At 42.9% G+C, this 63847-nt stretch overlaps 1 long non-coding RNA gene across 2 annotated transcripts; it reads right to left on the bottom strand.

The window, feature by feature from the left end:
• Window positions 1–18403: 18403 nt before the first annotated feature.
• Window positions 18404–60121, bottom strand: LOC135972951 (uncharacterized). Of its 2 annotated transcripts, none has more exons than XR_010589566.1 (3): window positions 59156–60121; window positions 47388–47434; window positions 18404–19666 (listed from the first exon to the last, which is right to left on the bottom strand). It is a non-coding gene; the product is annotated as an uncharacterized LOC135972951 (long non-coding RNA). The 2 variants fall into 2 exon arrangements; XR_010589567.1 differs by lacking the exon at window positions 18404–19666 and adding an exon at window positions 46848–47299.
• Window positions 60122–63847: the final 3726 nt, after the last annotated feature.

Below are 63847 nucleotides of genomic sequence, written 5' to 3' on the forward strand. Positions count from 1 at the left end.
CTCCAATGATGGGGATTTCACAACTTTTCTTGGAAGTCTATTCCAGAATTCAACTACCCTTATAGTTGGAAATTTTTTCCTAATACCGAACCTAACTCTCCCTTGCTGCAAATTGAGCCTATTATTTCTTGTCCTACCTTCAGTAGACACAGAGAACAATTGATCACGGTCCTCTTTATAACAGCCCTTAACATATTTGAAGACTTATCAAATCCTGCCCCACCCCAGTCTTCTTTTCTCAAGACTAAACATGACCATTTTTTAACCTTTCCTCATAGTTCAGGTTTTATAACCCTTTTATCATTTTTGTTGTTCTCCTCTGGACTCTCTCTAATGTATCCACATCTTTCCTAAAGTATGGCACCCAGAATTTATTTACAGTTTGCTGCTTCATTGATGTAGAATGCTAGTCTGTCACCTTGACCTTTATTCCTATTTCTCTTAAACAGCATGTACCCTTCAAACCCTGTATTCCAGTCATGCGTGCTATTCCACCGTTTCTGTAATCCCTATATCTGGTTTGACCTCCTGCATAAATATAGGTCTGTCTCATCTTACGCTGGGGTTACGTTCTGCAGTCAGCGCCTAAAGCAAAAATCGCGTATAGTCAAAATTACATTGAGTGTAATGGCGGGCGGAATTGCCCGCACTACAGAAACAGTATTTAAATTGTTATTTTTCTCTTTTTTTGTTTTTGTTTTTGCCGACCGCGTAAAGCTGAAATCGCACATGTTAAATGCGCCTAAGATGAGACAGACCTGTAGTTCCAGTTTCTCCATTTTATTACCCAGACTCCTTTTATTCATGTACAAGCATTTCAATTTTTTACTTCAGACCTCATCCAGTTTTCTAGCCGGTTAGATATAGTCCTTTCCTTAACTGTAACACTGCTGACTACTACCCCAATCAATATTTATACTTCCTTTCTCCTTGCTGGCCATGCTCTCAGATTTTCCCATTATCCCTTACTGTATCTTCATTTAGCTGATTTCCCTCCTCCTGAACACAATGCGACTGCAGAATTGATTTACAACCTGCCTACAGATTTAGGATGGGGCCCACCTCTCTTCCTTTTTGTGCTGGGCTTTGTGCAAGTGTGCTGCAGGGAGTTCCATTTAAGACTCAATTATTTTAAAGACCAACACATCATAATAGTTTTCAGCAACCCAACAAATATTAAAAGTAAGATGGCAATATATAAAAAGCTGCTGGAGGAAGCCATTTGCAGTGGATGCAAGTTTTACTGATCCAACAAAACCCAGGAACTGTGTTACATATTTTTGAGTGCTAGCTAAACTATTTACATATATGCAGCACTCATGTAACATCAGGAGCAGAGCTGAAGACCCGCCCATTTTCCACCTTTTCCCACCCACATGCATGGGTGTGTGTGCAAAAACATAACTCCATCCAGGCTGCTTTCCCCTCCATCCTGAGAATAAGGGGGTATAAATGCCCATTTACTTCCCACCTTAGGCCCATAGGATGGTCTACAGACTGGCCTAAACAGGAATTATTTTTGTTTATCTTAAATGTAGGGGGATGTCTTGAGATACCCCTGATCCTCATCTAATTCCTTTCATGTTTTACAGTTTATCCTAAACCTATCAGTTCTAAAAGTCACTTTCACAAGCATTCTCCCTGAATCAAAGGAAGTTGATTCAAAAGGAAAGAAAAAATCTTTTATTTTATTATTCCCTTTATCATTATCTTTTTATAGCCAGTCATGACAAATACATCCATTGCAAAAGACAGCGTGTTTCAGGATTAAAATGTCCATATTTATCAAAGATTTCTCTCCTCTATTCTTAAACACCCCCATTTCCTCCCCATAAACCCATAGTTTGTCACCAATATATCCTAGTAGCAGACCAAAATTTTAACATTCATAAGCACCCCAAAAGAAATAATTTAATTAAAGACACCAAAAACTGTTACTCTTTTCATATTTATTAATGTGAACTCACTTATCCCTTTAGCCTTGGAACTACCAGTGGTATAGAGCATTTTGTATAATGGGTTTTGTGTTAACTAGTATGCATACTTTCTATTAGACTAGAGATAACAGAATTGAACAATATAATTTTTATTTTTAGGTAAGTACACAAATCTTTGTTTTTGACTGGTTGAAGAGAGTAGAGTGCTGAATTAGTAAATATAATAAATCAAACCTGGAACCATGGTAAACATTCAAATCATATGCACAAACCAGTGCATCTGATTGGCTGTGACTGTTTCAGTGGAAAGACTTCTTCAATTTTCTTTCTGGATCTCTGACTTTATCACCTCTTTGGAATGTTACCTAGAAATCTCTTTATTATGGCCATGGATTTCAAACTGTATCACTTATGAAGACACTCAGAATCTATGTAACAATACATGTATTGACCTCTTGTTTTAGGGAACATCAAAATCTATTGTCCCCAGAAAAAAGAATTCATCTAGGTTTCTCCTAAATCAATATTTACATATGGGGTCAATACATTTTGTTAATCACCTCAACTGAAGTCAATATTAACTTATTACCCTTTTCCTCATGGTCACCCCTTAGCCTAACAGTAGCACTAGCATCTGTGTTAAGTCTGGTACTTAATTTATTTTATTTGCCAAATTAGGTAAATTCTAGTGCTCATTATTTTGGATTAATAGTGCAAAGTGTGAACAGGAAAGTTTACGGACATTTTCATAGAGCTCTTCTGATCTACCTATTTTTTGACTTGCAATATCCCCTGTTCCAGTTCTGGTCCCTTCCTGAAAAGAATCTCTTAGTTGTGCCAAATAGCATGCATGTATTTTTAATGTAAATTTATACCTCCTGTAGCACGATGTATTTGAAAGATCAATAAAGAGCAAAAGAAGGCATTCTAGAGCCCTCGTGCTACTTCAGATACAGAATGGCAAATAAACAAGGAAAGTGCACTAAAAGAATTCTTTATAAGAGCGAATGGGTCCTGGAAATGCATATACTGATTCTGTATTATACTGTTCTAAAGAGACACATGTCTCATTATTCTTATTTTCACCCAGGGAAATTTAAAAGCATTAGAGGACTGAGAGGAGCTCCTGTTATCGGTCACTGTTAAAACAGTTTGCTAGTCACCAAAGATTGTTCCCACTAATAGCTGCTGGGTAGTTCCTGTAAAATATATCTCACTCTAATTTCCAGTGGACCTCAGTCCGTGTGAGAAAATCACCACCATAATTGACACAAAACAGACAATCTCAGCAGAAGGGCTAAGGATGTGATGGGTCTTGGAGACAACTATTCTTTTACTCCTACAGCTGGTGAGGCACTGTGAAGATTTGTATTGCTACCGCTCATGCGGCCTACTGTATGGCTAGATAAAAGATTGCAGTCTACACGGCTCTCAAGCTCATATTCAACTCTCTGGCCTTTTGCTCTGTTCAAAATAATGTTACAATATATTTTTATTTAAATAATGGAAACATTTTCCCCTTCTCACTCAAGAACAGATTAAACTCTCCCTCCTTCAAGTCAACTTTAGACAGGAAGAATGAGCCTGGAAAATTTCATCCTGAAAGGTATAGATTTAACAAAACTGGGTTATAATGGAAAGTGTTTTTCAGCCTTAACTAAAGCAGTCACTACAATATACAAGCTACATTATTTAAAAAAAATGCAGTAAATGGTTGTGTTATTACAAGCAGAGAACACTAGAGTTTGGAACAAAACAGCACTTCAGAGGCAGAACTGTAGCAAAACCTCTCCTGGCAGCCTCTATATTTTGACTGTTCTGGACTAGGGTTGCAAGGCGTCCAGTTTTCGACTGAAACACCCAGTCAAAAAGGGACCCTGGCAGCTCCGGTCAGCACTGCTGACCGGATCATTAAAAGTCCGGTCAGCAGCACAGCGGGGCAAAGGCAGGTTCCTTGCCTGCCCTGGTTCCACACAGCTCCAAGATGCAGCCGGTATGTCCAGCCCCTAGGCTCAGGTGCGATAAGGGAAGCTCCACGCGCTGCCCCCACCACTAGCGCCAGCTCCACAGCTCCCATTGGCCAGGAACTGTGGCCAATGGCAGCAACGGGGGCAGCGTCTGTGGGCAAGGGCAGCACACACCATGCAGAGCTGCCTGGCTGTGCCTCTGCCTAGGGTCCGGACATGCCGGCCTCTTCCAGGAGCAGCGCAGAGCCAGGGTAGGGAACCTGCCTTAGCCCCGCTGTGCCACCGACCGGGAGCCGCCTCAGGTAAGTGCCACCTGTCTGGAGCCCGAACCTCCTCCCACACCCAAACCCCCTGCCCCAGTCCTGAGCCCCTTCCTGCACCCTGAACCCCTCATTTCTAACCCCACTCTGGAGCCCGCACCCCAAGCCAGAGCCCTCACCCCCTCCCACACCCCAACCCCTTGCCCCAGCCCAGTGAAAGTGGGTGAGGGTGGGGGAGAGTGAGCGATGGAAGGAGGGGGAATGAAGTGAGTGAGGGGCGGGCCCTCAGAGACGGGGCAAGGCAGGGGGCGGGGCAAGGGTGTTCCGTTTTGTGTGACTAGAAAGTTGGCAACCCTATTCTGGATAGCAGTTTTTTTCAGCACTGCAGTGTTACGTCACTTTTCATCAGATTAAAACAGGCGATCCAGTCATAGAATTTTTTCTGATGGTAAAGGAGTACATGTGAAAGAAGAATAGGTTCAGAAATACTGAGATCAGCCCCCCCCCCCAACCCTTCCCGACTATACCTGTGAGCCTGATCCAAAGCTTACTGAAATGAACGGTCTTTGGTGCTGCAGGATCAGGCCCACAGTATTCTAGATGAGAGGCCAGTGGGATAGAATGGGAATAGTTTCTTTGAATTTGGAAGGTAAAATTATAATCATGCTCCGTTCTTTAAAATACTTCATGCGATGGTCCTATTTCATTGTAGCTTAAAACTAAACATTTAGAGCAGTACCTGCACAATTAGACCTCTGCTTTCTGAGCAATAAAGTGTAAATGTTCAAAATGAGCACATGTAGAATCAGGCACAACTAGCACATCTGTGGATTTATCCTTCCGTGATATTCTGAGTGTGTATTTCTGAAGCTGCTGCCTCAACAACTTTAAAACCAAGAGAGTGGAACAAAACTTGGCCTGGTAAATTGGCTGCAAGTTGTGCTACCAAAAAAATAAATAAATAAAAAAAGTTCAGGTGGCATTATGTGATTTAGGGTCAAGGTTGGCATGATATGATTTAGAAGATGAATGGACTTTCTTTACAACAGAACTGCAGAGCTGCTGTCATCTCTTTAATTAATCAGGATCCTAAATAATAATAACAGTATCAGTTAATAGTAGCCTTATTTCATAGATATACCATATTCCTGGAGCTTGGTATCAGACAAACTGATACAGATAGCAGTCATGCATTTTCAAACTTGGCAGTAGGGACCAAGTGAGATTATAAACAATGTGATCTGAGGAGTTGGTCTGCTGCCCTTGCTCTGAAATGGACTGTTGGCGCCAACCAGCCTTTAGAAAACAGTTGAACATGCCACATTGGTAGCAATTGTTACCCATAGCTGAGTGGGCTCAGCCTTGCATACGCTGGTACATCTGCTGGTTGTTCTATTTGCCTTTCAGTGATGCCTAATGTCAGCTTTCACTAACTGAAATTTTGAGCGAAACTGAGTTCTGCTGTGAAATTCACCAAGATCCTGGCAACAGTTTAGCTCTGCAATCTACGAGGAATAGTTTTCAATGAAGGAAACTATGCAAAGCCTTACTTAAAGCATATTACCCATTAGCAGAGGCCTGATCAATATTCCAAGTTCTTATTTGTGCTGCTTCATCTCTAGTCTGAACATCAGTCTTCCTAAAACATGCTACATCTACGCGCTCAATTCATACCCTACCTATCACCTTATCATCTAGTTGCTGCTCACCTCCCATTTGGACCATGATGCCAGCCTTTATTGCCCATTTGCTAAATTTTCAAATAAGCACTTTTGTGCGTTCTCCCATGCTGCCCCACATGCTTGGGAGGCATTCCTCAGAAACATCCTCAAAATCCATCTTCAAATTCCTCCTCAAAACTCAAAATTCCTCCTCTTCTTTGCATGATGCCTACCAAGAACTTGGCAAGTGTTAAGCCACTGGTATGCAGAGATCACTGCCTATCATGATGAACTATATTGTCTCATTGTTTTCTTGTACTTCCATGTGGAAGAGTGGATTTACCATTAGAACATGTTGTATCTAGTGTGGTGTAGCTGCTTGCTTCTGTCTCGTGCCCCCCAGTGGTCACTCTGGACCCACAGTGGTCCACTTCTTCTTGTGACTCAGCCCTCCACGCAGGTCAAAAATTAAAAATTCTGCACCAAAAAATTAAAAATTCTGTGCACAATATTTCAAAATTCTGCATATTTTATTTGTCAAATAAACGTGGAGGCTCCAGCATGGCATTGGCGAGCATAGGCCACTGGCTGCACCGAGGTGGGAGATCACTGTGCAGCTCCCCACCAGGACACAGACTCAGCGGTGAGGCTGCACCCAACCCTGAAGCAGCGCAAGGACTAGGCCTGCCCCAGAAACTCCCCAGGGCCCTGCCCTTCTGTGCCAGGTGCACCAGATGTGAGCAGGCAAGCTCAGCAATGCAGGATCCAAGTGTAGGGGGGGGCTTGGTGTGGGTTGAGAGGGTTCTGTGTGGGGCAGTCTGAGTGCGAGCGGCTCAGTGGTGCAGGGGGTGGGGGGAAATCAGGTACTAATCAGTAGGCCAGGATGACCTGCCCTCACAATGGACCTACTGAGTTTGGCACGGATTTCTCTTTTCTCCAACCCCAGATCAGGTTCATCTTTAATTTTCTCTTTCATCTCCTTCTTCGTTTAGGCAACTGGAAAAGGGATCATATGTGATTGTAGTACTGCTCCTTTCTTTTCTGCACTGTTGTCTTTCATTATACCTCCCCAGAGCAGAAAATGGGCCATTTTTCTGTTATTTCCTTATTTTAGGAGTTAACTGAATACCTGAGTGAGGCAGAGTGCCTGCAGTTCAACTGTAATTGAAAGCACAGATTAGAATCTCCTAAAGAAAGGAAAAGGCCATCATTTAGTGGGATTCTCCTGTTTTCCAGCTCATTAAACTAACAGCTCCTATGTGATGGGGTGGAAATCATGGCAGCTTAATCCAGAAAGAGAGCGAGAATCTGTCTGCTACTGCCTCATAATTGGCTACCATTACATCCCAGCCAGCTCAGCTGTGGTTAATTTAAGGCCTCACAGGTGCAGCAATAACCAGGCAACAGACACTGAGAAAGTATGGGAAATTCTGCTGCAGAAAAACCCTGCAGCAGCTGCTGCTGCTGCCTCTTCTAGTTCACGCAGGTAGAAGAATTCGAAGAGGAATCATGGTAGAGTTAAGACTCTAGTAAAAGTCTGACTCCAATCTTCCAGTGAGTTGTGTGTCAACACGGAGCACTATCCAAGTTAGTAGTGTTTTGCATGAGTGCAAGGCTCAATGTAGTAGGGACCTTAGTCTAGATCTGTTTTGACATTCACCCATGTTTACTTTGTTTTTCCATTGTCAGTAAATGGTTTAACGTATCTTACCCCAGCTTACTCTGTCTTAATACTTTGCAATGCTACTCCAGTTATGCAGTGAGGTGACACCTGTATTTGCCCATATGGGCAGCACCCTGTTTCTCATTGTGCTAATCATCCTCTGGAAATGCTGTTGTTTACTCAGGTTAATTCTCAAAATGGCATGCTAGTGCTGGGGATGCACGGCCTGGTTTGTATCAACTTGAGAGAACTGCTGGCTGAATGTAGTTCTAGAAGCAGTGGTTCTTCAATAGGTAAATGGAAATATACCCGGTAGATGGCTTGAGTGTTTAACAGTAGCATTATGTTACAGTTTAGAGAAAGTGACATTTATTTGAAAAAACACCTTTTTCCCCCTCCACGAACAAGCTTTAAATATCAATCAATCAATCTTCTGGTTTACTGACTCTAATCCTCAATTTAGGCTCTTTATTCTAATCTACTGAATATTTTGCATCAGAATTTTGTGCTGCAGAAAGGGTATTAGACTACAGTATCAATATAAACCATCCACCCCCACTTCAAAAAATCCTTCTAAACGGAACCTAGATGCAGACTTTTCCTTCCTTGAATGTGCAATTGACTAGTTATGCTTATTCAGTCACCAGTCCCTCAAAGTTGACAAGACCTTGTTTGTGAAAGATTTTACAACCCTTTCCAAGCAGCATCTTTATTGAATGACTAAAGAAATTCTTAATGTTTATATACAAAACATCTTCATATGATAGTGATGGTAGATGATCATAGAAAATTGCTAACTATGAAAAAAAAACAAAAAAAACCCCAACCACCATTGGTCACATCCACCCCATCTTCAGACTTAAAAACACGGGTACTCCTTCACAAAGTATGCACAACTTCTGTGTCCCTGTGTTGCACCTCTCTGGAAAATTGCCTCTGGTGATAGTGTGTAAGAGGCAGGAAGGGTATAGCCTGCCAAATTCACATGTGCTGAGGATCCCCATAAACAACGGACACCAAACCAGATCTGCATAACAGTAGGCTGTGTAAGCATTTACCAATCTGTGTCTTACCAGAAATGGCAGCACTTGTGATTCTCTTGCCACTTACTCTCCTCTTGCCACTTACTCTCCCTACACACAATGGTTGTGCTCATGTGACAACTCTGATGGGAATCTGAGAGCATACACGGGGAAGTGGAAGCTGTCCAGAGCAGCATTAGCATACCCATATCTACTATTTGTTTTTCTGCGGGTATGTACTTGTAGAATTGCTGATCCCTATACTTTCCCTCTCCTCCATATTTGGATGCTGCAGAAAAGATATAGCTGCATCATACTGCCTGACAGCTGGCTTTTCAGCTGCAGAGAGAATATTGCATAGACATTTTTGCCCATGCATGAAGCCTTGGTCACATCTCATAGAAAGTCACTACAAAGAAAGTCACTACAAAGTACTCCTCTCCAGGCCATGCCATGCCATGAAAAAGAGGAACATGCCACTTAGCTTTGAGATCCTCTAGAAAAAGTCACTAGAGCAATGCAAAGTGTCAGTATGTGTGTATTTATCTAAGCATTGCATTTATCTGCAAATATAATACCAGAACTCCTTTTTTTTTCCTCCATAAAACAAGATATGTGAGTGGCTAGTTATAGTAAGCAAGAGAAAACCGGTCACAAGTGGAAAGAGTTAAATAAATCCCCCAAATATCCTTATTAACATGTCTGGAACTTGTTTAGCAGATAATGGGTCTCTTGCATGCCTGGATCATATGAGGAATTGCCAAAGGCTGGCATAAGAGTTCATCTATTAGAAACTGTAAATCAGTAGTGCTTGAATTATATCCATTTACAAAACAGAACAGTAGAAACTGACAAAGGGTATGTCCACACTACCCGCCGGATCGGTGGGTAGCGATTGATCTATCGGGAATCGATTTATCGTGTCTCGTCTAGACGCGATAAATCGATCCCCGAATGTGCTCCCTGTCGACTCTGGAGCTCCACCAGGGCGAGAGGCGGAAGTGGAGTCGACGTGGGAGCTGCAGCTGTTGATCCCGCGCCGTGAGGACGGGAGGTGAGTCGATCTAAGATAAAATCGACTTCAGCTACGCTATTCTCGTAGCTGAAGTTGCGTATCTTAGATCGATTCCCCTCCCCCCCCCAGTGTAGACCAGGCGACAGAAAGAAGAAGAGAGCTTACAGAAAACATTGACTTGTAAAGTAAAAATGACAAGGAGAATTCTATCCAGAACATCTTCTGGGTTAGTTAAGAAAAGATTCCTCATTCTACACACAAATATTACATATTTTAGAGGAAACGGAAGGGGTTCCAGTATCTTAAAACATTCTCCTCCTTCCCATCTGATTTACCATTTTCACCTCTTTCCGTTCCCCCCTTGTTTTAAAAAGAAATACTTTATTACTACCGTTTACTGATTCAGCATGATGTCCAACAAATAAGCACCCTGGGCAAATGTTAGCTGCATCAGTGGCATCAGGAAATGGAACCATGAAGGGTGACACATCAAAAATAGTTCCCTATGGACGTCAATGGGCTCTCAGAAGTTTGCATAATTGAATCTTTACTCTATAGCCCAATTTTGGAACAGAGCCTGTCTTTTTGTTCTGCGTTTTTACAGTGCCTAGCACAATTAGGACCTGGTCCATTAATGGATTCCTGGGCTATAAAATAATACAAATAATAATAATAATGCTCAGACCATTCTCATTTTAGAGGAAGATTTTTTTAATCAAGAATTTTCTGCTTGATGGCCCTGCTCCTTCCAACTTATAAGTAAAGCTTCCTCCTCCTGTTGGTGAGAGAGACAAGCTTTCAAGCTTGCAGAGGAAGAGCTTTCACCAACAGAAGTTGGTCCAATAAAAGATACTACCCACCCACCTTGTCTCTTTAATATCCCGGCACCCGCATGGCTACAACAACACTGCATACATTTAAGCAGACTGATATTTACTACTGACTGATTTTCACATACTAACTTGGCAGCCATCTCAAATCCTTGCAGTTTTTTTGGTTTTTGCTAGGACTGGTAGACCAATCACTACCATGTCAGTAGCATGCTCTGCAGTATTATGGATGTGCTCGCATCCTTTATGTCCTTTTTAATGCTCCAATAGTTAAACAGCGTGTATTATATGACTGAATGGCTAAGCAAAGAGCTGGGTCGCTCTTTGGAGTTAATAAAAAAAACACGCGTCAAAAAGGAGCATAAGAAAAGGTCTGTGTTGAGTAAATCAGTAGGCTATTTACTAAGTGACCAACCCTACATCACCTTGCAGAGGGGGGAAGGTACAGACCACAAAGCATCATAGTTGTGGAAATTTCAGTCCACATCTTGTACAAATGACTGCACATCTGTTTCTTATGAGTCCTAGGCTTGCTGTTTGGTGTGAGGGGGCAAAATGGGTAGTTGAGGACAAACCAAAGTCATCGTCCCAGGCCCCAAACCAGCTGCATTCCTGTCACGCACCTGCCAGCGTCCTCAGAGGGATAGGCTGCCATTTACTTGTGTGTGAATCTTTCCCATGTTAATATTAAATTTCTGTATTTATAAAATACCTAAGGGCTGATGTATCATTTCTTTTCTCCCCCTGTTGCTGTTTTTGTCCTGAGCCATATAGCAATAATGCTATCTCTAAAACATTAGCATAATTGAACAAAATCCGACATCCTTTCATTTGTACTTATTATACTTTAACCTTTAAAGGACACGTTTCTCCAGTAATGCTCCTTTCTTACTGCCTAGATGGATGCATTTGTATAAAGTAGGAGATTTATCAGGAGGATGACTGAGCAAGAATGAAAAATATTAATAATTGGCTAAAAATGCTCACAAAAAATATTTTAAAGGTTGGAAATGTAATTTTCACTGATACAATCTCTTTTAATTATGCTTCTATAGCACCTTCTAAAGGATCTCAAAAGCACTTCACACACGGTGTATTCTAGCCTCACTCCTCGTGACTGAGGTAGGTAAGTAATAATATTTTCATTTTACAGATGATGGAAGGAAGACATGAAGCTTAAGGCCACATTGTGAAAGCTGGCCACTGAGGTTTCGGTGTCTGTGTTTGGATGTCCTACATGAGATATCCAGGATCTGATTTTCAGAGTACCCACAACTTCATGTGAAAATCAGCAGCAATCTGTGTTCAGAAGCACTGAAAACCAAGTCAAGGTGCTGCAGGGCATCCCAAAATAGAGGCACGCCAAATCAATAGCCACTTTTGAAATTTTGTTCCCAAATGACTTGCCTAAGGCCCCACAGAGCTGGGAAAAGAACCCCAGTTACTTGTCACCCAGTCCTTTTCCTTAGCCATAAGACTGGCCTGCCACTCTCCTAATTGCAAGACATTCCTATTATTATAGATGGTGCTGACAGCATCACTTATTATTAAGGTTGCCTGACACTTCCCATTATAGGACTCTATACAACTTTTATTTGATGCCTGTGTGCAGGGCCGGCTCCAGGTTTTCTGCCACCCCAAGCAGCAAAAAAAAAAAAAAAAAAAAAAAAAAAGCCACGGCAGTGCGATTGCGCCGCTCCACTCTTTGGCGGCAATTCAGCGGCAGGTCCTTCGCTCTGAGAGGGACTGAGGGACCCACCGCCAAATTGCTGCCGAAGACTCGGATGTGCCGCCCCAACAGTGGCTGGAGTACCACACCTTGGTATTGGCCGCCCCAAGCACCTGCTTCTTTAGCTGGTGCCTGGAGCCGGCCCTGCCTGTGTGCGTGTAGGACAGTCTTTAATTACATGATCACAACTGACTTTTTCCCCCCACAGGACCCTGCCTCATTCAGTGCATAGGATGGATCTACTCTGGAGATAAATCCTGATTGTGTAGTGAAGGAGGGTGTCATAACTATAAAGGGAAGGGTACCAGCTCTCCTGTGTACAGTACTATAAAATCCCTCCTGGCCAGAGACTCCAAAATCCTTTTCCCTGTAAAGGGTTAAGAAGCTCAGGTAACCTGGCTGACACCTGACCCAAAGGACCAATAAGGGGACAAGATACTTTCAAATCTTGGGGGCGAGGGGAGAAAGGCTTTTGTTTGTGCTCTTTGTTTGGGAAGTTGTTCGCTCTTGGGACTGAGAGGGACCAGACATCAATCCAGGTTCTCCAAATCTTTCTGAACAAGTCTCTCATATTTCAAACTGTAAGTAAACAGCCAGGCAAGGCGTGTTAGTTTATCTTTGTTTTCTCAACTTGTAAATGTACCTTTTGCTAGAGTGTTTGCTGTACTTTGAACCTAAGGCTAGAGGGGGGTCCTCTGAGCTCTTTAAGTTTGATTACCCTGTAAAGTTATTTTTCCATCCTGATTTTACAGAGAGGATTTTTACCTTTTTCTTTAATTAAAAGCCTTCTTTTTAAGAACCTGATTGATTTTTCCTTGTTTTTAGATCCAAGGGGGTTGGATCTTGATCCACCAAGAGTTGGTGGGAGGAAGGAGGGGGGATGGTTAATTTCTCCTTGTTTTAAGATCCAAGGGGTTTGGATCTGTATTCACCAGGGAATTGGTGAAGAGTCTCTCAAAGCTACCCAGGGAAGGGAATTAGCTTTGGGATGGTGGCAGCGGACCAGATCTAAACTGGTAGTTAAGCTTAGAAGTTTTCATGCAGGCCCCCACATTTGTACCCTAAAGTTCAAAGTGGGGAAGCAGCCTTGACAGAGGGTGTTGTCTGTTGGACCTCTGCTTCAATTGATGCGGAGGTGTGAGGCAGGGGATTTCAGGAAGAGAAAGGGCAGTCACGAGGTTAAAACAGTTGAATGTTGCCCTGGAGAACTGGATTCCATCTATGTCTCTGCCACAGGGTTCATATGTGATGATGCTGAGCATGTCACTTAACCCAAACTTTTCACAAATTAAACACTCGGAACATAAAGAATACACAATTAGTGATCACCTAAGACCTTAGTTTCTGATCTGCAGAAATACTGAGCACTCACAGCTGCAACTGAACTCTATGGGAGCTATGCTTAGAACCTTTAAAATGTTATATAATGCTGGGTAGTCTGAAAAATCAGGTCTTGGGCATCTCAGATTGGGCACCCAAAATTAGTAGATATTTTTTACATTAATCTATCTCAGCTCCCCATCTGTAAAATGGGGATAATACCACCACCCCCCTCATCGCACAGGAGAGTTGTGAAGATACATTCATTAATGTTTTTGAAGCACTCAGATACTATAGTGATCAGTGCCAGAGAAAAGCCCATGAGGAAATTAGTAATTCTGTATTCAGAGAAGGGTTTTTATAGTGGCCAGAAATAAGGTTTAAACCCATTGAACAATGAGGATAAAACAAAATACTGAATAGCTGCTCATTAACTGAGCACAGTCCATCCCGTACATTGAATGAGGCAGGATGCTTGTGGAAAAAAATAGTATATGATCATGTAATTAAAGACTGTATCATAATACTTACATACAAGGGGGCAGAATTAAGGTTGCCTAGGAAAACAATTCTAGCATTTCCTCCTTTTGAGGACTTCCTTTGCATCCTTTTCTGTGTGTAATTTAGTATACATGCCAACTAAAGGTTTTCCTCATTTTCTACTATGGGTCAGGTCTTCAGGGCATGAAAATGGTCATAGCTCTGTTGAAGTCACTGGAAGTTATGACAATTTCCACTAACTAAGGATCTGCCCTTAAATGTTTTACACAGGAGTTCAGCTGCATTTGTTACTTATGAGTCAGAAGGCAAGGTAAATTATACATTCAGGTCCACCTTTTGCCATCAGGTCCATACCGTGTGTGTCTGGTTACTGTGTGTTAGTGTAAACAGGAGTCATTGCTTACTTTACAATGCAGCAGAATTCTTCCACTATCAAAAATGCGGAATGATAATGCCCACATTTATGGGAGGCACTCGCTCAAACGGCTGTAGTTTGCAATATCAAAGAGAGAGTTATTAGAAAACGCTACCATTTTCTCCAGGTTGATTTAGACCCAACTTTAAGTGTATATGTTACAAAACTGACCTTTCATGGAATAATTTATTCATCTGAGTCTCGTCAGATATGTAGCTATGGTAATATGAAGCTATCTGGCTACATGAAGTTTTCAAAATGGCTTCAAACTGAAGCACAGATTCATATGCAAAATCTAGGATGCAAGGATATTATGTAGATTTGTGATTGTCCCTGGAAGATAGGGGTTTTTATGAGCTTATGAATGGCTTATACTTGTTGTATTTAAGGCTTTTAAAGATATGTTCTTAATCCTACTACATATTCACAGTTTTCCCTTAGGCCCATGTGAGCACAATTATACAGTATATAAAAATTACAGAAAGGTATGGAAAATTTACTCCTTTTTGACTTTATTTAAAAATCAGTGGTTGTCAGTCTCAGTCCATCTGCTAGCAGACAAATGCATGTTACACAATCAGTTCAGCTACAGAACGAGGAATTCAGCTCTCCATCTAGCTTAGTATTTTATATAGGACCCATCACCATTGTATTTAAGCGAGTACATTTTAATATTGCTTGTAATCTCTGGCTCACAAACTGAATAAGCACCACATTAACGAACTGACAGATTTTCAAGTTTTGTTTTGTTTTTCCAAAGACTGGCAATAGTGTCTAGTAGTTATAGCTGTGGAAGGTGGGAAGGGATAAGAATCAGGACTCTATTTCCTATTCTGCCACTTGGTGACTGTGGGCAAACCAGAAGCTCTCTGGCCCTAGTTTAGCAAACATACTTGGGTCCATCCTTCATCAGCAGAGCACTTAAACACATGCTTAACTTTAAGTACTTTGCTGAATAGGGATGGATGGCTGAATTGGGGCCTCTGTGCACAAGTTTATTCTTATTATATATGACTATAATACTACCATTAGAATGATTCCATGGCTGCATAAACTTCAGTATTACAAAGACGGAAGGAATATAATTCAAGATATTCTGATGCAAAAGTGCAGGCTTCTAGCACTTGAGCTAAAAGGAAAACCTCTCTTAGTTGTAGTAGTATTAGGTCTATAGATCAGCCACTGTCAATCACATCACATCCACTGAGCAGGTCTTATTAACCATCCTGTAGAGGGCAGCGGTGCACATATACATGACATTGCTCTACCTCAGGGGTCGGCAACCCTTCAGAAGTGGTGTGCCGAGTCTTCATTTATTCACTCTAATTTAAGGTTTCGTGTGCCAGTAATATATTTTAATGTTTTTAGAAGGTCTCTTTCTGTAAGTTTATAATATATACCAGTAACTAAACTATTGTTGTATGTAAAGTAAATAAGGTTTTTAAAATGTTTAAGAAGCTTCATTCAAAATTAAATCAAAATGCAGAGCCCCTCGGACTGGTGGCCAGGACCCGGGCAGTGTGAGTGCCACTGAAAATCAGCTTGCGTGCCACCTTCGGCACGTGTGCCATAGGTTGCCTACCCCTGCTCTACCTCATAGAGGGGCACATTGAGGCTTAATTAATGTTTGTAAAGCAGTCCTAAATCTTGAGATGATAGTCCTATATATCGGAAATTAGATTACTGTCAATACTCAAAATTCTGTGTAAATAGAGGTCTTCATTGTTGCTAGTCTGGCACCTTTCAGAACATTGCATTTCCTTACAAAAGTAGAATGGTTGCAAATGAATGTAATGTGTTAATTTTGCTTTTTGAAATGACAAAACTTTCATTTTAATACTTAACAAAAATCACACTGCAGTTACGTGTATACAATTCCAATATATATGTGGGCAAATAATGCTGTTTCTTTGGGCAGACAGATAACATTACTAAAAATGACAAACCCATTAGATCAATAAGGATTGGAAATATAATATAATTGTCATGGATAAATAAAGCCAATAAATCTCTCTTGTACAAATTATGGTTTTATGAAGTCATAAATAATGAAATAAATATTTAAACTTACTAAAGCAAGAATCTGGATTTTAGAAACAAGGATATTAAAAATTAATTTCCATTTCTCATAAAAGGTGAAGTATGATCTAGTGGTGTTGAGGAAGAACTGTAGGCCTGGAACTCCTGGGCTGTAATTCTGGTTCTAACATGGACTAGCTCTGTGGTCTCAAGCAAATCATTTAACCTCTCTGTACCTCACTTGCCTGTCTGCAAAACAGAGATAATGCTCATCTACTTTACAGGAATATTAGAAGGATACGTTAATGTCTGCACAGCACTTTGAAGACATGAAGCACTCTATTAATGTGAAGTAATGTAATTATTCAAGAGATGGAAAAGAACTTCCAGTTTTCTCTTTTTGTCACCAAATTTCACAGTGTCTAGTGGGACTGATTTTTACTTTCAGTAATTTGGATAGTTCCCTGTCACAGGCTGGCTGGCCAGATCGCTTTCCCCCCAGCTGAGTGTGGTGGAGACTTGATTGTGACGACTGATCCCAGTGAAAAGGGATCAGAGAAAGTACTACTTAAACGGAGCTGGGAACTCAGTCTGGGAGGGGACCCAGGAGAGAGGAGCAAGAAGAGTTCACTGTCTGGGAAGGGTGTGGGGCAATCAGGCTGGAAGAGACCCACAGGAAGCAGGTTAAGCTTCATGCGGGCAGGATGAGATAGGAACTGTAAGGAGCAGGAAGATCCTGCCAAGGAGGCAGCATAGGAGAAGCTCTGCAGGGCCAAGAAGCAGAGGATTTCACTGTAACCTCAGAGGGGCTGAAGAATTCTTAGTCTAGATATTTATTTGGACTTACAGTTGGATATTTTGTTACCCGAGAAGGGGGTCGGACTAGCTGCATCTCAGCCAAAGGGCTGAGGGGCCTGCAAAGCCAGACAGGCTGCAGGAGGCACCAGAGATGAAAACTTCCTCAACAGCTCAGTGACACATAGTGGTGCAATCAGGGCGGCTCCAGCTCTTTTGCCGCCCCAAGTGGCAAAGCCAAAAAAAAAAAAAAAAGATAAAGCCACTTCATTCTTCGGTGGCGGGTCCTTCCCTCCGAGAGGGAGTGAGGGACTCACCGCCGAATTGCCACCGAAGACCCAGACGAGCTGCCCCTTTCCATTGGCCACCCCAAGCACCTACTTCCTTTGCTGGTGCCTGGAGCCGGCCCTGGGTGCAATGATGGTGAGTGCGCACCATTGTACCCATTTATTCTAAGAGTTCAGCAGGTCTGTCACCATTAAAACAGATGTATTGCTGGCCAGTCAGCTCTTCCTAAAAGTAATGGGATATACTTGCCTTCTGGAGACACAGACAGTTAGACAATCATCTGCATTCGCCTCAGTCTCTGTGCTCAAAACAAGGATTTTTAAATAATGCCTGCTTGATAATTGTAGGCAGAAGTCAATTTTTTTCCCCTTGGGACTTAAAACCATGGAACAGAAATCACTATAGTGATGGAGAGAGGATTTTTAAAAACTCTAGTTTTCACAGGGTGCCTGAATAGAAGCATTTTCAGTCCAGTGAATTAATAAAATGTCTCTTTTCTTTCAGAATGTCTTGGGCATTGCTTAAAACAGAGGAGTTAGCATCATTAAGTTTGCAATTGGAGTTGCACTTAAAACAGGATTAAAATCATACTGTTTCATTTTTTCAATCAAATAGTCTCCAAAATTAAACACAATAACCCTTCACAAGATATCCGATTTCCATAGCTATCTTTCCACTCTCAGACTTATTGCATTTAACTTTTATACAACATATACATATCTCACTATAGCAATAATTTATCAGCATTTTTCTCAAGGTACAATGCATTAGAATGTAGTGACATTTTCTGCAGCTGAAAAGTGTAAAATGCTCCAATGATATTATAGATTCATAGAGTCCAAGGCCAGAAGGAACCATTGTGATCATCTAGCCTGACCTCCTGTATAACACAGGCCACAGAACTTCCTCAAAAGAATTCCTAGAGCGTATCTTTTAGAAAAACATCTGATATTGATTTAAAAACTGTCAGTGATGGAGAATACACCATGACCCTTGTTACCCTCACTGAGAGAAAAAAAAAAGTGCACCTTATTTCCAGTCTGAATTCATCTAGCTTCAACTTCCAGCTATTGGATTATATTATACATTTCTCTGCTAGTCTGAAGAGCTCATAATCCAATATTTGTTCCCCATTTAAGTACTAATAGACTAATCAAGTCACCCCTTTATTAAACTACATAGAGTCCCTTGAGCCTGTCACTATAAGGCATGTTTTCTAATCCTTTAATCATTCTCATGGTTCTTCTCTAAACCCTCTCCAGTTTATCAACATCGTTCTTGAATTGCAAGCACTAGAACTGGACACATTATTCCAGAAGTGGTCACGCCTGTGCCAACTACACAGATAAAATAATCTTTCTACTCCTACTTGAGCTTCCCCTGTTTATGCATCCAAGGATAACTTTAGCCCTTTTGCCATACCATCACACTGGAAGCTCATGTTCAGCTGATTATCCACCATGACTCCCAAATCTTTTTCAGTCACTGCTTCCTGGGATACAGCCCTCATCCTGTAAGCATGTACTACATTCGGTTTCTGCATGTATACATTTAGCCGTACAAAAACATATTGCTTGCTTGCACCCAGTGACCCAGATCCTCTTCATTATTTGCCACTCCCACAATTTTTGTGTCATTTGCAAACTTCATCAGACTATTTTATGTTGTCTTCCAGGTCATTAATAAAAATGTTAAATAGCACAGGGCCAAGAATTGAACCTTGCCTAAAAAATCCTCACCTGTTCAATGATCTCCCATTTACAATTGCATTTTTGAGACCTATCAGTTAACCAGCTTTTAATTCATTTAATATATGCCATGCAAAACTTGCATGGCATATATTAGTTTTTTTAATCAAAACATCCAGCGTTACTAAGTCAAATGCCTTAGACAAGTCTTCTGACAACACTATTTATCTTTATCAACCTAATTTGTAATCTCATAAAAAAATGAAGTTTGACAGTATCTATTTTCCATAAACCCATGTTGATCGTCATTAATTATATTACCATTCTTTATTAATCAAGTCCCATATCAGCCGCTCCATTATCTTGACGTCAAATTGACAGCGATATGATTTACTGGATCATTTACCCTTGTTAAATATAGGAACAACAATACCTTTCTCCCAGGCTTCTGGAAGTTCTTCAGTATTCCAAGATTTTTTGCTAATCAACATTGACGGTCCAGGGAGCTCCTCAGCCACGTCTTTTAAAACTCTTCGATGCAAGTTGCCAGGACCTGCTGATTTAAATATGTCTAACTTTAGTAGCTGCTGTTTAACATCCTCCTGAGATACTAGTGGAATTGAAGAGTGTTATCATACGATGTGACTACATTTGTTTTTCCCCCCCAGTACAAAACAGAAATATAAATTGAACACTTCTGCCTTTCTTGCATTATTATTGATAATTCCACCATTTCCCTCTAGTAGTGGTTATCTCAAGTTCTGAATGACATGTTCATCCAAAACTTAGAACTGATTTGAACAAGATTTTTTGCATCTGGATGTTATGCAGAATTGGGCATCATATTTCCAAATTTATCTCCTGAATAAAAAATAATTTTATTTTGAATAAACATTGACCACTTTTAAAGATGCTTGGAACCTCAACACTGTTCAGATTGACTGTGAAGAAGAATAACCATTGCAATCCACTTCTTGTCCAAAGAGGTCTATACATGTTTTTTTACATGGTTGACTACCTCTGAATGCTATTAATGATGACCTTCAGCTGATTAGTCCAAAATCCTAAGCGGGAAAGATAGCCAGTTACATTTAATTTATAGTTATTATGGAATTCACTTGGGTAGTGAATTCTATAGGAGGCTGCAAAATAAGTTTATACTCTCCTTTCACTCCCCCCCGCCCCCACACACACCTCATTCTGAGAGACTCATAGGTTTTGAGGCCAGAAGAAACCATTTATGATCATAGCTGTGACCTCCTGTGTCAGTCTGACTTTCTGTATAACACAGGTTGTAGATTTCACCCTACAACATCTGCATCAGGCCCATACTTTCTGGTTGAGCTAGGACAAGTCCTTTAGAAAGACATCCAATCTTGATTTAAAGAATTCAAGTGATGGAGATTCCACCACATCCATACGTATGTGCACCTGATTTCTAGTTTGAATTTATCTAACTTTTGTTTCCAGACATTGGATATTGTTCTGCCAGTGTCTGTTAGATTAAGGAGCCCTCTACTATTAGAAATATTTGTAACACTGCCGAACTGGCTGCCAGCTCAAACCAAGGCAGCAGACTAACTCACTCGCATGCTAATAGAAACAAAAAAAATTTAAAAGGTCATACATGTACAAGCCAATTTATTTATTAGAATAGAGCAACGGGGGGTATTATCACATAATTACATTTGCTCTAAATGTTTGAAAACTAGTGAAATGCTAATGTTATTGTCTTCGCTCATATAAAAACTTGTTAATTTATATTGTATCTAGTCACCCCTAGATCAAATGGTTGTATTAGAGTTTAAATGCAAGTTCATTTAATATGTAAACTTCATAAAAAACTAATGAAGGATTGGTTTCAGAGTAGCAGCCGTGTTAGTCTGTATCCATAAAAAGAACAGGAGTACTTGTGGCACCTTAGAGACTAACAAATGTATTAGAGCATAAGCTTTCGTGGGCTACTGCCCACTTCTTCGGATCCGAAGAAGTGGGCAGTAGCCCACGAAAGCTTATGCTCTAATACATTTGTTAGTCTCTAAGGTGCCACAAGTAATCCTGTTCTTTTAATGAAGGATTGTTTCTGGCTATCACATTGTGTTTACATTATTTACCCCCTGGAGATCGGAGCCTTGGAAATGTAAATGAAAAGGTTGTCAACTTCAAAGCAAGGGCCATTAAGCAACAAAGGATTCACAGTCCCAGTCTGCTTTTCCTAAACTTTCTCATGAAAGAAAACACCTATGTGGGTCAAAGCAACAAAGAGTCCTGTGGCACCTTATAGACTAACAGACGTACCCACTTCGCCAGACGCATGTAATGGAAAGTTCCAGAGGCAAGTATAAATATGCAGGCAAGAATCAGTCTAGAGATAACGAGGTTAGTTCAATCAGGGAGGATGAGGCCCTCTTCTAGCAGTTGAGATGTGAACACCAAGGGAGGAGAAACTGCTTTTGTAGTTGGCAAGACACTTGTCAGCGTGCCTTCTGTGAGTAGGATCTACTGATTCAAGGGAATGATCCTGTATCTTTAATCTGTTTGGCTGCAACTGGAATGTCCCCAGACAGCAAGACAGAGGTCCCCAAAGCCATTTTGGGCAACCTTGAAAGACCTATGGGAAACTAGCAGATACCACATCACTACTATCAATTGGATTTAAAAAAAAAGACTCGCCTGTAATATATTTTACCTGCTTTAACCTCTCAATAACTCATTTCTTTTTGTCAGCTAATAAATCTTTAGTTAGTTTACTAGAGAAATTGGCTTTAGCATTATCTTTGCTGAGATCAAGAGTATCCATTGACCTTGGGTAAGTGACTGGCCCCTTGGGCTGGAGAACTTAAGGGGATTGTCCGTGGCTCCAGGGCAAGACTATACTATAGTAATCCCGGAGTGCACGTTTGTTACTGGCTTGGTGAAATCTAATTATAGGATATAACCACCAGTTTGGGGTGTCTGCCCTGTTTTCTGACAGTCCAACCTGGGACTGGCATTCTCAGCTATAAGCCATACCAGATACTGTGACAATTGTCTCTTTCTGGGGGGATTTATAGACGATCAAGTCACCTCTTAATCTTCTAAACTAGACTGAGCTTCTTAAGTCTCTGTGGGGCAGTTTTCCAGACCTGGAATCATTCTTGTCACTCTTTTCTGAGCCCTTTCCAATTTACTCCCAACTTTCAGGGGGGAAACTTCTTCTCAGCTGAGATTTTTCATTTTGGTCTCAGCTGGAAGGTGAGTTTTGCTAAGAAGTAGGTCTTCCCTACCCTATCTCCCAGTGTATAAGATTATGATTGTAAGAAAAAACATGACTATATCTGCAATTTTGCACAACCACCAAAATCCTTCTCTTAGCATGTGAAGACATCTTTCCAGCAACCAAGGGGAAAATATCAGAATATACAACTGATGAGCTGCCAACAACCATGACAACCACCACCACTCCCAAACACCACATGTCAGAAAAAGGCTCCAAAAATAATAGCAACAATAATTTGCAGTTATACAATACCTTCCATCCTGAAGCACTTTACAAACTATGGCATTGGGATCCACTAGCACAGAGCCCTGTGCCATGATACTTCCTGTGGACATAGGGGTCCACAGTTAGGCCCTCATCTTGCATCTGGATCCCAATCCAGTCCAGGGAACTTGGGATGGTGAGCATTACGCTCCATGTAAGTGTCTGCAGGATGAAGCCCTAAATCCATCTGAAATGGAGTGACTTCTATAATGGATGGTAAGAGCCAACATGAGCACAGTGCATTGGGCAAGAGTATGGGGACAGACAACTTATAAAATAGTGTCTCCAGTACAGATACTTATAATTCACTATTACTAAGAAAAAATTATTGGACATGCACAATGTCAATCCACTGTTCTAAATAACTCACTCATTTCCCCTAAAATTTATAGGACACTAGTCCACATTATAGACTAATGTAAAATTACAATTTAAAGGTTTTGTCACAGCACAGAACAGCAAAAATTCTGAACATCAAGAATCATTTATATTTGAATTTTTAAGCAATCAAAAATATATTTTATATTAAAAAGAAAAAACTTGTTCCTCACCTGAAATAGATTTTTATGGCTGTGTCAGACTATGGTTTGTTGGAGTTTAAAGTCACCGTTTCTAAAAGCAGCAGCAATGGTAGCTATAAAATATGCCTCACACAATTTAAGTAAGATGTTCCTAACATTTTTTCTTTAGGGGGTTTTATTTTTTGCCATATTTACATATATGTAAATTAAAGCACAAAGGGCTGGATTGTGCAACTCTACCTCATGTTAGTAAGGATTTACTCACAGGTAGCTCCTTGGCCTTCAGTGGGACTGTTCTTGTGAATCAGTGCTTAGTAACATGAGTAAGGATTGCACAATCTAGCCCAAAAATATTGCTTCTGGATCTGAGCTATTATGGGCTGTCTATTGTACTTCTAGGAGACAAGTAAAGAGCTCTTGGTTGAGAACACATGTCAGAAAAATGACATGTTTTCATCACTTCCAGCACTGGTTAGAAGACTGAATACATTATCTAACATTCAGATTTTGAATCACAGTGGGAATCAGCAAATGCAAGTTGCAATGTAATTTTAAACAGGCACTAAATGGGGATTTCAACCATTCCTCATTTTAAAAACCCTGGTGATTTTTCCCCTTTAAAATTAATTTTAAAAAATTAAAGAGGGCAATGTAGATAAATAGACAGGGATTGTAGCACTAGCTGTAGCAAGAGAAATGTAGTACTGTTCACTGGATGCTCATTATTTAGCCATTGGGGCCCAATGCTACATGACAATCGAAGGAATTTTGGGTGGGCAGGGTAGAGAGGATTGGACCCTTAATGGCAACTGTTTTATTAATTATTAGATAATTGACTAAATTGGAATAAATTCTCTGATCCTGCATCCAGAGAAACCAGCTTGAAAAGGTTCTAGTCAAGAAGCTGAGTTCTCTGAAGGGTCTGACCCCTGACCCAAGGTCCTAACTTGTACTAGATATAGGGCTGTTTTTAATAGCTTCCAATCATGATTGGTATTTCTTCTTCCGAGCAGAATTAGTTCTCCCAGTAGACACTTCCAGAATTCATACTGTGGAGATGGAACAAATAAAAAACACATATAAATGGGTTTAGACTGTTAACCAGGATGGTTCTCGCTCTCAGGCAAAGGCTCGAACTGAACATGATATTTGGAATTATGAAAGGAATTTGCCCTTCTGGCACACAGGAAATTGGGAATTAGGGCCCTCACTATCTTTAAAAATCTTTCCCTAAGCCACTATACAATCCAGATTGATCATTTGGTTAATATAGCCCATCAAAATGGTTTTATTGGAAACCAGATCCCTGAAGATGTCTCTATACCAATATGGATTTTCACCCAGCCGATCTGCACCAACACTTATTGATTCTTAGCCTCATCTCATGAATCTAGCTATTATTATGCACTTACTACTTTCAGCATGGCATACGAAAGGAAGCATAGTTTAGTGGTTTAAATACAGGATTGGAGTTGAGAGAACTTCTTTCTATTCTTTGTTCTGATATGCTGACCTCAGGCAAGCCTTCCTGAGCCTCAGCCCTATATATAAAATGGAGATGACAATATTCCCCTATGCCATACGGCTGTTGTGAGGCTACGTTCATTACACTGCTCTACAGCCAAAATGCTTCTGAAATAAATGTAGTCAAACTTTACTAATTCTGGGTCACTGAGAACGAAAATGATGCTTAAGATTATTGATTGGCTCTAGTTTTCAAGATATGCTATTGGGTCAGTATATACGACCCTTGATTTGGGAATGGCTAAGAGGATAAGTGAGTTATAAAGGGAAGGGATCTCAATTTAAACCAGAAATGACTAAAATACATCTTTGACTGGATCTATGAATAAATCTATGACTGGGTTTGGACAGTACTTGGTTTTTAGTCAAAACAATGAATGATGGAATCTGAAGCTGATATTGCGTCATACATGATATGAATTGCATCATGTTATTCCTAGAAGTCATGGATGATGCAATCATAACGAAGCTTACATCACTCTGCTGAACAAATTGCCCGATATCAGCTCAGAAATCATACAGTGTCGTGCTCTCTTATTTGTCAGTGTTTGATTTTGCAAAAGGGACACATTTCTGTTTAGCCAAAGTGAGCAGAGATGCCTCGTACTTGTGTGAACAGTGCAGATAACTTCTGCTATGTTTGTGGTGAAGTGACTTTTGCATCACAAAAGCGCAGTATAACCACTATGGTTAAGAAAGCCTCTCACCTTTATTTTGGCTGCAAAACTGGAGATCAGGACAAGAGGTGGGCCCCACACATATGCTGCAACACTTGTGCAACAAATCTTCGCCAGTGGTTGAACAGGAAAAGGAAATCTATGCCTTGTGCAGTGCCAATGATTTGGAGAGAGCCAACAGATCATACCAGCAATTGTTACTTCTGCATGGTGCCTCCAGTTGGGAAAGGTGTGTCAAAGAAGAAAAAGTGGACTGTGCATTATCCAAACATTCCATCAGCTAGACGCCCAGTACCCCACGGAGAAGGACTGCCGGTTCATGATGCACCAGAATCATTCTCACTTGAGTCAGACGAGGAAGAGGAAGAGGATGAAACTTCTGGTCCTGAACCATCAATGTCACAGGACCCACATTTTCTCCCATCCTCCTCCTCTGAACCACACCTCATAACACAAGGTGAACTGAATGACCTTGTCAGGGATTTGGAATTACCCAAGAGTAAGGCAGAGCTGTTGGGCTCCAGACTACAGCAGTGGAATCTCCTGGCAGGTGATGTTAGGGTTTCCATGTTCCGTGACCATCAAAAGGATCTTGTCCCATTCTTCTTCATGGAAGGTGATCTTGTAGCCTGCAACAACATCGATGGTGTGATGGCAGCCCTCAACATCGTTCACGATCCAGATGAGTGGAGACTGTTCATTGATTCATCGAAGACGAGTCTTAAAGCTGTTTTACTGCATAATGGCAATGTTTTGCCATCAATTCCAGTTGGTCATGCAGTCCATATGAAGGAAACCTATGACAACATGAAACAACTTTTGAGGTGCATAAACTATGACCAACATCAGTGGCAGCTTTGTGGCAATTTGAAGGTTGTTGCTCTCTTGCTTGGTCTGCAGACTGGATACACAAAGTACTGATGTTTTCTCTGCGAATGGGATAGTCGTGCAAGAGATTCCCATTACATCAAGAAAGATTGGAGCCTGGGAGGAAAAAAGTGTTCAGCATCCACCACTTGTTGAATCAAGGAAGATTTTGTTACCACCCTTACACATCAAGCTGGGTCTGATGAAGAACTTTGTCAAGGCCATTGACAAAACACAAGCAGCTTTCAAGTACCTCCATGGAAAATTTGCAAGGTTAAGTGAAGCTAAGATAAAGGAAGGTGTCTTTGTTGGTCCTCAGATTCGTGAACTTCTTCGAGATGATGCATTTGACCATGCACTGCGTGGCAAGCAAAAGACGGCATGGAAAGCCTTCCAGTTAGTAGCAATAAATTTTCTCAGAAACAACAAAGCAGACAACTACAGGTTGCTGGTGGAAAACCTCCTCAAGGCATATAAAAGCCTTGGTTGCAACATGTCACTAAAGATACATTTTTTGCACTCTCATCTAGATTTTTTTCCCACCAAACTGCGGAGCAGTGAACAACGAGTGATTTCACCAGGACATAGCATTTCTCCATTGTTGCAATCAGGGAAAATGGAGCCCATCAATGCTTGCAGACTATTGCTGGACAGTGACAAGAGATGCTCCATTTAATGAATACAAGAGACAAGCCAAAAAGCGCAGAGTAGACACTGAATAGGACTAAACTACGTACATAATAGTTTTTTGACTTTTGTTTCATAATAAATTTTATTTATATAACCCTTTTGCTGATTTTAAAAGTGTTACATAAACAGGACAGGTGAAATATTATCACGTAAAGCAACCATAAACACATGAAAAGACCTAGGTTTACAATTTATTATTAAAACTGTACTATCTACACAATATACATAGACATAAAATGTAAAAACTTAAATATCTTAGAAACAGTAGCCAGTTGTTTTAATTGTCATATTTGAATTCAGCACATCAAAATACATAATAAATAGCACATTTTATCTCTGAAGCAGACGACTTCAGTCTACAAAAATTGTAGACCAGTGTTATTGTTTGCAAACTCTTAAGAAATTTGGATTGAAAGAAGCTAAAAGATGTGCAAAGAATTAATTATCAATTGTCCCTACCATTTCTACTATATTTAGCTTGTTTTTGCTTGTTTGAAATATAAAGACTCCTTATCATTCCCTCCACATGATGGTCCCAAAAAAAGAAAAAAAATTGGCATGAAATTTGTTATGAGAAAAGCGACTTGCTAGTCCAAGTTTCCTCAGTTGTCAAGGTTTGTACGACGTTAGTTATATTGCATTGTCACCAAAAAAGTTTTGGCAGTGTTTTCTCAGGTCTAAGAAAGATTCTTTGAAGTCATTGGGAACCTGGTGGTGGTGGTGATTATTTATCATTTCTACAGTGCCATAGGAGTGCGTGGCATTTTACAGCCAAATGAGAGCTTCCTTCCCAAGGAGCATATATACTTAGACTGTTTACCTGACTCTATGTTTTACCAGCCATTGTCTTGCATCACTTTTAAGTTGCTTTTATTCCTCTGCAGAAATGTGGAGAAATCCTGTTAAAACATTATTTGTTTTCCTTCTTCCAAGTAAAGCCTTGTTTCTTTAGATCATAGCTGATAAAGTTTTTCCAGTCCCTGTAGTTATGAGACTGCATTGATACTGGTAGATTCTCTCCTGTTTTAGACTTTGACAAAGTATGTGACGGTCGCTTTTGATCTTGAATTGGTTGTTCCAGATAGATACATGTATTGAAGTCAATGGAAAGATTCCCATGACTTTCCCTTGGCTTCAATCCAGAAAGGCTGCAAGTGGTGTGAAACCTTATCTAGAATATGAAAGTCTTAGGTAGGTCAACATATCTGCATTTCAGCCAAGAAATGTTTTCATTTTATCCATAAACTCAATAGGAGGTTTAGCCATTTGTTTATATTTTGCTGTCTCTTGATCTCATTATACAGTAGTAATTTCCATCCCTATATGGGCAAAATTCTGAAAATTTTTACTTGTGTTCTAGCAAATAAAAAACTGAGATCTTGTAATGCCATCTGAAGAAGTGAGGTTTTTTACCCAAGCTTCTGAAGAAGTGAGGTTTGTTACCCATGAAAGCTTATGCCCAAATAAATCTGATAGTCTTTAAGGTGCCACTGGACTACTAGTTGTTTTTGTGGATACAGACTAACACGGCTACCCCTTGATATTTTCTTTCCTGCATTCCAAGGAGATGTTTCTCTTGTAGTCAGCCATCTGTAGGGGGCTCCCACACTGCTTAACTTTATTTGACTTTAGATAGGGGTGGTACAGACTTTATTTACATATATATTTACTTCTCAGCAGTGGTTGTGAGGTCTGGGTGCTGTAGAGCAGAGGTTCTCATACTGGAGGGGGTGGGTCATGGAATGTATTTGGGGGGCAGAGGAAGCTTTAGGAGGGAAATTACTGCACATATTTTACTTGCAGCAATGAATAACTAAAGGCGACGCCTCCAGACATATCAGGTCCTCAGATGACAAAGTACATTGAACTCTAGATGGCGCTGTGCATTTTGATGGATTTCTATTAAGCTTGCATAGCATTTTACAAAGTCGTGGCCAGCTGTAGGTTAATCTGTTTGCTACACTGTAGTGTGCACATTTAATTGTAAGCATGGATCACAATCAGTTTTGGTTTTGCTCTTATTACAATGGATCGTTGGTTCATTCTTGCAACAGAAAAAAAAAACTAACTCAAGTGAAAAAACAAAGAAGCTGAAATTGATTCAAATGAAGCACCACTGCTTCCTGTATTGGTATACATATATATGTGGCAGGGGAGGGAAGTCTAAACTACTACAGACACAAAGAAAGAGGGGCGATCAAATAAGTTTGAGAACCACTGTGGTAGAGAGTTTAAAACAATATGCAGCCAATACTGCCCCCTATGCACTGCTGTGGGCAACGTATAAGAGCTGCAAGAGCTTAGGAAATAAAATTTCCCTGCTACAGAAGCAGTGCAGGGCCAATGTAATTGCTACAGGTGATGTGCTACAGTAGGGTTGGGGACAGAACAGATTGGGGGTGCAAAAGGATGTGCCCATAATATTCAGCACTACATGGTTCTGGGCTATTGAAGTAGCCCATAGGCAGCCGTCTACGGTTAAACGCTGCCTGCAATGGTAGAGAAACTCGGGCAAATCACCCCCCATTTACGAAGAGAACAGCCCCTGGGTACAGCTCTACAACTGAAGAAAATGCCTGGTCGAAGACATGAGCCCTCCCTTTTGTCCTAAATGCTGCCAAATCCTAGCTCTCATGAACGTGTGCATTTTATGCCATCTTAAAAGTTACTGCTTATTTTTTCCTGTTCTAACTGTTTGTATTATAACCACAATGGCTCAGCAAGAAAATAAGACAGATGTAACGTACCTATTCAGTGCTCAAATACTATGTGTGACTTTGCACTCTATATGTTTATGGAAATATGCTTATGAATGTAAATATGACATAACTGGAATATGCTTTGAGCTAGATATACCATATAACATATCTTTGCAAAGGTTATGATCTCCTGAATATATTCATCCTATTTGTAGGCATGTATCGTTTTTATATCTGAAGTTCTGAGCATTGGCTTTATGCTTGTATTCGAAGTGTTTGCTGTAGGAAACACATAAGGGAGCTTTGGCCAACATATTGTGAAGGGTCTATTCAAATAATAGGGAGTACTTAACTACAATGGACTTTGGGAGATGCCAATCCAATTCTGAGCTTTCCTGGGACCGTTCAAACTAACATGCAAACAATGGCGTCGGCCTGCAAAAAGCTGAATCATTCATGGACATGTGACTTGCCCAGGTGGCTACAAACTCCATCTTGTTGCTGTGATTTTGCACAGAAGAACAAAGAAAGAGATTATAGAAGGCCCTGGAAGCCCCTCCATTTTTGTCTTCAGCTGGCTCAAAAGATGGCCTCTCCACCCCCAAGAGATGCCTGAAAGAAACTGGAACAAAGGACTAACTACTGGGGTATGTGATTGCTGGACCTGGGCCATAAACTATAATGTTGGTCTGAAAAGTATTGTACCTGAGATAACATCTAGGGTGAGAAGTTAGTATTTGTAACTAGATCCTTAGTGTATTAAGTTAGCTTTGCATATTTTGATTTATTTTACTTAATAACTTACCTTGTTCTGTCTGTTATTATTTGAAATCACTTAAATCCTACTTTTTATACTTAATAAAATCACTTTTGTTTATTATTAAATCCAGAGTAAGTGATTAATACCTGGGGGAGCAAACAGCAGCACATTTCTCTCTATCAGTGTTATAGAGGGCAGACAATTTATGACTTTACCCTGTATAAGCTTTATACAGAGTAAAACGAATTTATTTGGGGTTTGGATCCCATTGGGACCTGGGTGTCTGGGTGCTGGAGATAGGAAACCTGCTAAGCTGTTTTCAGTTAAGTCTGCAGCTTTGGGGGCATGGTTCAGACCCCGGGTCTGTGTTGCAGCAGGCTGGCGTGTCTGGCTCAACAAGGCAGGGTTCTGGAGGCCCAAACTGGCAGAGAAAACAGGCTCAGAGGTAGTCGCAGCACATCAGGTGACAGTCCCAATGGGGTTTCTGTGACTGAACCCGTCACACTATGGTGATGAATACTAGGGGAAAAAAAGATAGTTATTAGAGGATAAAGCAGGGAACTGGTATTCAAGACACCATGGTTCTAACTCTTGACTCTGTGACAGACTACATTGTGTGACCTTGGGAAAATTGCTGACACTTTTGTCCTTCAATGTCTCTCTGTGTAAATCTGGAGCACTAATAGGTAGCATTTTGGAGAGCCACGCATGACAGGTGTAATGTAGGTCCAATGTATTATTATTATTTCACACTAATTTATTATAATCTTACTGGTAGTAACATACTTAGAAGAATGTATTTTCTAAACAAAATCCTAAGTAGAGAATATTTTTCCTATCTTCATTTCAAATACTGGTATATGTGGCTTCAAACCACTGTTTTTCAGACTTATCCTGCGGCATCCTACTTCCTCCGACTGCATTATCAAAAATGAAGTCATTGTCCTCTGAGAATAAAATAGCTGCATTGTTACAGACTACAACATCTGCACTGTCTCTGTCTATGAGTAGTAGAACACCACATGATTCTGGAGAAATAAATACCGTATTTTTCAAATAAAACTCACTGTTATGCCAAGAGTGTTGAAAGAAAACTATTAAATAGTATATGGACTAGTAACTTAACTACCGGTATATATCAACATATTTCTCTTAGATGAGACAAAACTGAGGTCCTCCCTCCTGTCCAGTTGTGAGTATGTTGAATTTATAGAACTTTTTACAACACAGGGATGTTAAACCAATGTAATTGGTGTATTTCAGTTGGACAACCACATACCGTCTACCTAAATTCCTCCTCTAGTTCCAAGTGTATAGTATATGCTTCTGTATTCCTATCCTCAACTACTGTGTCACATTCAAGTGACATGTTAAATAATTGGCTTATTCCACACCAGCCGTGGCTGCATTGAATTACTAGATGAAGTACTATGCTTTAAGTACAATTTGTAAAGCACTTTGGGAACGTCTGTAGTGAAGAGTGCTATGTAAATGTAAGATGCTGCATTGTGACTTGCAACATGTGCACATACACAATATTAATCATAAGCTGCAAAGGAAAAAATGTGGGGTTGTTCCCCACCCCTTTTCCTTGTGAGGTGTAAAGAAAGTCTGAAGGTTTTGGGAGTGTGGGGCTGTTTAAGGTGTGTTTGGTAAGGGTTCTGCTTTAATTTTACATTAGAAATTGAGGTCCTGCCTATCCTCTTTTACCTGGAAGACGATCTAAACCACAGGAGAACTAATAGCACTAGGACATCTTAAGTACCATGGACGTGAAGATACCTAAGCAATTGAGAGGAGAGGAGATTTACAATCACAGGGCTTGTCTTCACTGCAAAGTTAACACTAGTTATAACAGAGTCCTGTCCACAACAAAAAACCCATCATTTAAGCTGGCTGGCCAGAGAGGTGGTATAGACTAAAACTCAAGTGAGCACAGCTTGTCAGCCGCTCACACAACCACTCTGTAGTGTGGGTACAAACTAGAACCACTCGAATGCTGCTCAATACCTTCCCACTATTCCCTAGCTGTCTCCATCCCTCCATCTCTGCATGCAGCTTGCATGTAGGGCTGGAAGGCATCTCAAGAAGTCACTAGCCCATCCCCTGTGCCGAGGCAGGACCAAGACCATCCCTGACTGGTGTTTGTCTAACCTGTTCTTAGAAACTTCCAATGATGGAGATTCCCTAACCTCCCTTGGAAGCCTACTCTCCTTATAGTCAAAGTTTTTCCTACTTTCTAATGTAAATTGCCATTGATACAGATTAAGCTGGTTACTTCTTGTCCTACCTTCACTGGTCAGAAAAAAAATTGATCATCGTCCTCTTTAAAACAACTCTTAGTATGTTTGAAGATTGTTATCAGGTCCCCCTCTCAATCTTCTTTTCCTCAAAAAGAAACATGCCCAAGCGTTGGGTTTCCTCATAGGTCAGCTTTTCTAAACCTTTTATAATTTTTGTCATTCTTCTCTGGACTCTCTCCAATTTGTCCACATTATTCTTAAAGTGCAGCACCCAGAATTGGACACAGCATTCCAGCTGAGGCCTCACCAGTGCCAAGTACAGCAGGACAATTACCTTCCACATCTTACATACTACACTCCTATTAATACATCCAGAATGATATTAGCCTATTTTGCAACTGCATCATGCTGACTCATATTCACTTTGTGATCCACTACAACCCCCAGATCCTTTTCAGCTGTACAATCGCCTACCCAGTTATTCCCAATTTTGTAGTTGTACATTTGATTTTTCCTTCTGAAATGAAGTATTACATTTCAGCTTGTTGATTTCCGACCAATTCTCCAATTTGTCAGGATTCTTTTGAATTCTGATCCTGCCCTCCCAAGTGTATGCAAAATCTCCCAGTGCCATCTGCAAATTTTATAAGCATACTCTCCCCTCCATTATCAAAGTCATTGATGAAAATATTTAATAGTACCAGACCCAAGACTGACACCTCCAGGGCCCCAAGAGATACCTCCCCTCAGTGAGGGTGAACAATTGGTAGCTACTCATTGCGTGAATCTTTCAACCAGTTTTGCACCCAACTTATAGTAATTTCATCTAGACCACGTTTCCCTAGTTTGCTTATGAAAATGTCACGTGGGACTGCATGAAAAACCTTACTAAAAATCAAGATACATCACGTCTACAGCTTCTCCCCATTCATTAGGCCAGTAACCCTGTCAAAGAAAGAAATTAGATTGGTGTGGCATAATTTGTTCGTGACAAATCCATGTTGGCTATTACTTATAATCCTGTTATTTTCTAGTTGCTTTCAAATTCACTGTTTAATAATTTGTCCCAGTATCTTTCCAGTTGTTTAAGTTAGAGTCACTGGTCTATAGTTCCCCATTTCCTCTTTGTTCACCTTTTTAAAGACAGGTACTATGTCTGCCAACATTTGGAACAGGCTAATTTTAATTTGGTTTTAAATTAGAGTGGCCGGGCTAACACTGCTTCTGCCCTTGCGCCCAGAAAGAGAGAGAAATTTTCCTACAATCCACTGCAAAATAGTACACAGCACAGCTCAGCTTACTGCAGCATTAAGAGCCATGGGATGTGTCCCCAGAAATCTTGGCACCACACGTGGATGCAGCAACAAATGTTAATTTGCTATGTGGCTGCTCTCACTCAGGTGAGGCTATCATAAGAGAAGTAACTCCAGTGCATATCACACAAGTCAACTCTGCAGTTCATACTCAGACTGCTTCAAACATAGTTTGTCTTTGTTTATCCCTATTCAACTCAAAAGTATTATGGAATGTGGGCAGGAAAAAAAATCTCATTGTTAATGATTCACACATATACCTCAGATTTTAATGAAGGCCTGAGAAAACATCTGTTCTGTTTATCTAGTCCTTCCACAAGGCCTCCAGCAAAATCAGGGACAAAACGACTTAGGTCTTGTCTTCACAGGGAAATTTACCAGCGTGACTTTACCAGTATAATTATATCACTATAACTAAAGCGGTAAATTTCCCCTTAATAGTCCTATTATTTCTAAGATTAAAAAAAAATCCTCAGGAAACAAACCCTTTTTAAAAATCCCACAGACTTTAAGGGTCTGTTTTTAAATCATGAAGTAGTTGAAGAGACCCAGACCTGCACCTTTCTCCCTTTACAGACTGCCTTTTAAATTGTCAGCCCTATTTGTGTATTGCTGTCTACCAGCCACTGACAATATTAATAGATAAATGAAAAAGTCTCAGAAATGGACTATGGCAGAAGAAATTCAAATCCAAATTCTACACAGTGTCGACAGTACAAACAAGAGCAGTATTTGACAGTAGATGTCTAATTCAACTCTCCCCCTGAACCACCTCAGTCTGAAAACAGCTGAACTGCTAGCATGGACATGGTCCTCTCACTTCAACACTGACTGTTTTACACAAGGCTAATCAATCTATAAGGGGGCAATTCCTCATTGCTTTAAGGCGCCTTTACAACAGACCAGAACAGGAGCCCTCAGGAATACATCTTGAATCCGCAAGAGCTGCCCAAGAAGCTTGGCACCTGCCTGCTCCCAGGCCCTTTGGAGGGAGAGACCATTGGAGGTGGGCATGACCTCTCTATATTTTGTTATTCCCTTTGCATGCATAAATTAGAACAATCCTAGGGCTGCTCTGACTCACAACAGGGGCCAGGCTGGCTCTCAAAGAATCCAGATAGAGCAAAGCTGACTTAAAGCTACTCCCTCATCCCACAAATTCTGTGCTCAATGGGAGAACGAGCATGACTGCACCCATAGGCGCTGACTTTGTGGGTGCTCCAGGCAATGGTGGGTACTCAGCACCCACCGGCAGCCCCACCAATCAGCTCCTCCCCCCCAGTGCTTCCCGCCCACCAGCGGCCCTGCCAATCAGTGCCTCCCCCTCTCTCCCAGTGCCTGCCGCATGCCGGTGATCAGCTGTTCAGCGGCGTACAGGAGGTGCTGCAGGGAAGTGGAGGAGAAGTGATGATGGGACATGCTTGGGGGCAGGGGCAAAATGGGGTGGGAAGAGGTGGGGTGAGGGCAGGGCAGGAAGAGGAAGGGTAGAGGTGGGGCCTTAGGGGAAGGGGTGGAGTGAGGGCGGGGCCTGTGGCACAGTGTGGGGGTCAGGCACCCCCCAGTACATTAGAAAGTCGGTGTCTCTGGGTAGTGCACCATCACAAGAAACAAGAGCAAAGCACGAAGGGAACAGATTTTTAAATAAAGCTGTTTAAAACTCTGGGCTTTGATCTGTTTTCATTAACACCTGTTGGGATCAAACCCTGGAGAAAGATTTGGGAAAAAAGCTGTTCTCAAAGATTCACTCTCATTCATCCTTTCAACAGAGGGCTGAGAAAGATTCCACTCCAGCTCCTGTGTCCTCCACTGGCAACCTCAGAAGGCAAACAGGGAAGATGATCCTTGATATTCCCAATATTTCCAAGGAAAAGGTAAAGGAAAGACTGGGGGGTGCAGGGAAGAGAGCCTTCTTTATACATCCCAGAGCATCAAGGAAAGAGGGACCAAACCAATATATGTTCCTTCCCTTTAAGGCCCAAAGAACAGAGAGGGGTGTAGATCCGCAGATGGTGTAAATGATCGTAGAGCTCTATTGGTGAAGCATTTCTGGGAGGGTTGGAGGCGACTTTCTTCCCTTCCCTGCAGTTCTGTTCACCTGAATTTTTGTTTACAGCTATAATGGAGATGGAGGAAGTTTGCAAGTTGAGGATACAAATAATTCTTGTCTATAAAAATCTAAATAAAAAGGGAAGAGAGACAAGAGAACAGCCTAATATGTGTTATTAGCATTATCTGCAATGAACGGCACTCTGTGCGCCACTGAATGGTTTCTCCTCTTATCTATTACCAGCCAATTTTGCCATATTTAATTTTAAGACTCTGGGGAACTTGTATTAACCTCTCTCATTCAAGTATGAGAATTTAATATCTGAGATAGTATCTGTGTTTAACATTTGGATACATCCTCTTTTAGCCAGGGGATGGACCAACAGTGTAACAAGCACATCTCCATCTCTAAAAGTAGGATTCTATTTCTGAATTTTGAGGAGGATGAGGATTTTCTTATGATCCCTTTACTTGTGGTCTTTATTTATTTACTTTTATTTGGTCAGAGAAACAGGGTACAGTTCAAAGTGTGGGCATTGGCACTTAATACAAACCTAATGCTCTTCCACCAGGAAATCAATCTCAAATTATAGGAGACTGAGATAAATTAAGTTACCATCTCAATAAAAATCACATGATTATGTTTATAAATTGTAAATGGCAAACTTCAGGAAAAATAAAGGCTACATCTGAAATGTGGGGTGAAGAGATCATGAGATCTTCTTGTGTCCACAGAGATACTAGTGTTAATCTGATCTGCCTCAAACAGTACTGGCTTTAAGCCCATGCAACCAATTCAGTAGCAAAGGACATTCTTGTTAAAAGGGCTCGTGAACACAGCCATATTCTCCATTGTGAAAGAGAACCCTGACCTTATTACGGAAAGCAGACCTCTCAGCTGTCCCTCATTTGAGACCCAACTCTGTCTTTGTGCTGCATTACCATGATACTGGTTAGCAGGAAAGTTACTGTAGTAAATAATTAACAAGAATGCTGATTAAGGAATATATAGTACACATTATCTGTGAATCTTGCGTTCTTGCATTGGCCGATTAAGGGGGTATGATACCAATGGATTAATGTAAAGGAAAAACTAGAATGATTAGTTGTAATACTATAGCGAGCTAGCTAAATAAAAGTATAGCTGGGCCTGAAATGGAACCTAAATATTGTAAACATCTACTTTTCCCAAATTCAGAGGGTTCAGAGTCACCCTCATCTAAGCCACCTCTTTGCTTTTGGAGGTATGGATGAGATCCAGAACCACACAACTTATTTTCTGGGTATAGTTTGTAGGTGTTCAAGACATCAGAAATGTCATGCGTGTCACTGATTTGAGTCAATTTCAATATTTGGGGCCAAAATCTTGTGAGATCAGCTTGCTGAGATTTGATACTATTTGGATGCCTCATACAGGCCTCAGAACTAGAGCTGATCAAAAAATACCAGTTGTTAAAGTTAACCACTGAATGCTTTAGTGGTTTGCTGAAATGGGACCAGATTGTTTAGCTTTGACTTCAACGGGAATGAAGAGCACTCAGAACCTCGTGGGAATCAGCTCCTTAGTTACTTTTTATTGGAACTGGGAATAAAAAGAAGGATTTTAAAGAAAATATATTATACATGTAACTTGGAGCATTTAAATTAGGGTTACCATTTGTCCGGATTTACCCGGACATGTCCTCATTTTTGTGTTAAAAATAGCGTCCGGGGGGGGGGGGAATTTGTAAATCACTAAAAATGTCCGGGATTTCCCCCCCATGCAGAGCGAGGCGCGGCTGGGAGGGCTGCAGGAAATTCAGCCGCTCGCATGGGGCTCTGGCAGCCAGAGCCCTTCCCCCGCAGCTTGCCGGGCTGGACTCCGGAGCAGCTGTAGAGCTCCTCCCCCCGGCCCTCCCGCATTCTGAGCCGGCCGGCCTGCCGGGCCGTTTGCATCGGCCTCGGCAGCTCCTCCTCCCCTGCAGGCCAGCGCCCTGCTCCGGCAGCACTGTGCAGGGGCAGGGACCGGGTTGTGTGTTGCGCTGGGGAGCGCAGCCACGTGTCCGGCTCCGCACAGAGCCCAACACCATGTTCTGAGCGGCAGGGTAAGGGGGCCAGGGGGCAGGAGAAAGGGCAGGGAGATTTTGGAGGGGGCAGTCAAGAGATGGGGGGTCGGGAGTTCGGGGGGGGGCTTTTGGAGGGGAGTGGAGAAGGTTTTGGGCAGTCAGGGTACAGGTAGGGGGTAGGGTCCTGGGGGGCATTTGGGGGGGGTCTTAGGAGGGGGCAGTTAGGGGACAAGGAACAGGGAGGCTTAGGTAGGGGGTGGGGTTCTGGAGGGCAGTTAGGAGCAGGGGTCCCAGGAGGGGGCAGTCAGGGGACAAGGAGCGGGGGGGGGGTGTTTGGGAGTTCTGGGGGGGAGCTGTCAGGGGCAGGGGTGGGGAGAGGGATCGGAGCAGTCAGGGGACAGGGAGCAGAGGGGTTTAGATGGGTTGGGAGTTCTGGGGGGGGGGGCTGTCAAGGGGTAGGGAGTGGTTGGATGGGGCATGGGAGTCCCAGGGGTCTGTCTGGGGGTGGGGGTGTGGATAAGGGTTGGGGCAGTCAGGGTACAGGTAGGGGGTAGAGTCCTAGGGGGCCAGTTAGGATGTGGGGAAGGTCTCAGGAGGGGGCAGTCAGGGGACAAGGAACGGGGGGAGGGTTGGAGGTTCTGAGGGGGGCGGGAAGTGGGAGGGGCAGGGGCGGGGCTGGGGCAGGACGGGGGTGGGGCTCCTCCCATCCTCTTTTTTTGCTTGCTGAAATATGGTAACCCTAATTTAAATACACAATTGTTCTCATGCCAGTTGTGAGGAAACATGGAGTGCTAAGCACACAGCCTCATTATTATATAAAAACTCAAATCAGGATTATGCTCTTTTTTCCTTCTCACCAAAAGCACCAGCAATGAGAATGCATGAGAAGCCAATTTACATATAAAATTGGACCCTGTACAGCTGGGGTGAGCAGGTGGATTTTCTCTATCAGCCACTTTCTCTGGTTTTCACAGGCACAAGGTCTTTTTATTTTTTGCTGATTGTGCCAGTCTTAGAATATTAGTCAACTGTGTCATTAGACAGCTGCCATTCTACATCCTTCTCCTAAACGTTGTAAGATCCCTTCCAGGAGGCTCTGGCTCCATGAATCTGATGTACTAGGGAGGGGCCAGGCTAGTTGGGCATCTCTGCAAGCATGCTTTCCTGGAGTCAGTGGGGCTGAGGATTAGAGAGGAGTCAAGTAGCACATGTGTGGGTGTCTCTTGTGGTTCCCACACCTTGCCTCTTTTGGTTCCCTGGGGAATTGCAGGTTAGTAAAGTGAAATCCCAGTATCTCCTTTGAGGAGCAAACTACACTCTGATTAAAGGATTCAAAGGAAGCCCCCTCATTAATACTTTAGGATTAGTTCCATACTCTGCAATTACTGGGTTTCTCTGCTACCCAGGTTGCACAACTACTCTTCCCAGATCCCAGAGCAGTTCAGAGAACCTGTAAATGGTGTATTATTTCCTTCCTGGTGCCAAATGCTAAATACACTCACCTTTCATTTTAGCTCCCTGTAGCATTTCCACCATTTAAAACACACTCATTTCAGAAAGACATTTCATCTTAATGCGTGTGGCCTTCAGATAGTTTAATACTTCCAGTACATTGTAACCTATTTTTGGCTCTGTTGTTTTCCAGAAATCTGCTTTGGCAACATTGTTGAATGCTGGTCTGTTTCTATTTCTAAAATGATGAAATATAATGGGACTCTTGTTTCTGCACAATCTGAAAAACCTATTTCTGTAGACTGAGAGTGCTATTGAGTATTACTTCAAACACATTTTCCAGGTGCTCTTTGATTTGTCCTTTCCCCTACATGCAGCATTACACACACTGTTTATAGCCCTGTAATCATTTCACTTGACCTGTTAACAGAAATCCATTTGTGTAATAAATAAGGATTTTTTGTTAAAGGAAGAATTTTTATTTAAATGTTCAGAACCTCTTCTACAGAGGTATCAAACAATCAGTCTGCAGGCTGGATCCAACCTAGACAGTGGACTTAAGCAGCCTGTCTGTCTTATTCTGATCTGCAGACTCAACTTTTTTTTTTTTTAATTAAAGTAAATTTCTAGATCTCCTTGAGAAAATGTAAGCTAACACCAACATCCATAGTGTTGTTTGCCTGAATTTGCAGACAGCCTCATTCATTGGCTCTGGGATGTGTGAATTTACCCATACCCCTTCAGTCTCACTGGATATTAATCCTAAAGTCTAATGTGACACTTCAAATGTGTCAGCATTAACTGTCTCAATGCTTTTTTCTAGCCCCTGGGGAAAGGAATTAGGAATGAAGCCTGAGAATTTGGTGGGGAGGGAGTAGAGGGATTGGGAGTCACTGTAGGGTTGGAAAAGTTAAGTGGAGAAAGAACAGACAGTCTATATGGAAACACAATAACAAAAGCAGTTGTAATTCTCACCTTTGATTGTTCGGATGCAAACCTGCATTTGGATACTCTTGGTTTGGAATAAGAGTGCCTTATAGGAGATAACTTAAAAAACAACAAAAGCATGTTTCCACACACAGACTTGCACTGCTATAACAAAAGCCATGAATGACAGCCAATTAAGTTATTGTGGTTCCAGTTTCTGTGCACACAGGCAGGAAGAAGGAAAAAAAGGAAACAAACAGAAGATTGGGTTTAGACACAGCTTCACTGTAATTGTTATTCAAGCTAGTGAGATCAAAGCTAGCTTGGCTATGTCTACACATGCTATAGTCTTGCCTCTGATTGCAGTGTAGACATAGCCTTATAGGCTATATCTTACCCTCGATCTTTGTGCCAATCTCCCATTGACATCAGCAAAAGTGCTGCTGTAGATGGAGGAATGTAACTCATCCTAAATTCTTACCCAGGCCCACAAATCCTAATTAAAAATGGAATTTGGTTTTTCCTATAGTAGGTTGTCAAACTGATTCTCTTACATCCATCATAATATGCACCAAGATGAAGTTTGCATAGCCCCACCAATCATTAAGCATGTTTTCTTCTGGCTTTCTTTAAAAGAATCAGCTCAAAGGGGAAACTGTTGAAATGGAGGTGGAAATAATTCAGTTTTTACCACATACAATCTTCTGACTGCCCCTGGTTATTGGTGGGGCTTTCATCAGTGGCCTTAGCAGAATGGGAAATCTGCCTTTATTTACTTAAAGGAAATCTTCAGGAAGTCCAGATTTTAAATTCTCTATTGTGTACGGAGGGGAATATCAGCCACAGTACCAAATTTAGATTTACTTTCACTCCAGTGCATGGATATTTAATTTCCTTAGAAATCTGTCCTCTTAATTTGAATTTTTTGAATTCTGATTTAAAAAGGGAATTGCCCCAAACCGCTCATTAAAATGGAAAACCAGAAAACAGATGCCCCATATCCATATTCCAGTAACTGTTTTATCTTGATCCTGTCTTGCCCTTTACAAAAGCCAGTTTAAGTTGGTTAGAAATGCATGTGATTGCTCATCTTTTCTAGTCATTACTTGCTGCATAGACATAAGAGAAAAAAAGCCTTGTGCCAGAGAAGATTAATGAAAATCTACATTACACTTCATTCAAAGCATCTGCCTGCTTTGGAAGTCATGCACTGGCACTCATACTAATTAGAGCGGAACAAAATGTGATCTTTTTACTTGTGGGGAGAAAATTGAAAACCAAGAAGGTATTTTTCCCCCTAATTTTTTAATATGGCCTACACCAGCTGTTCACATTGAATCTCAGATGTAATGTGAATTTTGTAACCTCTCCAGGGACTTATCCCAAGTAGATAAATACCACAACCACCACCAGAAAATAAAAAATAAAAAATAAAAAATAGTAGTTCTAGTTTTGTTAGAAATGAACAAAATTATATATTATATATAAATATAAAACCACACACACATTATATATATATATATATTACACACCCACCCACCCACACATACACACACACACACGTCCATTGAAACTTGCATACCACATGGTTTCTAAGATAGCTGTTGACTAAGGGGAGGGGAGAGAAACAAATGGTGCATTATGACTAACTTTTACAATGGGAATAAAAACACGTACTACTACAGCTATTAACAGAGGGCACACCGTTTGGGAATTTCATAAATTTGTGGAACTAAGCTACATTGAGGTGTGTTTTAAACTGGTTTCAGTTTCCCCTCACAAGGTTTGCACTAGGTAACTAAATAGATGTGAAAACTGAATTTAGTTAAACCAGTGCAAGTATTGCGTGTACCCCAGGCCTATGATAACATGAGTTGAAACATCACTTAACACCTAGGGTTTGTTTACTCAGATAGTGCGGTCTTGATTTAATTCAAGTTAATTGCCAATCAATTAACTCAAGTAAACTAATAATTATAATTGCTAGTCTAGACATTCTGCAGAGGTTATTCCAGGACACAAAAGTTTTGTGGTTTACCATCGGGCTCAGGCATGTATAAACCCTAATCTAGACACAAAGGCCATGTCTACACTTACCAGGGATCGATGCTGCTGCGATCGATGCAGGGGAGGTTAATTTAGCGAGTCTAGTGAAGATCCGCTAAGTCGACCACAGAACACTCTCCAGTCAACTCCAGTACTCCACCGGAGGAAGAAGACTAAGGCAAGTTGTAGAAACCGCAGTAAGTCGAACTAAGCTACGTTGACTCCAGCTACGTGAATAACTATTTGTTCACGTAGCTGGAGTAGCGTAACTTAGGTCGACTTACCCTGGTAGTGTGGTCAAGGCCAAATATTTGGACAAAGACATAGATGTTAGTGGTTTACCCTGGCACTCAGCTCAAGATGGGCTGGTTCCACTTGGAGACTGAATTGCCAATATTCAGCTCCAGCTTAGTAACAATGATTTGGTTTCTGCGATTTTGTTTGTCAATAGACGAAAGTATTATGTGAACATACATTGACCCCTTCTGAGTATTCAACTTTGTGAATTGTTCTAGATATTGCCACATTATACATGCACTTTGCATGATATTTTATTCTAGCAAGTAAAGGTTAATGAGTTATAAAAATGTATGAATGTACACAATTATTTCTCCTGTTGGCTAGAAGTACCTGGGAACAGTAAAAGGAAAACACATTGTTGCTGCTTGTGCTAGCCTGAAGCTGTGTGTATTTAATTATCCTAGGGCTGACTTTGTCTGCATCAGAGCTGTGTGGGATAGCAGGGACCTGACTTGAGAGCAGCTTTAATCCTTAAGAGTCCTTGAAAACCTTTAGTTAAGAAAAAAAGTGGGCTCTTGGTGATTTTTTTCAACTACGCATCATGCAAACTTAATACACCTCTGTAAATAATTAGTGTGTCATATAGCACTTGTAGATTTATTTGCCATATTGTTTGTTAAAGCTATTACATTTCTATGTAAACTAGAGGTTTCTCTTAAATATGCAAAGAAACATAAGCCCCAGCAGGCTATGAAAATAAATGGACCACTCAAACTCACACAGTTCATTGAACATTAGAGGGAAACTATTAAAACATGTATGTCAAAATCCCAGTTAGGGCCAAATTCTGCTCATATTATTTATGGAAATATTTGCACTGAAGCCAATAGGACTACTCACATGAGTATGGCAAGCAAGACTAGGTGCATAATTTAGACTTCAAAATAGCTGCCAGAAAGTAAGTAAGTAATGTGGACTTTGGCTTTAGAACTAATTGTAGAAAATGTACTGATGCTGTAAATCCTTGTGGAATAGTCAAACCACTCCATCTGGATTCCTCAGTATCTTACTACACTGAATTTATTTTTTAAATGCAGCAAATTAACTACAAAGTAAAGATTTACTTACAGCTGGACATTTGTGCCTTGCATCTTATATTTCAGAGGCAGGTGTGGCAACTGAACACATGTAAGTTAATGCATACCTAAGAGATGCATTCACAAAGGACCAAATTCTGCTCTTAAGTATACCACTGTAAGTTCAGAGCACTCCATTGCTTAAAGTGACACCAAAATTTGGTCCTAAAGTTCCAGTAATTTAAAAAAAAAAAATCTTTCATTTATAACAATTCGTAGACTATAAGAGATTCACATTTGAGATTAAACCTTCAAGGAAGATGAGCCAGAAAGAGGGAGGGCAGGCTCGAAAGAGAGAATCAGTTTGAGCATAGTATCAGTTTGACAGTTCACCTTTTGCAGAAATATTTACAATGATTCCAGCTGCCATTACCTCAAGGAAGGTTTACTTTGATAATATAAATATTAAATGTTATTTAAAGATAAAAAGTGGCAAAGAATACAGCTTGTTTCTTTTTCAAGAATCCAGTCATTAAATAGAATTATCATGGGTTACAAAGGAATAAGTAAATCTGCAGTAATTTGAATTTAGAAATAACTAATTATGGATTCCATGAATGTAACTCCAAACTGAGTCTTTTAGAAGGTTAACTGTAATCCTTTATGACTTCAGATATCACAGCTATGAGGACTCCTTAAGGCACTTCAGATATAAATCCTCTTAATATACCAGGAAGAAGTAACCAAACAATTTGGATTAACTGGGAAAGAGGGGGGCGGGGGGCGCGGAAATGAACTGCCTTAACATTCATCTAGACAACCAACCATCCACAAGAGCACAGGAATTATTGTTATATGTTGTCCTGAGGCAGGGTTGTTACAGTTTGACCTATGCGGAACCTTGACCCAAAATTAGAGGCCCTTTGCCCAGCTGATGACATGGGGCCCCTTGCTCCAGAAGATGGTTCTGGCTCAAGAAGCTCTGCTGGTAAGGGACTCGGACATAAGGTTAAGTCAACCCCCTCCCCTTCCAGCTAGAGGAGAGGCTATTTTTAACATGTTCCACGTATAGGTTAAATAAACTAGACTCTGAAGGAGCACAGGTCAACATACATAAGTTTCACTGGACTTATTGAAGCCCAGTAGGGGAAATTGAAGTAGAGACGCAATGGTGTCGCTGTTCCGGGCACTCCGCGGTGAAGGCCCCCCATTACAGGGCCACATTTTCAAAGTGCTGAATGGAGTTCAGGCTACATGACATTATTGGAGCTGCTAAGAAAACAGTGGGAGGGAGAGAAATCACAATATCTGTTCCTTCTCCCCCCATAAAACACCACCCACAATACTGTCTAGCCAGCTCTAATAAGTAATACTTGGCATAGATAGGGAACCTTCCCCCTGGAGTATCTCAATGGTCTTTACAAACATAAGGAATTTAGCACCCCTGTGAAGTATGTGTAAGCAGAGTCAGGATGAGCTCTACCCTGATATCTGGTGGTGAATTGTGGTGAGTTGTGGAAAAGAACTTCAGGGGCTGATTTTGTTTGCATAGGCACACCCACCCCACCTAGCCTGAGCCCATGGCAGCCCAAATGGTCACTTTGACTGCTGTGGGATCCCCAGTTTCTCTGTTATTGGGGCAGGAAGTGAGGGGGCCTGGAGATATATGGCCGAGCAGCTGGCGGAGCAGTGCAGTTGGTGGAACAGCTGGAGCGGCTCACGGGACGGCTGGTGGAGCAGTTGGCGGGACAGCTGGAGTGACTCACGGGACGGCTGGTGGAGCGGAGCAGCTGGCGGAGCAGCTCACGGTAGAGGCTGCAGCAGAACCCCACGGAGAGGCGGGGCAGTCGGCCTTGGACCACGTAAGGTGCCCCTTAATGCCCCTGCGCGGGTGGGGGGGGGCATTTCCACCCAGGCTGGGAGGTAAAACTCTGCAGATAAACTTTTGAACTCTGGGGCTGCACCGGCCAAGGACAGAGACTTTGGGGTGTTGGACTTTTGGGACTTTGGGTGATTTCTTTTGGGTTGCTGGACTTAAGACCCTGAGGGGAAAAGGACACTGCCAAACTTACTTGGGGGGGGGTGGCTTTTGCTCATGGTCTGTGTTATGAATCCTGTTTGTGGTGTTTCCCCAACATAATGCCGCATTGTTTCCCTCCTTTATTAAAAGGATTTTGCTACACTCAGACTCTGTTCTTGCGAGAGGGGAAGTACTGCCTCTTAGAGGCGCCCGGGGAGTGGTATGTAATTGTCCCAGGTCACTGGGTGGGGGCTCGAGCCGGTTTTGCATTGTGATATTGAAACAGAACCCATAGATGCTGAACCCAGCCCTTGTTGCTGCCAACTCAGACAGGCAGAAGGGTTACATATGTAAATATCTCCCACCACCACATCCCGAGTTTACAGATAGAGAAGCTGGGGAAGAGAGGTTAGATGACTTGCCCAAACTCATGAGGTCTGTGGCAGAGGTAAATAGAACTGACTAGTAGTTAAAATAGGTCAAAATGATCAAAAGAAGCTCCCAGCCCACCCACTGGGCCGGGGTTCTCCTAGGCAATTCACTAGGCGCTTCATGAGGCCTCAGCCTGCTTTCCCTCTTGTGAGCGCAGTGTCACAGTTCAGCTTTAGCAAATGAGAGAAGCGGGCCCTATGGCCCACTGGGAAAGGGGGAAGCCACAACAAGGCGGCAACTGGAGCAGCTACCTCAGGAACCTTCAAGTTCACCTATTCTGTGTTCTCAACTAAATCACTTCTGTCCCCTCCGTTCAGTTTCCCCCTCCCCAGCAGTCTTTCCCTTCCCCGCCTGACCCAAATACCTTTTTCTCACTCTGGAATCTTAACTGTTCATCCCCTGTCACTGTGCACAGTAGTATGAACACATAACACTGCAGGCCCACCTAGAAATGTTAGGGCTGCCCTAGTTCAGAAGACCAGCTCTTGCTTCCCATGAGATGCTGAGCGCCAATCTCTAATCCTCAGGTCCCTGGCAGCTGACAGTGCCTGGCTGTATTAGACCTCAGACCTGCATCCACTTTGTAGCAGAGTGGAGCATTCTCCCTAGAAATAACCCAAGGCAGGTGGGAGATGACAATGCAGTTGAGACTGGTTCTGCTTTCAAAAACACAAACTGAGACAGACATGAGCCATTCTTTTGGCTATAAATCATCATGTGAATTTGGCTATGTTCAGAAAAAGACACTTCACAGCTGCTTGATTAGAGGTCTCATTTTGAACATAGCAATAGCAGGCTTATTAATAAAACATACCAAATAAAAATAAAGGCTAGGATTTAAAACTACAATAAAGAACAGTGCTTACCACCACAGTTTTAGGTCCCGGCCCTGCAATCAGATCTACTAGCTAAGCCTCATTGATTTCAAAGTTGCATTACAAACATTGAGAAGAATTAGAAAGCTCCAGTATCAAAATTTACACAAAAGCAAATTAACAATTTTTTTTTTGTCAGTGATGACAAAGTTAAATTTTCCAAGCATGCAAAATGATAATTTATCAGAGCCACAGCTGGAGAATTCACGGTTCCTGGAATGCAAACAATAAAACCCTTAATGGAGACAAGGACAACAAATAAAGCTACAGATTCAGAAATATCCTGAATGTCCACACTTACCCAATTAGTCATCTGGCAGGAATTCGAGCAGCTTTCGTCAGCCCACTCTGCAGAAGAAAAAGTAGCATTTAGTGCATGGAGAACAATCACTTAAAGTCATTACACTAGGCACTAACTAAATACACACACACACACACACAAGCAGTCTCTCTCCACCGCTTAGCAAAGATCAAGCAAATGCATTTACATTATGGCTTCCATTATTTTTATAAAAGATATCCCCTGTGTACTATCATAGAATCATAGAATATCAGAGTTGGAAGGGACCTCAAGAGGTCATCTAGTCCAACCCCCTGCTCAAAGCAGGACCAATTCCCAGCTAAATCATCTTTCAGATCAGGGACATCAGAGGGTCTTTAAACCTTGATGATTGCGAGTACTGCAAATAATGAAGCCTAACTGCAATTGACAAATGAGAAAAATACATACTCTTTGTTGTTTTTGTTTACTTGGGGGCAAATCAATCCCTACACCTCGGAGATTGAAGTACACTTTTTTCTCCACAACAGTGCAGGATTTGGGAGCCTCCATAGGGGAGGCCCCCAGCCCTGCAGTGAGGCAAGGAGTTATTTCATGCAGACAAAACAAGTAAGCAATTTTTCAGTGATACTGTGCTGTGACACTTTTGTATTTTTAGGTCTGATTTTATAAGCAAATAGTTTTTAAGTGAGGTGAAACTTGGGGTACACAAGACAAATCAGACTCCTGAAAGGGGTACAGTCATCTGGAATGGTTGAGAGCCACTGCTCCAGACTACTGTATAGACATTGCTCCAGACCACTGCAGGTTTTGCTCCTTGCTTCCTAATTGACAACATCCACCCTGAGCACAAATTAGCAACATTCTACTGAATCTTTCGCTGCTACACACACACACACACACACACACACAAATGCCATGTATTTCCCAGAACTATAGCTCGCTGTCTCCAGCACTGTTCATGGGGGTGCAGCTACCATATAAGCTATGGGGCATGTGGAAGAAAAATGCTGGGCCACACCACTAGGGGGATCTGACATAGCAGCCAGAGGACTTCAAGATGCCAGATGGGCAGCATAAAGAAATGGAATTAACTCACAAGTACTTTCTGAAGTTACTTCGGCAGCTGCAAGGCATATTAGATCTAAATAGCCACCCATCTTCTCAACCTTCTTTCTCCTATCCCTAGGACACTGGATGCATGCTCCTCTCCAGCAGATCTTATGACTTAAGCATGCATACGTAACAACAGATCTTCCTCCCTCCCCCTCCCAAAAAAACCCTTGTGGACATGAAATTCAGGTAGAAGCCTGTAGGAGGGGGCAAGATGCCCTATTCCCGCCTCCCCCAGGTCCCATTGTCCTTCATTTATCCTCTCCACTCCCCCAGTGGCTACATTTGGGGGAGTTCTCTAGAGGAATTGCTTCCTGGCAGAGGACTGGTTCTTCTTCCTCCCTTCCCCTTACAAGGGAGGAGAACCTGTCTGGAACTGAAGCCGGCCTATCAGTCAGCCCCTAGAAAAGACTTTATGGGCTCAGTCTCTGAAAGCCTATTGTCCCTTCATGGGGTTTCCCTCCTCCCCAGCTTCCTGAGGCATGTTGCTTGGCTATCAGCTTGGGTAGCTCTGGAACAGCCTGTTCGGTGGCTGTCTCCTCTTCTACTGGCTTGCCTCTGTAACTAGCAGTCTCTACATGGAGCAGCCTTCTTCCTGGTCGGTACCCCCTTCCTACGATAAGCTTCCCCATTTAGGCCCCTTCTCCTCCAGGAGAAACAAGGTGTGCAGGTGCTCTTCATTAGTTAGTGCAGCACCGGCCCAGAGGAGCTCATTAGCCTTCCGCCCCCACCGCCAGTGGGAGAACATGTCCTTTCACAAAGCCCCATCATTCATCAATAGTTTGAGTACCTATCATCTTTCAAAAATATTAGGGTTTATAAAAAGTACAGCCCTCCCCCACAAAAAATAGAAACCTTGGAAATTCAAGCTTAAGGTTGCAACTGTGAAATAAAGCGCCTGAACTACCTTAACTCAGTCCTCGTAACAGCAACCTGAGCACATAAGAAATACAGATTGCCTTATCCATCCCTATCAGTTTCATATATCTGTGATCACCGCTGTTCGATCACCCTCCTCTTAATCATGTAAGGGTTGGGCTGCTTCCTGGCTTTCTTTACGAGTAGCACTTCGCAAAGTATCTTTATGAAGTCTTAATTAAACAAACAGCACGCACAAGGCAATTATTACCCACTATTCATTAAGGCTCTAATTCTGCGAAGCAACCAGCTCTTCACAGGATCAGACCCTATGTGGCAACCAAGTCTCTGTCATTAGACACATTCTGTTCTATATAGGTTCTTACATCATGTTCATCACTGGAGTATCTGAGCACCTTTCAGTCGTGCATTAATCAATGTGACTAATGTCACATGTTGTTTATTCTCTCATCCTCTCCCCAGGGAGGAGAAGCATGTGCAGTGAAGTGTCATGCTTTAGTAGGGTTTTAGGTTCCCCGCGTCCTTCCATATAGGTGCTGTGGGGAGCACCCAGGGAAAAAAAATAGTGGGTGCTGAGCTGTTTGGTAGCACCCCTGTTTAACTAATCGACAGTGCCATCGGGCTTGGGGGAGGGCAGAGCGGAGGCAGGAAGAGGTGGAGCAAGGGCAGAGCGGGTGTGGAGCACCCCTAGGGAAAAATAAAAGCCAGCGCCTATATTCATATGTCCAAATCATGCTATTAGGGCACTCACATGAAATAGCAGAAGTTAGTGTGGTACAAAGTCATCACACTGGGGCTATGACCACAATAGGGCGGGGAGGAAAAAAAGATGTATTTTATCATGTTTTAGTTAACCTATGTTTAAATCTGAGTGTAGACAAGATAACTGTAATTTTAATATGTTAGCTGATTGAGGTAATCCCTGGTGGATCCTATGGTTGACCTTAACCAGCTAAACATATTAAAACTACAGTTTCCTTGGCTACACTAAGATTAGTTTTAGCTAATGTGTTGAAATATACTTTTTCCTCAGAAAGACAAGCCTTTAGTGTCAGAGACATCCATGTAAGTAAACAATTGTAAAACCAGTGTTCGGTGGTACATGTTTTTGACACTTTGCATCCAGATAAGTAGGAATTATTATAATTTATTATTTGTCTTGTAGTAGCACCTACCACAGTCATGAACCCGGAAGTATTGTGCTAGGTGCTGTACAAACAAAACAAAAAGATGATTCCTGCCAAGACCAGTAGGGTAGAATTAAAGTAGTTGGGGGAACTTTTTGTGAAGTACAGCCTTAGCTCTGCATTTCCTAGATTTTTCATCTACAATATAATTTTTAACTCTTAATTTTCTTGAAAGTCGATATGCACTCAAACCATTGACATGTCTACAACCCTAACGTCAGTATTTTGTGTGGGAATGCATTATAAATAGCTTAACATCCTAGTTTCTAGCAGTGAGATCATCTTTGGTGAATGACCTGGTGAGAACAACAGTTTATTTCTTACTATTTTTAAAAAAAGTATTTATTTACTGGACATGAAATAGGGAGTATCAATAATTATCCTGTTACAGCAATTATGTCACTCAAGTATTACAATAGCATTGGTTTGTAATTCAATTGACTGCTTTCCTAAATCAAGGTTGCAGGTTTGGACCCAACTATCTGCCTGAGGACCCAATTTTATCTCCACGTTTTAGGGCTTTTCTCTTATATTGTATACCAAACATCCATTGGTTTTGCACTTTATGATGCTTTCTCAATCTATTCCTGTGCTGTTGGTGTATTTCCTGAAGATCTGATATGGTATTTGATGGGAAGTGTTACTAGTGTAATTTTAGAAGTCAAGTTTCCCTGGCAACCGTTGCTGACATCTCTAACTCAAACAAAATTTAAAGAATGCACCTCTCTGGAATGGTCATAAGAGACAGAGACCCACTGACATCATTGCAGTTAGGGAGCTTTTCAAACTCACCTCTAAAGATGCAGCAAGTTGAATTTTTAAGATTGATCTCCTCAAGGCAGAGGGTCTTGGCAAAATCCCCTCCCTTGTCAGGTGTGCAGAGTGATTGGGGGGAAAGGAGGTAAAGGAATGACTTTGGGGACTGACCCAGGGAAGATAAAGTGAGATTGGGCAATGGGGGAGGAAGAGGAGAATGAAGGTTAGAGAAGAATTATAGAATAGAGAAAAAGACAGGAGCTCCAAGAAAAGGAAAAAGATAAGGGAAGGGATGGGAGCAGTATGAAAACTAGAGAGAAAGATGGGCCCCATTAGAAGAGGGAAAGAGATGGTAAAGAGTCAGGCAGACAAAGAAGATAGAAAATAAAAAGGAAAGAAGAACAGAGAAAATGGAAAATTAGAGAAAAGGGAGTAAAGAAACATAAAGGGGATTAAAAAAAGATAGAGCACACTTTACGGTTATTAAAGCCTACTTTCACTTTAGAGTAAGTAAATACAGTATTAGGTTAGTTTTTCATGTTCCTAGATACCAGACTGAGTTTTAGGAGCAGCTTTGGGGGATTGTTTTATCTATAGCTTTTTGTTGTTGTTGTAAGTTTCCAGGGAGCCATGTCAGTTAGCAGGCAGTGAGGTCTTGTGGGTACAGCACTGGCTTACATGTCAGGAATCCTGGGTTCTATTCCTAACTCGCCACTGACCAGTTGTGTGACCTCAGGTAAGTCACAACCTCAATGTACCTCTGTTTCCTCTCCTACCATGTCTGTCTTGCTATTTAGAATGTAAGCTCTTTGCAACAGGGATCACTTCCTACTATGTATTTGTACAGTCATACTCTGGGGGGTGGAATTCTGCACCAAGAAATGAAAAATTCAGCACACAATATTTTCAAATTCTGCAAAATTCTTTACATTGCCAAAACACAATATAATCACACCACCTTAAATTATTTTGGTAATTTGTTTCAAATACCTGTCAGCAACCATGTCTAACAATACAGACGACAAAAAAGATTCAGGACATGTTTTTTGACAAATAGATTTCTTACTAGGCACATTAATACAGAACTTTGAGTAACTATTCATTCAAATTACAATACAGAAATTTATTTCCTGCACCCCTAAGAAGCAGTGCAAAGACTTGAGGGAGTCAGGGGTCACAGAGGAGCTGAAGGAGAGGGAAGTAATTGCTGGGAATGACCCCGGGAGTGAACCTGGAGGGTTGTTGGGGGTTTTGGGGGGGGCAGGGGGGAAGGAGTGTGAGTTGGGGAGCCTCCCCCATGCAGACCCTGGCTGACTCCTAGCCGCTCCCATTCAGTCAGGCATACATGCCCTGCCCCAGGTGTCCCTGCACCCCCACTCCCATTCAGCTCCTGGCTCAATGCTGTCTCCTCACTGGCTCCCCTGCCTCTTTCCCAATCTGTCTCCCCATTAGCCCTTCTGTACCTGTCTGTGTGACACCCCTGTCCTCTCCATATCCCATATCTCCTTCACCTCACCTGGTCCTGTGATCAGGGCACTGTGAAGAAGACAGCCTCTGCCCCCTCCCACTCTGTGGCTGGCTGTTCTGGCCTGTGAGCCTGCTGCCCTCTCTGGTGCCATCTGGTGGGGGAAAAGTGTAACTGCTGCTTCCATTCACCTCTCCATCAGAATCAATTATTCTGCAAGGGGGAAAAAATCTGCAGAGGACATTAATTCTGCACTTGCACAGAATTTCCCTAGGAGTAACTCACATGAGAGATGCTACTCAAGTACACCCAGTTATACAACAATAGTCGTTTATGTCTTAGCCACTGTTAGCAAAGACGGAGAGGCGGACTGGTGGTAGGAACATGTTAAGGAATATTTTGTTCTCTTGGTAGGTGGTTTTCTTCCTGTTGAAGGGAAACAAACTTGACAGATTTTAAAATTTCTTCTGGAGTTGTGAGGAGAAACATTTTCTTATCAGAAATGACACTGAGCTGGAGCACTTTAACAATACCAGAGCATTGCAATTTAAGCCTTGCTATTGCTGAAAACAGACAGAGGTCAGGACTGGTTGTATTAGCATGGTGTTCATTGAAGTGCAGGAATCAATGACAGAGACAGCTTTGCAAAAGACACTATATATTTAAATCCTATCCTTTGATATGCTTTTATATGTATAAGGTTTCTTTAACAGGATTGCACAAAATGTATCTCTCGGAGTTTCATTGGCAACATCCATGCCTGAGAATAGACTGATTTAATGTAGCTCTCGCCAACAACCTGCAGAGATTAGTCAGTTGCTAGAAAGATGTTCCTGGAGGCTCAGGACTTCGTTTTTGAAGTAATTCTGAAGCGACAACTAATGGGGTAGCTTTCCAACATTCTGCAGCTATAGCTAGGTGTAACAGGAGAACAGCCAGTCTTAACGGAAATTCAATTTTAGCATCATTTTTTAAGCTTCATTAGTGGATGTCTTTGCGGTTCAAAATTCTCTGTGCCAAAATGCTGCTCTCAGTTATACCACTGTAAGTCTGAAAGAATGTCACTATACTCAGTGAAGATACTCTGAATTTATACTTATCTGAGGCCAGAATGTGCCCTTGCGCTGCTGTTGATAAATACAAACACAAACATCACAGTTATTTTGTATTCAGTTAAATGCAGTAAGACAGTGTGATGCTCTGTATCTTGGGGGGACACCTTGCACCCCCCCATGTTCATCCTTATAATATGATTGTTTGGTATCCAATGCAAAGTTTGTCATGTCGGCTGTCTTCAGAAGGCTCACGATGCATTGAGCATTGTTGGTATAGTAATGTTATAGGTTGTAATTTCATGTATATAGTTATGAGGCTGAAAATGTGTCCTCGAGGCCTAAAACAGGCCCAGGCAAAAACTCTCCAGGAGCAGAGGGCCAGTTCACACCTCATCAGGCATGTATGGGACAAACCCAGCCCAGCCTCACAGGAACAAAGGACACTGGCCTAGGCAGCAACAAAGGATCTGTTGTACTTTCGAGTGTGTCGCCCCCCTTCCCTTGGGGAGTTTGGGACTATGATGAGGTAATGCTCACCTGACTCTGAAGGGGGGGGCAAAGCCAAGAGGGAAGAAAGGACATGATAAAAGGAAGAGACATTTGCCATGCATGCGCTCTCTCTCCCACCTCCATCTACAGACACCACCACCAAGCAACTTAAACGCTGATCAAAGGGGAAAGCCTGGCTCAAGGGCAACCAGCCTGCCTGTGGTGAAAAGCATCTAAGTCCGTAAGGGCACTGAAAGTGTTAAGATCAGCTTAGAATACATTTTGGTTTTATTTCATTTGACCAAATCTGACTTCTTGTGCTTTGACCTATAATCACTTAAAACCTATCTTTTGTAGTTAATAAATTTGTTTGTTTATTCTACCTGAAGCAGTGTATTTGGTTTGCAGTGTGTCAGAGACTCCCCTTGGGATAACAAGCCTGGTACATAACAATTCCTTTGTTAAACTGACAAACTCATATAAGCTTGCAGCATCCAGCAGCATTAACTGGAGACTGCAAGACGGAGGTTCCAAGGGTTGTGTCTGGGACTGGAGATATTGGCTAGTGCCGTTCGGTTGCACAATCCAAGCAGCGGCTGGCCGAAAGTGCTCACTCACATAGCTAGGAGCAGCTTACATGCTAGAGGCTGTGCATGAACAGCCCAGGAGTGGGGGTTCTCAGACTAGAGCAGGATAAGGCTGGCTCCCAGAGTCGAGAATTGGAGTGACCTAGTAGATATCACCGCTCCAGCTATCACAGACAGCCACACACATTCCTGGAAAAAGATGGTATTTTGATCAAGCTTGCTTCATTGTTGCTTTAAAAGATGAGTAATAGTGTGTGAACAGTTCTGCTAAAGGCTATTTCTGGAGCTTAACATTCCTGATCCTAAAAATAATGGGAGGCAGTATCGTCTAGTGGCTAGTACAGTGGTTTGTAACTCAGGAGATCTAGATGCTCTGACTAGGTCTGTCACGGGCCTGCAGGGTGACCTTGGGTAAATCACTTCCCCTCCCTATGCCTCAGTTTCCTGATCTATAAAATGGGGACAACAGCACTGACCTCCTTTGTAAAGTGCTTTGTGATCTACTACTGGAAAGCATTTTGTGAGAGGTATTATAATTTACCTTTTAAACAGAGCATTATAACTTGCTCTTCAAGGATTCAGTTTTTGCATAACTGTTTACGGAGATGTTACACACCAGAACAGATGCAGTTATGGAAGAGGATGAGTAGACCAGACCTGCATATCATGTCTGTTTCTGACAAAAAGTACTCAGCAATTCTCCACATTGTTACATTCCATAGCTTCAAGTTTGGTCAACCACAAGGACTTAAAACATCACCATTTCCTTCTCCCTTCCGCACCAAACTGAATGGGGGACTGCCAGGCTGGGTCAGTTTCAATCAGCAGGATTAAGATTAAGTTATACCTTAATAAATTTTAAGCACACAACAGAACTCCCACTCTTCACACCTTCTTCCATGTAAAGGTTTCTGTGTGGAATGCTGTGTGTGCTGATTAACTACCCTAATTAACGTGAGTTATCTATAGCCAGATTAACACCTCTTGAGAGCAGCCACACCGCGAAATAACACTTGAGCTCCACAGAGCTGATATGTTAGCGGCTTACAAATTGTGCTAACTGGAGCTGTAACCCTGAGCCCTGATGGACAGCCACCTCCAGTTAAATGCACCACCTCACTCAAGGTAATGTTTTTTTTCCTGTGTGGATGGGACTCGAACTGGGGCAACACTCAAAAGATAACTGCTATGAAGACAGGCCCATAGGAACACAAGAACTGGGAAACCAAATCAGACCACTAGTCTATCGAATCAAATACTGCTGCCCATTGGTATCAGAGGATTCAGAAGATGGTCCAAGAAATGATGGAGAAGAAATTTTCCTTCAGGAAAGTTTCCTCCTAACCCCAAGAAGTTAGTGTTTGTCTTATTTCCTGAAACAAAGGTTGATATTCCTTATAATTTTTTTTTTTGTCCTGAAGTATCTATCTTCTCTCTTTCAGATCCCTCCATGAAGTTTGCTTCTTTTTTGAGGCCTGCCATTGTTAAATCTAAATAAAGAAACTGCACTGCTTGGTTTAAACCTTCATTGTATGAAATTGGGATCTTCAGTGCAAGTAGCATATGTTTGAACTGTACGCTCTGCATTTGATTCGGATTGTAAGCTCCTTGAGGCAAGGACAGCACAAAGCAGTCACTCATAAAATAAACACCTGCTCTCTCTTCCTCTGTACAGCACAGGTGGTAGGGTCAGTACTATACAGTGTTTAAAACACAGTATTTTAAAAGGCATTATAACATGGAGGAATCATTAACTAGCGACCCTGTTCCAACAGGGTGAGGAACTGGTAAGAATTCATTAACAGTTGTAACCTAAAACATTTCAAAGCTGCACTGAGATGTGCCGTTAAACTATATACTGCCACTGCAATTCTCTGGCATTGGAAGGCTCTTGGCTTTCAGCCTTCTCATCTCAAAAGCAAGAATTTGGTATAACTGCAACAGTTTGTGAGATATTGGTTATATATCAGGGACCATATCTAACTTCCACTGAAATCAGTGGAAATTCTTGCCTTGTAGACTGATACAGGCAGAGGTGAAAGCAAGCCGGTCCGGTCCGGCATACCAGCACGAGACAGTACGCCATGCCGGACTGGACCAGCTTCTCCAGGCTGGTGATTTAAAGGGCCCGGGGCTCCAGCAGCAGGGCTCGGGTGGCACTTTAAAGGGTCCGAGGATCCCCGCAGGGCTCTGTCAGTGATTTAAAGGGCCGGGGCTCTGCTGTGGTAGTGGCGGCTGGAGCCCTGGGACCTTTAAATCTCCCGAGCCCTGAGGCTCCCAGTCACCTCTGCAGCTGGTAGCTCCGGGGGTGATTTAAAGGCCTCGGGGCTCCCAGCTGCAGCCAGAGCCCCTGGGCCTTTAAATCTTGATTTAAAGGGCCTGGGTATTTAAAGGCCCCGCCTCTTCAAGTTGATGCCATGTCTCTTCCAGCTGAGGCCATGCCCCCTGCTCAGGACTCTGGCGAATCGGTAAGTCCTTTAAGTTACTGTCACCTGTGGATACAGGAGATAAGGCAGTGGAGCCCCTGGTTATTTGTGCAGGGATGTTGGATGGCAGAAAACTGGTCCCCTATGGAAAAATTCCTAGCAAACTATGCAAGCTGATCTGTGCAGTCTGAGCTTCTTGTCCCCTGCATGGATGATCTCGGGGAGGGGGAAAATGTGGCCCAAAGTTTCTTCCATTGTAGACACATTTCAAAAATTTTGCTTACTCAAAATGAGGGATTTTGGAGCACAGGAAACTAAGAACTTTCCCTGTCTACAGCAGCTCATTACTGGTCTCTGTGGATCAGAGTTTAAGTTTCCACAACTAAAAAGCAAACAATCTACTTGACCTATAGATAACTTACCCTTGTCCTAACCTCAAACTAAACATTAAGGCCATTTCAAGAATTAAACATGCTGACATAAAAGTCTTGAGATATTTTCTCAACAGTGCTATATTTCCTGGCTAAAGTATCCTTTTCGTCCCCGAGAGGTCGATTTCTACCCGCCGATTCAGGCGGGTAGTATAGACCTAGCCTAAGAAACAAAAAAATCCTCATGTTCTCAGACTTGCAGAAAACTTTCAGAAACAAGAAAATTACTACATAGAACAAAATCCTGATTAAATAAAAGAATAAAAACAGGTTTTTGAGAAAAGTTTGTAAAATGTGTCACAAAGGATGAGAGGCCAGCAGAAGCTCTGACTTGGACCATGAGGCAGTGAGAAGGACCAGGGAAAAGTGAAAGGGTAGAGCAGTCAAAGGAACAGGGCCATCTTGCTGGTGCTGTTAGTGATGGCCTCTCTCAGATATGCATGTTGGAGGTCACTGGGGACGCCCCAACTATAACATGCCTGTAGGCAGTCATGGCCATCCCTTCGTGTCCACCTCTGGGAGGCCACGCATCCTCACAGTCAGAGGATGCTCAAAACAAAGAGGGGGAATTAGCAGTACTCAACAGGCCCCGGCCTTCAAGTAAGGAGGGGCCGCAAACAGCGTGGGTTCTAGCCCATGGTCAGGACAGAGCAGTAGCAAGTTATAAACCCAGCTCTCACGCAGGCAGGGCCGGCTCCAGCATTTTTGCTGCCCCAAGCAGCCAAAAAAAAAAGCCGCAATTGGTGGCAGCTCTACCGCCGCCGCTTCATTCTTCGGCGGTAATTTGGCTGCAAGTCCTTCCCTCCGAGAGGGACTGAGGGACCTGCCGCCGAAGAGCCGGACGTGCTGCCCCAAGCACCTGCTTGCTGCGCTGGTGCCGGCCCTGCACACAGGGTGGGGCAGCAAACAGCCAGGACTCTGGCCTGCAGTCAGGGAGAGCTATAGCAGTTCATGCATGTAGCCTTTAAGTAGGGTGGGGCAGCAAATCGCAAGGTTCTGACCTACAGTTAGGGTGGAGCGCCCGCAGTCTATGATCCCAAGCCCTCGGTCAGGGCAGGGCAGGAAGTCATTAGGGCTGAGGCTGGGGTGAAGCACCCAAACAGTGTAGCAGGCTCAGGCAGGGGTCACAGTCTAGTGTCCTAGCTCAGCAGACTGTAGGCTGATGCAGGCCTCCTGACCTAAGGGCGGGGAGTACTACCACCCGAGGGGCGGGGTGGCAGGGGGAGGGACGCAGGCCTGCCCAGCTCCATCGCATCCCAGCACCCTAAGAGTAGCGGAGTGGTCCGCTACTGGGTCAGCAGGGATCCGCCCACAACACGCTGACCTTGTATAAAGCCAGCTCTTAACCAGACTGTTGTCTAGTTTCCCTAGGCTTCTTCCTACACTCCCTCCCGGGCATACCTGCTCCCAGGAGTCATCTTGTATCTCCCCAGGATATACCACCAAGGGTAGCAGTAACAGCTCCTCAGCATCGGGAGTGGCAGGGGTCTCAGGAAGCTCATGCAGGCCCTCGGGGCAGCCATGGTTCTCCTCGGCATCTCACTCCAGCAGCAGGTGTAAAGGTGCGACAACTCACTGCTGCGGCACCTCCTGCTGGTTGTCCAGGTAATTAGCTTTTCCAGCCTTGAAGTGCCCTCTGTCAGCCGATGTCTCGCTTGCTGCTGGCCCCAGTGTCCCTCCCAGACCCCAGTGCCCCTTCCCTCAGGGTTCTGCCCCCTGCAATACCCCACAGTGTCACTGAGTCTCCCCTCCCCAAGGAACCCTTAACCCCCACCTCACCTCAGTCTTTGGCTACTGCTGCTCACTGGGGCAGATTGCAGTGTAATTGCCACTCATCATCGGCAAGGAGGGTTTGGACCTGCCTTTGCCTACCCTTGGGCTGCCCCTCTGCAACCCCAGTACCTTCTCGGCCTTTAGCAAGGCCTGCAGCCTGGGGGTTTTCCAGGCCAGAGCTCCCCACCTCCTCTGGCCTTTTCCCAGCCCTGTTCTACTTTAGGTACCCTGCTCAGCAGCCAGACCCATCCCTCTCAAAATGCTAGAGAGAGACACTCTCTGTGGCTTTTGGCCCCAGTCCTCTTATAAGGGCCAGCTGGGCCCTGATTAAGCTGGCCACAGCTGTGGTAAGCTACCCACTCAGCTTCCCCAGCTGTTCTTAATCCCTCTTACTCTGCTGCAGCCCTTTCCAGGGCTGCTTTCACCCTTCCAGGGCTGGAGTGGGGTGATCATCCCGCTACAGCAGGGAAGATTCTTTTGGCCAGGACTGCACTGGGTCTCTGCGGGGGTTCTCCATCTGCCCCTGGAGGAGGGAGGGCAGGGCCTGAAGTGCCTCCGCACTCAGGTCCATGTCTTCCGCCTCCAGGCCCTGCAGAGGCTCCTTTATGGTGCAGGTAGTCCGGCGTGGAGCGTACTGGCGCACGCCTTCCTGCGCCGCTTCCGAGGGCTCCAATACGAGGGCAGCTCTTTTATCTCGATCCGAGAGGTCTTCCGCGAGACCTCTCCGGGCTGCCGGTCTTCTACCAGGACCTCCTCCGGACCTGGAAACTGTTCTCAGCGACCAGGTCCGTGGCGGCCTCCGGGGGGGCAGATCTCCTTGCGGAGCCCCTGCTACACAATCCCCAGCTCCGTGTGCAGGTGGCGGAGTCCCCCGCGGCGCGCCAGAGGTTGGTCCTGGCAGAAGTCACTAGAGTCGGAGACCTCCTGGACTACGACCGGGGAGACTGGCTGGATCCCCTGACGCTCGCTCGGCGCATGGGGCTCTCCAGGTCTTGTACTCCCCAGCGCATACTTCAGGAGGTGAGGGCCGCTTTGCCGCCCGCTGCTCGGGTTTGCCTCGACCGGATCCTGCACGAGGGCACGCCCCGCCCACCCTCCACCCCTGGCCCTCCGGACCTTTTCATCGAGCCCCTGCCCCGTGGACCCAATCGGCCCCCCCGCCCCTTCTCCATGAGCCGGCTGCACGACTTGCAGCCGGTTCGTTTCCTGACCGCGCCAAGGAAACATCTATACACGCTCGTGCTCCACACTCTTCACTTCCTCACCCTCGTGTCCCGCCCCGATACAAAGTGGCGGGACCTCCTGCCACCTGTCGAGGGTGAGAACCCCCGGTGGGCCAGCCTCTATTCCACTCTGGTCCCGAGGCCCGCCGGGGATATCAGCTGGCGGCTCCTTCATGGGGCCGTGAGCACGGGCGTGTACTTGGCGCGGTTTACCCCTGTCCCGGACACTTGTCCTTTCTGCGGCGTGAGGGAGACCCTGGCTCACGTTTACTTAGAGTGTGCCAGGTTGCAGCCCCTACACCGGCTCCTCACCGATATTATGTTACGTTTTTGGTTACACTTTTCCCCTCACCTTCTCATTTATGCACTCCCTATCCGTGGCCCCACAAAGTCGCGGGACCTCCTGGTCAACTTCCTCTTGGCACTGGCTAAACAGGCCATCTATAAAACCAGGGAGAGGAGGTTGGCCGATGGAGGTGCCTGTGACTGTGGGGCCTGTTTCCGATCCTCTGTCCGTTCACGTATCCGGGCAGAGTTCCTCTGGGCGGCGTCCACTGGCTCCCTTGACGCCTTTGAGGAGCAGTGGGCGCTGTCTGGGGTTCTCTGCTCGGTGTCCCCGTCTGGTTCTCTTCTTTTGGCCCTTTGACCACACTCCTGTCCCTGTTTTTACATTAGTTGTCCCCCGTAATTATTTGAGTTCCAGGTCCTGTGGATCCTCCCCTTAGGCTGGGGGGAGATCCTTTAGCAGTGGGCGGGCTTACGCCCGCCCACTTCCTGAAGCCCAATAGGTACAACAGGGAAGACACGTGTGTCTCCCTCAGCAGCTCTCTCCCAACTAATTCTGATGTGAACTAAAGTATCTTTCTGTATATGCACACAGAAAATAACTATGTTGTAGTTAATATTTATTTCAATTTGATAAAAAGCCATAGTGGTACATATTGCCTTTTGAAGGGCATCATACAATAGCATCTTTTAAACTGCTGAAATGGAAAACAATGCTTCTTATAGGTAAAGAATTCAATAAGAATTTGTATTATGTATTTTCATATAAAACTCCTCAAGCTTTTGATGATAACAGTGACTGCCAGTGAAAATGAGATAGGATCAGTGGCTAAAATAGGGAAAGAACAAGTTAAAAATTATTTAGATAGATTAGATGGTTTCAAGTCATCTGGGCCTGATGACAGACATCCTAGAATACTCAAGGAGCTGACTGAGGAGATATCTCAGCCATTAGCGATTATCTTTGAAAAGTCATAGAAGATGGGGGCGGGGGGAGGGAGAGAGATTTTCCAGAGCACTGGAAAAGGGCAAATATAGTGCCAATCTATAAAAAGGGGAATAACAAACTGGGGAATTACAGACCAGTCAGCTTAACTTCAGTACCTGGAAAGATAATGGAGCAAACACCTAGAAGCTAATAAGGTGCTAAGTAACAGTCAGCATGGATTTTTCAAGAACAAATCATGTCAAACCAACCTAATAGGTTTCTTTGACAGGGTAACAGGCCTTGCGGATGTGGGGAAAGCGGTAGATCTTGACTTTAGTAAGGCTTTTGATACGCTCTCGCATGACCTTCTCATAAACAAACTAGGGAAATACAACCTAGATAGAGCTACTATAAGGTGGACGCATAACTGCTTGGAAAACTGTTCCCAGAGAGTAGTTATCAGTGGTTCACAGTCAAGCTGGCAGGACATATCCAGTGGGGTCCCGAAGAGATCAGTTCTGGGCTCGGTTCTGTTCAATATCTTCATCAATGATTTAGAGCACATGTGTCAAACTCAAGGCCCGCGGGCCACATCCGGCCCGCCATACAATTATATCCGGCCCGCGAAATCGTTTTATATATCTGTTTTTAATGGCCCTGTGATATGACGCCCCAATAACACACACTACAAATCCCATGATGCAGTGCAATTGCCGCCAACGGCAAGCCGCGGTTCAAGTTCGCGGTCTGTTGATGTATACAACGCTAATATCAAATCAAAGCTAGACCCCAACAATGGCCAAGAGAAAAATTGATTCTGAAAACCGAGGCTTTCAAAGCCGGTGGGAGAATGAGTATATGTTTACTGAAATTGCAGGTAAACCAGTGTGTCTCCTTTGCGGGAGTAATATCGCTGTAATGAAGGAGTATAACCTAAGACGGCACTACGAGACGAAACATGAGAACAAATTCAAAAACCTGAGCGCAGGACAGAAGCTACAAAAGGTAGAGGAGTTGAAGAAGAATTTGACATCCCAGCAGACGTTTTTCACCAAAGCAAAATCACAAAGTGAAGCTGCTGTGAAAGCAAGTTTCATTGTGGCCGAAGAGATCGCCAAATCAGGACGGCCGTTTACCGAGGGGGAATTCGTAAAGAATTGTATGATGAAAGTGTGCGACGTCCTTTGTCCAGATAAAACGCGAGCGTTTGCAAATGTAAGCCTCAGCAGAAACACTGTTGCTAATCGGGTTTGTGAGATGGCGACTGATTTGAAAACACAGTTGATTGAAAGAGCAAAAGATTTTGTTGCATACTCCCTTGCCGTGGATGAAACTACTGACGCGACTGACACTGCACAGCTGGCGGGATTCCAATTTGTGCGTAACAGAGGAAATACTGGACATTAAATCGATGCACGGGACAACGAAAGGAGAAGACATCTTTGGAAATGTATTTCAAAGTGTAACCGACATGAAACTGCCGTGGGAAAAACTCGTTGGACTTACAACAGATGGCGCACCTGCTATGTGTGGTGAAAAAAATGGACTGGTGGGAAGGATGCGCTCAAAGATGCGGGAGGAGAACTGTGCCGGTGAATTGACAGTGTATCACTGCATCATACACCAGGAATCGCTGAGTGCTAAAGTCCTAAAAATGGATCATGTGATGAACACTGTAACACAAACCGTCAACTTTATCAGAGCCCACGGTTTAAATCACTGCCAATTCCAGTCTTTTCTGCGGGAAATAGATAGCGAGTTTGGCGATATGCCATATCATACGGAGGTCCGGTGGCTAAGTCGGGGAAAAGTTCTCAAAAGACACTTTGAGCTGCGAGAGGAAATCTGCCAGTTCATGGACAGTAAGGGGAAAGACTGCACAGT

Source organism: Chrysemys picta, chromosome 7, assembly GCF_011386835.1.
Source record: "Chrysemys picta bellii isolate R12L10 chromosome 7, ASM1138683v2, whole genome shotgun sequence".
Taxonomy (NCBI): domain Eukaryota; kingdom Metazoa; phylum Chordata; order Testudines; family Emydidae; genus Chrysemys; species Chrysemys picta.